We start from the raw sequence: 68,312 nt of genomic DNA on the forward strand, positions 1-68,312 counted from the left end.
GGAGCACACCCAGAGCAGAAGTCCTACTTCAGCCAGATCAGGCCTGCAAAGAAACTGCGTTTCACATTCCGTTGGAAGAGATGTTCCCAGTAGGCTGTAAGAGCACTGTGCAGAGCGAGTTGTTTCTTAGCTTCCCAAAGAGCTGGAAGCAAGATGCTGTGGGGCCCAACTCGCCCATTGGAAAGAAGCCTGCACGTTGTGCCTTTCAGCTCTAGGGCAATGGAGCACAACCAGAGCAGAAAACCTACTTCAGCCAGATCAGGCCTGCAAAGAAACTGCGTTTCACAGGCCTTGGGAAGAGATGTTCCCGGTAGGCTGTAAGACCACTGTGCAGAGCGAGTTGTTTCTTAGCTTCCCAAAGAGCTGGAAGCAAGATGCTGTGGGGCCCAACTCGCCCTTTGGAAAGAAGCCTGCACGTTGTGCCTTTCAGCTCTAGGGCAATGGAGCACACCCAGAGCAGAAGTCCTACTTCAGCCAGATCAGGCCTGCAAAGAAACTGCGTTTCACAGGCCTTTGGAAGAGATGTTCCCGGTAGGCTGTAAGAGCACTGTGCAGAGCGAGTTGTTTCTTAGCTTCCCAAAGAGCTGGAAGCAAGATGCTGTGGGGCGCAAAGCACCCCTTGGAAAGAAGCCTGCACGTTGTGCCTTTCAGCTCTAGGGCAATGGAGCACACCCAGAGCAGAAGTCCTACTTCAGCCAGATCAGGCCTGCAAAGAAACAGCGTTTCACAGGCCTTGGGAAGAGATGTTCCCGGTAGGCTGTAAGAGCACTGTGCAGAGCGAGTTGTTTCTTAGCTTCCCAAAGAGCTGGAAGCAAGATGCTGTGGGGCCCAACGCGCCCTTTGGAAAGAAGCCTGCACGTTGAGCCTTTCAGCTCTAGGGCAATGTAGCCCACCCAGAGCAGAAGTCCTACTTCAGCCAGATCAGGCCTGCAAAGAAACTGCGTTTCACAGGCCTTTGGAAGAGATGTTCCCTGTAGGCTGTAAGAGCACTGTGCAGAGCGAGTTGTTTCTTAGCTTCCCAAAGAGCTGGAAGCAAGATGCTTTGGGGCCCAACTCGCCCTTTGCAAAGAAGCCTGCACGTTGTGCCTTTCAGCTCTAGGGCAAAGTAGCACACCCAGAGCAGAAGTCCTACTTCAGCCAGATCAGGCCTGCAAAGAAACTGCGTTTCACATTCCTTTGGAAGAGATGTTCCCAGTAGGCTGTAAGAGCACTGTGCAGAGCGAGTTGTTTCTTACCTTCCCAAAGAGCTGGAAGCAAGATGCTGTGGGGCCCAACTCGCCCTTTGGAAAGAAGCCTGCACGTTGTGCCTTTCAGCTCTAGGGCAATGTAGCACACCCAGAGCAGAAGTCCTACTTCAGCCAGATCAGGCCTGCAAAGAAACTGCGTTTCACAGGCCTTTGGAAGAGATGTTCCCTGTAGGCTGTAAGAGCACTGTGCAGAGCGAGTTGTTTCTTACCTTCCCAAAGAGCTGGAAGCAAGATGCTGTGGGGCCCAAGTCGCCCTTTGGAAAGAAGCCTGCACGTTGTGCCTTTCAGCTCTAGGGCAAAGTAGCACACCCAGAGCAGAAGTCCTACTTCAGCCAGATCAGGCCTGCAAAGAAGCTGCGTTTCACAGGCCTTTGGAAGACGTGTTCCCGGTAGGCTGTAAGAGCACTGTGCAGAGCGAGTTGTTTCTTAGCTTCCCAAAGAGCTGGAAGCAAGATGCTGTGGGGCCCAGCTCGCCCTTTGGAAAGAAGCCTGCACGTTGTGCCTTTCAGCTCTAGGGCAAAGAAGCACACCCAGAGCAGAAGTCCTACTTTAGCCAGATCAGGCCTGCAAAGAAACTGCGTTTCACAGGCCTTTGGAAGAGATGTTCCCACTAGGCTTAAGAGCACTGTGCAGAGCGAGTTGTTTCTTAGCTTCCCAAAGAGCTGGAAGCAAGATGCTGTGGGACCCAACTCGCCCTTTGGAAAGAAGCCTGCACGTTGTGCCTTTCAGCTCTAGGGCAAAGTAGCACACCCAGAGCAGAAGTCCTACTTCAGCAAGATCAGTACTGCAAAGAAACTGCGTTTCACAGGCCTTTGGAAGAGATGCTCTTGGTATGCTGTAAGAGCACTGTGCAGAGCGAGTTGTTTCTTAGCTTCCCAAAGAGCTGGAAGCAAGATGCTGTGGGGCCCAACTCGCCCTTTGGAATGAAGCCTGCACGTTGTGCCTTTCAGCTCTAGGGCCAATTAGCACACCCAGAGCAGAAGTCCTACTTCAGCCAGATCAGGCCTGCAAAGAAGCTGCGTTTCCCAGGCCTTTGGAAGAGATGTTTCCGGTAGGCTGTAAGTACACTGTGCAGAGCGAGTGGTTTCTTAGCTTCCCAAAGAGCTGGAAGCAAGATGCTGTGGGGCCCAACGCGCCCCTTGGAAAGAAGCCTGCACGTTGAGCCTTTCAGCTCTAGGGCAATGTAGCCCACCCAGAGCAGAAGTCCTACTTCAGCCAGATCAGGCCTGCAAAGAAACTGCGTTTCACAGGCCTTTGGAAGAGATGTTCCCTGTAGGCTGTAAGAGCACTGTGCAGAGCGAGTTGTTTCTTAGCTTCCCAAAGAGCTGGAAGCAAGATGCTTTGGGGCCCAACTCGCCCTTTGCAAAGAAGCCTGCACGTTGTGCCTTTCAGCTCTAGGGCAAAGTAGCACACCCAGAGCAGAAGTCCTACTTCATCCAGATCAGGCCTGCAAAGAAACTGCGTTTCACATTCCTTTGGAAGAGATGTTCCCGGTAGGCTGTAAGAGCACTGTGCAGAGCGAGTTGTTTCTTAGCTTCCCAAAGAGCTGGAAGCAAGATGCTGTGGGGCCCAACTCGCCCTTTGGAAAGAAGCCTGCACGTTGTGGCTTACAGCTCTACGGCAAAGTAGCACACCCAGAGCAGAAGTCCTACTTCAGCCAGATCAGGCCTGCAAAGAAACTGCGTTTCACAGCCTTGGGAAGAGATGTTCCCGGTAGGCTGCCAGAGCACTGTGCAGAGCGAGTTGTTTCTTAGCTTCCCAAAGAGCTGGAAGCAAGATGCTGTGGGGCCCAACTCGCCCTTTGGAAAGAAGCCTGCACGTTGTGCCTTTCAGCTCTAGGGCAATGGAGCACACCCAGTGCAGAAGTCCTACTTCAGCCAGATCAGGCCTGCAAAGAAACTGCGTTTCACAGGCCTTTGGAAGAGATGTTCCCGGTAGGCTGTAAGAGCACTGTGCAGAGCGAGTTGTTTCTTAGCTTCCCAAAGAGCTGGAAGCAAGATGCTGTGGGGCCCAACTCGCCCTTTGGAAAGAAGCCTGCACGTTGTGCCTTTCAGCTCTAGGGCAATGGAGCACACCCAGAGCAGAAGTCCTACTTCAGCCAGATCAGGCCTGCAAAGAAACTGCGATTCACATTCCGTTGGAGGAGATGTTCCCGGTAGGCTGTAAGAGCACTGTGCAGAGCGAGTTGTTTCTTAGCTTCCCAAAGAGCTGGAAGCAAGATGCTGTGGGGCCCAACTCGCCCTTTGGAACGAAGCCTGCACGTTGTGCCTTTCAGCTCTAGGGCAATGGAGCACACCCAGAGCAGAAGTCCTACTTCAGCCAGATCAGGCCTGCAAAGAAACTGCGTTTCACAGGCCTTTGGAAGAGATGTTCCCGGTAGGCTGTAAGAGCACTGTGCAGAGCGAGTTGTTTCTTAGCTTCCCAAAGAGCTGGAATCAAGATACTGTGGGGACCAACTCACCCTTTGGAAAGAAGCCTGCAGGTTGTGCCTTTCAGCTCTAGGGCAGTGTAGCCCACCCAGAGCAGACGTCCTACTTCAGCCAGATCAGGCCTGCAAAGAAACTGCGTTTCACAGGCCTTTGGAAGAGATGTTCCCGGTAGGCTGTAAGAGCACTGTGCAGAGCGAGTTGTTTCTTAGCTTCCCAAAGAGCTGGAAGCAAGATGCTGTGGGGCCCAACTCGCCCTTTGGAAAGAAGCCTGCACGTTGTGCCTTTCAGCTCTAGGGCAATGGAGCACACCCAGAGCAGAAGTCCTACTTCAGCCAGATCAGGCCTGCAAAGAAACGGCGTTTCACAGGCCTTTGGAAGAGATGTTCCCGGTAGGCTGTAAGAGCACTGTGCAGAGTGAGCTGTTTCTTAGCTTCCCAAAGAGCTGGAATCAAGATACTGTGGGGACCAACTCACCCTTTGGAAAGAAGCCTGCAGGTTGTGCCTTTCAGCTCTAGGGCAGTGTAGCCCACCCAGAGCAGAAGTCCTACTTCAGCCAGATCAGGCCTGCAAAGAAACTGCGTTTCACAGGCCTTTGGAAGAGATGTTCCCGGTAGGCTGTAAGAGCACTGTGCAGAGCGAGTTGTTTCTTAGCTTCCCAAAGAGCTGGAAGCAAGATGCTGTGGGGCCCAACTCGCCCTTTGCAAAGAAGCCTGCACGTTGTGCCTTTCAGCTCTAGGGCAATGGAGCACACCCAGAGCAGAAGTCCTACTTCAGCCAGATCAGGCCTGCAAAGAAACTGCGTTTCAGAGGTCTTTGGAAGAGATGTTCCCAGTAGGCTGTAAGAGCACTGTGCAGAGCGAGTTGTTTCTTGCTTCCCAAAGAGCTGGAAGCAAGATGCTGTGGGGCCCAACTCGCCCTTTGTAAAGAAGCCTGCACGTTGTGCCTTTCAGCTCTAGGGCAATGGAGCACACCCAGAGCAGAAGTCCTACTTCAGCCAGATCAGGCCTGCAAAGAAACTGCGTTTCACAGGCCTTTTGAAGAGATGTTCCCGGTAGGCTGTAAGATCACTGTGCAGAGCGAGTTGTTTCTTAGCTTCCCAAAGAGCTGGAAGCAAGATGCTGTGGGGCCCAACTCGCCCTTTGGAAAGAAGCCTGCACGTTGTGCCATTCAGCTCTAGGGCAATGGAGCACACCCAGAGCAGAAGTCCTACTTCAGCCAGATCAGGCCTGCAAAGAAACTGCGTTTCACAGGCCTTGGGAAGAGATTTTCACGGTAGGCTGCAAGAGCACTGTGCAGAGCGAGTTGTTTCTTAGCTTCCCAAAGAGCTGGAAGCAAGATGCTGTGGGGCCCAACTCGCCCTTTGGAAAGAAGCCTGCACGTTGTGCCTTTCAGCTCTAGGGCAATGGAGCACACCCGGAGCAGAAGTCCTACTTCAGCCAGATCAGGCCTGCAAAGAAACTGCGTTTCACAGGCCTTTTGAAGAGATGTTCCCGGTAGGCTGTAAGATCACTGTGCAGAGCGAGTTGTTTCTTAGCTTCCCAAAGAGCTGGAAGCAAGATGCTGTGGGGCCCAACTCGCCCTTTGGAAAGAAGCCTGCACGTTGTGCCTTTCAGCTCTAGGGCAATGGAGCACACCCAGAGCAGAAGTCCTACTTCAGCCAGATCAGGCCTGCAAAGAAACTGCGTTTCACATTCCGTTGGAGGAGATGTTCCCGGTAGGCTGTAAGAGCACTGTGCAGAGCGAGTTGTTTCTTAGCTTCCCAAAGAGCTGGAAGCAAGATGCTGTGGGGCCCAACTCGCCCTTTGTAAAGAAGCCTGCGCGTTGTGCCTTTCAGCTCTAGGGCAATGGAGCACACCCAGAGCAGAAGTCCTACTTCAGCCAGATCAGGCCTGCAAAGAAACTGCGTTTCACAGGCCTATTGAAGAGAAGTTCCCGGTAGGCTGTATGATCACTGTGCAGAGCGAGTTGTTTCTTAGCTTCCCAAAGAGCTGGAAGCAAGATGCTGTGGGGCCCAACTCGCCCTTTGGACAGAAGCCTGCACGTTGTGCCTTTCAGCTCTAGGGCAATGGAGCACACCCAGAGCAGAAGTCCTACTTCAGCCAGATCAGGCCTGCAAAGAAACTGCATTTCACAGGCCTTTGGAAGAGATGTTCCCGGTAGGCTGTAAGAGCACTGTGCAGAGCGAGTTGTTTCTTAGCTTCCCAAAGAGCTGGAAGCAAGATGCTGTGGGGCCCAACTCGCCCTTTGGAAAGAAGCCTGCACGTTGTGCCTTTCAGCTCTAGGGCAATGGAGCACACCCAGTGCAGAAGTCCTACTTCAGCCAGATCAGGCCTGCAAAGAAACTGCGTTTCAGAGGTCTTTGGAAGAGATGTTCCCAGTAGGCTGTAAGAGCACTGTGCAGAGCGAGTTGTTTCTTGCTTCCCAAAGAGCTGGAAGCAAGATGCTCTGGGGCCCAACTCACGCTTTGGAAAGAAGCCTGCACGTTGTGCCTTTCAGCTATAGGGCAATGGAGCACACCCAGAGCAGAAGTCCTACTTCAGCCAGATCAGGCCTGCAAAGAGACTGCGTTTCACAGGCCTTTGGAAGAGATGTTCCCGGTAGGCTGTAAGAGCACTGTGCAGAGCGAGTTGTTTCTTAGCTTCCCAAAGAGCTGGAAGCAAGATGCTGTGGGGCCCAACTCGCCCTTTGGAAAGAAGCCTGCACGTTGTGCCTTTCAGCTCTAGGGCAATGGAGCACACCCAGAGCAGAAGTCCTACTTCAGCCAGATCAGGCCTGCAAAGAAACTGCGTTTCACAGGCCTTGGGAAGAGATTTTCCCGGTAGGCTGCAAGAGCACTGTGCAGAGCGAGTTGTTTCTTAGCTTCCCAAAGAGCTGGAAGCAAGATGCTGTGGGGCCCAACTCGCCCTTTGGAAAGAAGCCTGCACGTTGTGCCTTTCAGCTCTAGGGCAATGGAGCACACCCAGAGCAGAAGTCCTACTTCAGCCAGATCAGGCCTGCAAAGAAACTGCGTTTCACAGGCCTTTGGAAGAGATGTTCCCAGTAGGCTGTAAGAGCACTGTGCAGAGCGAGTTGTTTCTTAGCTTCCCAAAGAGCTGGAAGCAAGATGCTGTGGGGCCCAACTCGCCCTTTTGAAAGAAGCCTGCACGTTGTGCCTTTCAGCTCTATTGCCATGGAGCACACCCAGAGCAGAAGTCCTACTTCATCCAGATCAGGCCTGCAAAGAAACTGCCTTTCACATTCCTTTGGAAGAGATGTTCCCAGTAGGCTGTAAGAGCACTGTGCAGAGCGAGTTGTTTCTTAGCTTCCCAAAGAGCTGGAAGCAAGATGCTGTGGGGCCCAACTCGCCCTTTGGAACGAAGCCTGCACGTTGTGCCTTTCAGCTCTAGGGCAATGGAGCACACCCAGAGCAGAAGTCCTACTTCAGCCAGATCAGGCCTGCAAAGAAACTGCGTTTCACAGGCCTTTGGAAGAGATGTTCCCGGTAGGCTGTAAGAGCACTGTGCAGAGGGAGTTGTTTCTTAGCTTCCCAAAGAGCTGGAATCAAGATACTGTGGGGCCCAACTCACCCTTTGGAAAGAAGCCTGCACGTTGAGCCTTTCAGCTCTAGGGCAGTGTAGCCCACCCAGAGCAGAAGTCCTACTTCAGCCAGATCAGGCCTGCAAAGAAACTGCGTTTCACAGGCGTTTGCAAGAGATGTTCCCGCTAGGCTGTAAGAGCACTGTGCAGAGGGAGTTGTTTCTTAGCTTCCCAAAGAGCTGGAAGCAAGATGCTGTGGGGCCCAACTCGCCCTTTGGAAAGAAGCCTGCACGTTGTGCCTTTCAGCTCTACGGCAAAGTAGCACACCCAGAACAGAAGGCCTACTCCAGCCAGATCAGGCCTGCAAAGAAACTGCGTTTCACAGGCCCTTGGAAGAGATGTTCCCGGTAGGCTGTAAGAGCACTGTGCAGAGCGAGTTGTTTATTAGCTTCCCAAAGAGATGGAAGCAAGATGCTGTGGGGCCCAACTCGCCCTTTGGAAAGAAGCCTGCACGTTGTGCCTTTCAGCTCTAGGGCAATGGAGCACACCCAGAGCAGAAGTCCTACTTCAGCCAGATCAGGCCTGCAAAGAAACTGCGTTTCACATTCCGTTGGAGGAGATGTTCCCGGTAGGCTGTAAGAGCACTGTGCAGAGCGAGTTGTTTCTTAGCTTCCCAAAGAGCTGGAAGCAAGATGCTGTGGGGCCCAACTCTCCCTTTGGAACGAAGCCTGCACGTTGTGCCTTTCAGCTCTAGGGCAATGGAGCACACCCAGAGCAGAAGTCCTACTTCAGCCAGATCAGGCCTGCAAAGAAACTGCGTTTCACAGGCCTTTGGAAGAGATGTTCCCGGTAGGCTGTAAGAGCACTGTGCAGAGCGAGTGGTTTCTTACCTTCCCAAAGAGCTGGAAGCAAGATGCTGTGGGGCCCAACTCGCCCTTTGGAAAGAAGCCTGCACGTTGTGCCTTTCAGCTCTAGGGCAATGGAGCACACCCAGAGCAGAAGTCCTACTTCAGCCAGATCAGGCCTGCAAAGAAACTGCGTTTCACAGGTCTTTGGAAGAGATGTTCCCGGTAGGCTGTAAGAGCACTGTGCAGAGCGAGTTGTTTCTTAGCTTCCCAAAGAGCTGGAAGCAAGATGCTGTGGGGCCCAACTCGCCCTTTGGAAAGAAGCCTGCACGTTGTGCCTTTCAGCTCTATTGCCATGTAGCACACCCAGAGCAGAAGTCCTACTTCAGCCAGATCAGGCCTGCAAAGAAACTGCGTTTCACAGGCCTTGGGAAGAGATTTTCACGGTAGGCTGCAAGAGCACTGTGCAGAGCGAGTTGTTTCTTAGCTTCCCAAAGAGCTGGAAGCAAGATGCTGTGGGGCCCAACTCGCCCTTTGGAAAGAAGCCTGCACGTTGTGCCTTTCAGCTCTAGGGCAATGGAGCACACCCAGAGCAGAAGTCCTACTTCAGCCAGATCAGGCCTGCAAAGAAACTGCGTTTCACAGGCCTTTTGAAGAGATGTTCCCGGTAGGCTGTAAGATCACTGTGCAGAGCGAGTTGTTTCTTAGCTTCCCAAAGAGCTGGAAGCAAGATGCTGTGGGGCCCAACTCGCCCTTTGGAAAGAAGCCTGCACGTTGTGCCTTTCAGCTCTAGGGCAATGGAGCACACCCAGAGCAGAAGTCCTACTTCAGCCAGATCAGGCCTGCAATGAAACTGCGTTTCACATTCCGTTGGAGGAGATGTTCCCGGTAGGCTGTAAGAGCACTGTGCAGAGCGAGTTGTTTCTTAGCTTCCCAAAGAGCTGGAAGCAAGATGCTGTGGGGCCCAACTCGCCCTTTGGAAAAAAGCCTGCACGTTGTGCCTTTCAGCTCTAGGGCAATGGAGCACACCCAGAGCAGAAGTCCTACTTCAGCCAGATCAGGCCTGCAAAGAAACTGCGTTTCAGAGGTCTTTGGAAGAGATGTTCCCAGTAGGCTGTAAGAGCACTGTGCAGAGCGAGTTGTTTCTTGCTTCCCAAAGAGCTGGAAGCAAGATGCTGTGGGGCCCAACTCGCCCTTTGTAAAGAAGCCTGCACGTTGTGCCTTTCAGCTCTAGGGCAATGGAGCACACCCAGAGCAGAAGTCCTACTTCAGCCAGATCAGGCCTGCAAAGAAACTGCGTTTCACAGGCCTATTGAAGAGAAGTTCCCGGTAGGCTGTAAGAGCACTGTGCAGAGGGAGTTGTTTCTTAGCTTCCCAAAGAGCTGGAAGCAAGATACTGTGGGGCCCAACTCACCCTTTGGAAAGAAGCCTGCACGTTGAGCCTTTCAGCTCTAGGGCAGTGTAGCCCACCCAGAGCAGAAGTCCTACTTCAGCCAGATCAGGCCTGCAAAGAAACTGCGTTTCACAGGCCTTTGCAAGAGATGTTCCCGCTAGGCTGTAAGAGCACTGTGCAGAGGGAGTTGTTTCTTAGCTTCCCAAAGAGCTGGAAGCAAGATGCTGTGGGGCCCAACTCGCCCTTTGGAAAGAAGCCTGCACGTTGTGCCTTTCAGCTCTACGGCAAAGTAGCACACCCAGAACAGAAGGCCTACTCCAGCCAGATCAGGCCTGCAAAGAAACTTCCTTTCACAGGCCCTTGGAAGAGATGTTCCCGGTAGGCTGTAAGAGCACTGTGCAGAGCGAGTTGTTTATTAGCTTCCCAAAGAGATGGAAGCAAGATGCTGTGGGACCCAACTCGCCCTTTGGAAAGAAGCCTGCACGTTGTGCCTTTCAGCTCTAGGGCAATGGAGCACACCCAGAGCAGAAGTCCTACTTCAGCCAGATCAGGCCTGCAAAGAAACTGCGTTTCACATTCCGTTGGAGGAGATGTTCCCGGTAGGCTGTAAGAGCACTGTGCAGAGCGAGTTGTTTCTTAGCTTCCCAAAGAGCTGGAAGCAAGATGCTGTGGGGCCCAACTCTCCCTTTGGAACGAAGCCTGCACGTTGTGCCTTTCAGCTCTAGGGCAATGGAGCACACCCAGAGCAGAAGTCCTACTTCAGCCAGATCAGGCCTGCAAAGAAACTGCGTTTCACAGGCCTTTGGAAGAGATGTTTCCGGTAGGCTGTAAGAGCACTGTGCAGAGCGAGTTGTTTCTTAGCTTCCCAAAGAGCTGGAAGCAAGATGCCGTGGGGCCCAACTCGCCCTTTGGAACGAAGCCTGCACGTTGTGCCTTTCAGCTCTAGGGCAATGGAGCACACCCAGAGCAGAAGTCCTACTTCAGCCAGATCAGGCCTGCAAAGAAATTGCGTTTCACAGCCCTTTGGAAGAGATGTTCCCGGTAGGCTGTAAGAGCACTGTGCAGTGCGAGTTGTTTCTTACCTTCCCAAAGAGCTTTAAGCAAGATGCTGTGGGGCCCAACTCGCCCTTTGGAAAGAAGCCTGCACGTTGTGCCTTTCAGCTCTAGGGCATTGTAGCACACCCAGAGCAGAAGTCCTACTTCAGCCAGATCAGGCCTGCAAAGAAACTGCGTTTCACAGGCCTTTGGAAGAGATGTTCCCGGTAGGCTGTAAGAGCACTGTGCAGAGGGAGTTGTTTCTTAGCTTCCCAAAGAGCTGGAAGCAAGATGCTGTGGGGCCCAACTCGCCCTTTTGAAAGAAGCCTGCACGTTGTGCCTTTCAGCTCTAGGGCATTGTAGCACACCCAGAACAGATGTCCTACTTCAGCCAGATCAGGCCTGCAAAGAAACTGCGTTTCACAGGCCCTTGGAAGAGATGTTCCCGGTAGGCTGTAAGAGCACTGTGCAGAGCGAGTTGTTTCTTAGCTTCCCAAAGAGCTGGAAGCAAGATGCTGTGGGGCCCAACTCGCCCTTTGGAAAGAAGCCTGCACGTGGTGCCTTTCAGCTCTAGGGCAAAGTAGCACACCCAGAGCAGAAGTCCTACTTCAGCCAGATCAGGCCTGCAAAGAAACTGCGTTTCACAGGCCTTTGGAAGAGATGTTCCCGGTAGGCTGTAAGAGCACTGTGCAGAGCGAGTGGTTTCTTACCTTCCCAAAGAGCTGGAAGCAAGATGCTGTGGGGCCCAACTCGCCCTTTGGAAAGAAGCCTGCACGTTGTGCCTTTCAGCTCTAGGGCAATGGAGCACACCCAGAGCAGAAGTCCTACTTCAGCCAGATCAGGCCTGCAAAGAAACTGCGTTTCACAGGTCTTTGGAAGAGATGTTCCCGGTAGGCTGTAAGAGCACTGTGCAGAGCGAGTTGTTTCTTAGCTTCCCAAAGAGCTGGAAGCAAGATGCTGTGGGGCCCAACTCGCCCTTTGGAAAGAAGCCTGCACGTTGTGCCTTTCAGCTCTATTGCCATGTAGCACACCCAGAGCAGAAGTCCTACTTCAGCCAGATCAGGCCTGCAAAGAAACTGCGTTTCACAGGCCTTGGGAAGAGATGTTCCCGGTAGGCTGCAAGAGCACTGTGCAGAGCGAGTTGTTTCTTAGCTTCCCAAAGAGCTGGAAGCAAGATGCTGTGGGGCCCAACTCGCCCTTTGGAAAGAAGCCTGCACGTTGTGCCTTTCAGCTCTAGGGCAATGGAGCACACCCAGAGCAGAAGTCCTACTTCAGCCAGATCAGGCCTGCAAAGAAACTGCGTTTCACATTCCGTTGGAGGAGATGTTCCCGGTAGGCTGTAAGAGCACTGTGCAGAGCGAGTTGTTTCTTAGCTTCCCAAAGAGCTGGAAGCAAGATGCTGTGGGGCCCAACTCGCCCTTTGGAAAGAAGCCTGCACGTTGTGCCTTTCAGCTCTAGGGCAATGGAGCACACCCAGAGCAGAAGTCCTACTTCAGCCAGATCAGGCCTGCAAAGAAACTGCGTTTCAGAGGTCTTTGGAAGAGATGTTCCCAGTAGGCTGTAAGAGCACTGTGCAGAGCGAGTTGTTTCTTGCTTCCCAAAGAGCTGGAAGCAAGATGCTGTGGGGCCCAACTCGCCCTTTGTAAAGAAGCCTGCACGTTGTGCCTTTCAGCTCTAGGGCAATGGAGCACACCCAGAGCAGAAGTCCTACTTCAGCCAGATCAGGCCTGCAAAGAAACTGCGTTTCACAGGCCTATTGAAGAGAAGTTCCCGGTAGGCTGTAAGATCACTGTGCAGAGCGAGTTGTTTCTTAGCTTCCCAAAGAGCTGGAAGCAAGATGCTGTGGGGCCCAACGCGCCCTTTGGAAAGAAGCCTGCACGTTGTGCCTTTCAGCTCTAGGGCAATGGAGCACACCCAGAGCAGAAGTCCTACTTCAGCCAGATCAGGCCTGCAAAGAAACCGCGTTTCACAGGCCTTTGGAAGAGATGTTCCCGGTAGGCTGTAAGAGCACTGTGCAGAGCGAGTTGTTTCTTAGCTTCCCAAAGAGCTGGAAGCAAGATGCTGTGGGGCCCAACTCGCCCTTTGGAAAGAAGCCTGCACGTTGTGCCTTTCAGCTCTAGGGCAATGGAGCACACCCAGTGCAGAAGTCCTACTTCAGCCAGATCAGGCCTGCAAAGAAACTGCGTTTCAGAGGTCTTTGGAAGAGATGTTCCCAGTAGGCTGTAAGAGAACTGTGCAGAGCGAGTTGTTTCTTGCTTCCCAAAGAGCTGGAAGCAAGATGCTCTGGGGCCCAACTCGCGCTTTGGAAAGAAGCCTGCACGTTGTGCCTTTCAGCTATAGGGCAATGGAGCACACCCAGAGCAGAAGTCCTACTTCAGCCAGATCAGGCCTGCGAAGAAACTGCGTTTCACAGGCCTTTGGAAGAGATGTTCCCGGTAGGCTGTAAGAGCACTGTGCAGAGCGAGTTGTTTCTTAGCTTCCCAAAGAGCTGGAATCAAGATACTGTGGGGCCCAACTCACCCTTTGGAAAAAAGCCTGCACGTTGTGCCTTTCAGCTCTAGGGCAGTGTAGCCCACCCAGAGCAGAAGTCCTACTTCAGCCAGATCAGGCCGGCAAAGAAACTGCGTTTCACAGGCCTTTGGAAGAGATGTTCCCGGTAGGCTGTAAGAGCACTGTGCAGAGGGAGTTGTTTCTTAGCTTCCCAAAGAGCTGGAATCAAGATACTGTGGGGCCCAACTCACCCTTTGGAAAGAAGCCTGCACGTTGTGCCTTTCAGCTCTAGGGCAGTGTAGCCCACCCTGAGCAGAAGTCCTACTTCAGCCAGATCAGGCCTGCAAAGAAACTGCGTTTCACAGGCCTTTGGAAGAGATGTTCCCGCTAGGCTGTAAGAGCACTGTGCAGAGGGAGTTGTTTCTTAGCTTCCCAAAGAGCTGGAAGCAAGATGCTGTGGGGCCCAACTCGCCCTTTGGAAAGAAGCCTGCACGTTGTGCCTTTCAGCTCTACGGCAAAGTAGCACACCCAGAACAGAAGGCCTACTCCAGCCAGATCAGGGCTGCAAAGAAACTGCGTTTCACAGGCCCTTGGAAGAGATGTTCCCGGTAGGCTGTAAGAGCACTGTGCAGAGCGAGTTGTTTATTAGCTTCCCAAAGAGATGTAAGCAAGATGCTGTGGGGCCCAACTCGCCCTTTGGAAAGAAGCCTGCAGGTTGTGCCTTTCAGCTCTAGGGCAATGGAGCACACCCAGAGCAGACGTCCTACTTCAGCCAGATCAGGCCTGCAAAGAAACTGCGTTTCACATTCCGTTGGAGGAGATGTTCCCGGTAGGCTGTAAGAGCACTGTGCAGAGCGAGTTGTTTCTTAGCTTCCCAAAGAGCTGGAAGCAAGATTCTGTGGGGCCCAACTCGCCCTTTGGAAAGAAGCCTGCACGTCGTGCCTTTCAGCTCTAGGGCAATGGAGCACACCCATAGCAGAAGTCCTACTTCAGCCAGATCAGGCCTGCAAAGAAACTGCGTTTCACAGGCCTTGGGAAGAGATTTTCACGGTAGGCTGCAAGAGCACTGTGCAGAGCGAGTTGTTTCTTAGCTTCCCAAAGAGCTGGAAGCAAGATGCTGTGGGGCCCAACTCGCCCTTTGGAAAGAAGCCTGCACGTTGTGCCTTTCAGCTCTAGGGCAATGGAGCACACCCAGAGCAGAAGTCCTACTTCAGCCAGATCAGGCCTGCAAAGAAACTGCGTTTCACAGGCCTTTGGAAGAGATGTTCCCGGTAGGCTGTAAGAGCACTGTGCAGAGCGAGTTGTTTCTTAGCTTCCCAAAGAGCTGGAATCAAGATACTGTGGGGCCCAACTCACCCTTTGGAAAAAAGCCTGCACGTTGTGCCTTTCAGGTCTAGGGCAGTGTAGCCCACTCAGAGCAGAAGTCCTACTTCAGCCAGATCAGGCCGGCAAAGAAACTGCGTTTCACAGGCCTTTGGAAGAGATGTTCCCGGTAGGCTGTAAGAGCACTGTGCAGAGGGAGTTGTTTCTTAGCTTCCCAAAGAGCTGGAATCAAGATACTGTGGGGCCCAACTCACCCTTTGGAAAGAAGCCTGCACGTTGTGCCTTTCAGCTCTAGGGCAATGGAGCACACCCAGAGCAGAAGTCCTACTTCAGCCAGATCAGGCCTGCAAAGAAACTGCGTTTCACAGGCCTTTGGAAGAGATGTTCCCAGTAGGCTGTAAGAGCACTGTGCAGAGGGAGTTGTTTCTTGCTTCCCAAAGAGCTGGAAGCAAGATGCTGTGGGGCCCAACTCGCCCTTTGGAAAGAAGCCTGCACGTTGTGCCTTTCAGCTCTAGGGCAATGGAGCACACCCAGAGCAGAAGTCCTACTTCAGCCAGATCAGGCCTGCAAAGAAACTGCGTTTCACAGGCCTTTGGAAGAGATGTTCCCGGTAGGCTGTAAGATCACTGTGCAGAGCGAGTTGTTTCTTAGCTTCCCAAAGAGCTGGAAGCAAGATGCTGTGGGGCCCAACTCGCCCTTTGGAAAGAAGCCTGCACGTTGTGCCTTTCAGCTCTAGGGCAATGGAGCACACCCAGAGCAGAAGTCCTACTTCAGCCAGATCAGGCCTGCAAAGAAACTGCGTTTCACAGGCCTTTGGAAGAGATGTTCCCGGTAGGCTGTAAGAGCACTGTGCAGAGCGAGTTGTTTCTTAGCTTCCCAAAGAGCTGGAATCAAGATACTGTGGGGACCAACTCACCCTTTGGAAAGAAGCCTGCAGGTTGTGCCTTTCAGCTCTAGGGCAGTGTAGCCCACCCAGAGCAGACGTCCTACTTCAGCCAAATCAGGCCTGCAAAGAAACTGCGTTTCACAGGCCTTTGGAAGAGATGTTCCTGGTAGGCTGTAAGAGCACTGTGCAGAGCGAGTTGTTTCTTAGCTTCCCAAAGAGCTGGAAGCAAGATGCTGTGGGGCCCAACTCGCCCTTTGGAAAGAAGCCTGCACGTTGTGCCTTTCAGCTCTAGGGCAATGGAGCACACCCAGAGCAGAAGTCCTACTTCAGCCAGATCAGGCCTGCAAAGAAACTGCGTTTCAGAGGTCTTTGGAAGAGATGTTCCCAGTAGGCTGTAAGAGCACTGTGCAGAGCGAGTTGTTTCTTGCTTCCCAAAGAGCTGGAAGCAAGATGCTGTGGGGCCCAACTCGCCCTTTGGAAAGAAGCCTGCACGTTGTGCCTTTCAGCTCTAGGGCAATGGAGCACACCCAGAGCAGAAGTCCTACTTCAGCCAGATCAGGCCTGCAAAGAAACTGCGTTTCACAGGCCTTTGGAAGAGATGTTCCCGGTAGGCTGTAAGAGCACTGTGCAGAGGGAGTTGTTTCTTAGCTTCCCAAAGAGCTGGAAGCAAGATGCTGTGGGGCCCAACTCGCCCTTTGGAAAGAAGCCTGCACGTTGTGCCTTTCAGCTCTAGGGCATTGTAGCACACCCAGAACAGATGGCCTACTTCAGCCAGATCAGGCCTGCAAAGAAACTGCGTTTCACAGTCCCTTGGAAGAGATGTTACCGGTAGGCTGTAAGAGCACTTTGCAGAGCGAGTTGTTTATTAGCTTCATAAAGAGATGGAAGCAAGATGCTGTGGGGCTAACTCGCCCTTTGGAAAGAAGCCTGCACGTTGTGCCTTTCAGCTCTAGGGCAATGGAGCACACCCAGAGCAGAAGTCCTACTTCAGCCAGATCAGGCCTGCAAAGAAACTGCGTTTCACAGGTCTTTGGAAGAGATGTTCCCGGTAGGCTGTAAGAGCACTGTGCAGAGCGAGTGGTTTCTTACCTTCCCAAAGAGCTGGAAGCAAGATGCTGTGGGGCCCAACTCGCCCTTTGCAAAGAAGCCTGCACGTTGTGCCTTTCAGCTCTAGGTCAATGGAGCACACCCAGAGCAGAAGTCCTACTTCAGCCAAATCAGGCCTGCAAAGAAACGGCGTTTCACAGGCCTTTGGAAGAGATGTTCCCGGTAGGCTGTAAGAGCACTGTGCAGAGCGAGTTGTTTCTTAGCTTCCCAAAGAGCTGGAAGCAAGATGCTTTGGGGCCCAACTCGCCCTTTGCAAAGAAGCCTGCACGTTGTGCCTTTCAGCTCTAGGGCAAAGTAGCACACCCAGAGCAGAAGTCCTACTTCATCCAGATCAGGCCTGCAAAGAAACTGCGTTTCACATTCCTTTGGAAGAGATGTTCCCAGTAGGCTGTAAGAGCACTGTGCAGAGCGAGTTGTTTCTTAGCTTCCCAAAGAGCTGGAAGCAAGATGCTGTGGGGCCCAACTCGCCCTTTGGAAAGAAGCCTGCACGTTGTGCCTTTCAGCTCTAGGGCAATGTAGCACACCCAGAGCAGAAGTCCTACTTCAGCAAGATCAGGCCTGCAAAGAAACTGCGTTTCACAGGCCTTGGGAAGAGATGTTCCCGGTAGGCTGTAAGAGCACTGTGCAGAGCGAGTTGTTTCTTACCTTCCCAAAGAGCTGGAAGCAAGATGCTGTGGGGCCCAAGTCGCCCTTTGGAAAGAAGCCTGCACGTTGTGCCTTTCAGCTCTAGGGCATTGTAGCACACCCAGAGCAGAAGTCCTACTTCAGCCAATCAGGCCTGCAAAGAAACTGCGTTTCACAGGCCTTTGGAAGAGATGTTCCCCGTAGGCTGTAAGAGCACTGTGCAGAGCGAGTTGTTTCTTGCTTCCCAAAGAGCTGGAAGCAAGATTCTGTGTGGCCCAGCTCGCCCTTTGGAAAGAAGCCTGCACGTTGTGCCTTTCAGCTCTAGGGCAATGGAGCACACCCAGAGCAGAAGTCCTACTTCAGCCAGATCAGGCCTGCAAAGAAACTGCGTTTCAGAGGTCTTTGGAAGAGATGTTCCCAGTAGGCTGTAAGAGCACTGTGCAGAGCGAGTTGTTTCTTGCTTCCCAAAGAGCTGGAAGCAAGATGCTGTGGGGCCCAACTCGCCCTTTGTAAAGAAGCCTGCACGTTGTGCCTTTCAGCTCTAGGGCAATGGAGCACACCCAGAGCAGAAGTCCTACTTCAGCCAGATCAGGCCTGCAAAGAAACTGCGTTTCACAGGCCTATTGAAGAGAAGTTCCCGGTAGGCTGTAAGAACACTGTGCAGAGCGAGTTGTTTCTTAGCTTCCCAAAGAGCTGGAAGCAAGATGCTGTGGGGCCCAACGCGCCCTTTGGAAAGAAGCCTGCACGTTGTGCCTTTCAGCTCTAGGGCAATGGAGCACACCCAGAGCAGAAGTCCTACTTCAGCCAGATCAGGCCTGCAAAGAAACCGCGTTTCACAGGCCTTTGGAAGAGATGTTCCCGGTAGGCTGTAAGAGCACTGTGCAGAGCGAGTTGTTTCTTAGCTTCCCAAAGAGCTGGAAGCAAGATGCTGTGGGGCCCAACTCGCCCTTTGGAAAGAAGCCTGCACGTTGTGCCTTTCAGCTCTAGGGCAATGGAGCACACCCAGTGCAGAAGTCCTACTTCAGCCAGATCAGGCCTGCAAAGAAACTGCGTTTCAGAGGTCTTTGGAAGAGATGTTCCCAGTAGGCTGTAAGAGAACTGTGCAGAGCGAGTTGTTTCTTGCTTCCCAAAGAGCTGGAAGCAAGATGCTCTGGGGCCCAACTCGCGCTTTGGAAAGAAGCCTGCACGTTGTGCCTTTCAGCTATAGGGCAATGGAGCACACCCAGAGCAGAAGTCCTACTTCAGCCAGATCAGGCCTGCAAAGAGACTGCGTTTCACAGGCCTTTGGAAGAGATGTTCCCGGTAGGCTGTAAGAGCACTGTGCAGAGCGAGTTGTTTCTTAGCTTCCCAAAGAGCTGGAATCAAGATACTGTGGGGCCCAACTCACCCTTTGGAAAAAAGCCTGCACGTTGTGCCTTTCAGCTCTAGGGCAGTGTAGCCCACCCAGAGCAGAAGTCCTACTTCAGCCAGATAAGGCCGGCAAAGAAACTGCGTTTCACAGGCCTTTGGAAGAGATGTTCCCGGTAGGCTGTAAGAGCACTGTGCAGAGGGAGTTGTTTCTTAGCTTCCCAAAGAGCTGGAATCAAGATACTGTGGGGCCCAACTCACCCTTTGGAAAGAAGCCTGCACGTTGTGCCTTTCAGCTCTAGGGCAGTGTAGCCCACCCTGAGCAGAAGTCCTACTTCAGCCAGATCAGGCCTGCAAAGAAACTGCGTTTCACAGGCCTTTGGAAGAGATGTTCCCGCTAGGCTGTAAGAGCACTGTGCAGAGGGAGTTGTTTCTTAGCTTCCCAAAGAGCTGGAAGCAAGATGCTGTGGGGCCCAACTCGCCCTTTGGAAAGAAGCCTGCACGTTGTGCCTTTCAGCTCTACGGCAAAGTAGCACACCCAGAACAGAAGGCCTACTCCAGCCAGATCAGGGCTGCAAAGAAACTGCGTTTCACAGGCCCTTGGAAGAGATGTTCCCGGTAGGCTGTAAGAGCACTGTGCAGAGCGAGTTGTTTATTAGCTTCCCAAAGAGATGGAAGCAAGATGCTGTGGGGCCCAACTCGCCCTTTGGAAAGAAGCCTGCACGTTGTGCCTTTCAGCTCTAGGGCAATGGAGCACACCCAGAGCAGAAGTCCTACTTCAGCCAGATCAGGCCTGCAAAGAAACTGCGTTTCACATTCCGTTGGAGGAGATGTTCCCGGTAGGCTGTAAGAGCACTGTGCAGAGCGAGTTGTTTCTTAGCTTCCCAAAGAGCTGGAAGCAAGATGCTGTGGGGCCCAACTCTCCCTTTGGAACGAAGCCTGCACGTTGTGCCTTTCAGCTCTAGGGCAATGGAGCACACCCAGAGCAGAAGTCCTACTTCAGCCAGATCAGGCCTGCAAAGAAACTGCGTTTCACAGGCCTTTGGAAGAGATGTTCCCGGTAGGCTGTAAGAGCACTGTGCAGAGCGAGTTGTTTCTTAGCTCCCCAAAGAGCTGGAATCAAGATACTGTGGGGACCAACTCACCCTTTGGAAAGAAGCCTGCAGGTTGTGCCTTTCAGCTCTAGGGCAGTGTAGCCCACCCAGAGCAGACGTCCTACTTCAGCCAGATCAGGCCTGCAAAGAAACTGCGTTTCACAGGCCTTTGGAAGAGATGTTCCCGGTAGGCTGTAAGAGCACTGTGCAGAGCGAGTTGTTTCTTAGCTTCCCAAAGAGCTGGAAGCAAGATTCTGTGGGGCCCAACTCGCCCTTTGGAAAGAAGCCTGCACGTTGTGCCTTTCAGCTCTAGGGCAATGGAGCACACCCATAGCAGAAGTCCTACTTCAGCCAGATCAGGCCTGCAAAGAAACTGCGTTTCACAGGCCTTGGGAAGAGATTTTCACGGTAGGCTGCAAGAGCACTGTGCAGAGCGAGTTGTTTCTTAGCTTCCCAAAGAGCTGGAAGCAAGATGCTGTGGGGCCCAACTCGCCCTTTGGAAAGAAGCCTGCACGTTGTGCCTTTCAGCTCTAGGGCAATGGAGCACACCCAGAGCAGAAGTCCTACTTCAGCCAGATCAGGCCTGCAAAGAAACTGCGTTTCACAGGCCTTTGGAAGAGATGTTCCCGGTAGGCTGTAAGAGCACTGTGCAGAGCGAGTTGTTTCTTAGCTTCCCAAAGAGCTGGAATCAAGATACTGTGGGGCCCAACTCACCCTTTGGAAAAAAGCCTGCACGTTGTGCCTTTCAGGTCTAGGGCAGTGTAGCCCACTCAGAGCAGAAGTCCTACTTCAGCCAGATCAGGCCGGCAAAGAAACTGCGTTTCACAGGCCTTTGGAAGAGATGTTCCCGGTAGGCTGTAAGAGCACTGTGCAGAGGGAGTTGTTTCTTAGCTTCCCAAAGAGCTGGAATCAAGATACTGTGGGGCCCAACTCACCCTTTGGAAAGAAGCCTGCACGTTGTGCCTTTCAGCTCTAGGGCAATGGAGCACACCCAGAGCAGAAGTCCTACTTCAGCCAGATCAGGCCTGCAAAGAAACTGCGTTTCACAGGCCTTTGGAAGAGATGTTCCCAGTAGGCTGTAAGAGCACTGTGCAGAGGGAGTTGTTTCTTGCTTCCCAAAGAGCTGGAAGCAAGATGCTGTGGGGCCCAACTCGCCCTTTGTAAAGAAGCCTGCACGTTGTGCCTTTCAGCTCTAGGGCAATGGAGCACACCCAGAGCAGAAGTCCTACTTCAGCCAGATCAGGCCTGCAAAGAAACTGCGTTTCACAGGCCTTTTGAAGAGATGTTCCCGGTAGGCTGTAAGATCACTGTGCAGAGCGAGTTGTTTCTTAGCTTCCCAAAGAGCTGGAAGCAAGATGCTGTGGGGCCCAACTCGCCCTTTGGAAAGAAGCCTGCACGTTGTGCCTTTCAGCTCTAGGGCAATGGAGCACACCCAGAGCAGAAGTCCTACTTCAGCCAGATCAGGCCTGCAAAGAAACTGCGTTTCACAGGCCTTTGGAAGAGATGTTCCCGGTAGGCTGTAAGAGCACTGTGCAGAGCGAGTTGTTTCTTAGCTTCCCAAAGAGCTGGAATCAAGATACTGTGGGGACCAACTCACCCTTTGGAAAGAAGGCTGCAGGTTGTGCCTTTCAGCTCTAGGGCAGTGTAGCCCACCCAGAGCAGACGTCCTACTTCAGCCAGATCAGGCCTGCAAAGAAACTGCGTTTCACAGGCCTTTGGAAGAGATGTTCCCGGTAGGCTGTAAGAGCACTGTGCAGAGCGAGTTGTTTCTTAGCTTCCCAAAGAGCTGGAAGCAAGATGCTGTGGGGCCCAACTCGCCCTTTGGAAAGAAGCCTGCACGTTGTGCCTTTCAGCTCTAGGGCAATGGAGCACACCCAGAGCAGAAGTCCTACTTCAGCCAGATCAGGCCTGCAAAGAAACTGCGTTTCAGAGGTCTTTGGAAGAGATGTTCCCAGTAGGCTGTAAGAGCACTGTGCAGAGCGAGTTGTTTCTTGCTTCCCAAAGAGCTGGAAGCAAGATGCTGTGGGGCCCAACTCGCCCTTTGGAAAGAAGCCTGCACGTTGTGCCTTTCAGCTCTAGGGCAATGGAGCACACCCAGAGCAGAAGTCCTACTTCAGCCAGATCAGGCCTGCAAAGAAACTGCGTTTCACAGGCCTTTGGAAGAGATGTTCCCGGTAGGCTGTAAGAGCACTGTGCAGAGGGAGTTGTTTCTTAGCTTCCCAAAGAGCTGGAAGCAAGATGCTGTGGGGCCCAACTCGCCCTTTGGAAAGAAGCCTGCACGTTGTGCCTTTCAGCTCTAGGGCATTGTAGCACACCCAGAACAGATGGCCTACTTCAGCCAGATCAGGCCTGCAAAGAAACTGCGTTTCACAGGCCCTTGGGAGAGATGTTACCGGTAGGCTGTAAGAGCACTTTGCAGAGCGAGTTGTTTATTAGCTTCATAAAGAGATGGAAGCAAGATGCTGTGGGGCTAACTCGCCCTTTGGAAAGAAGCCTGCACGTTGTGCCTTTCAGCTCTAGGGCAATGGAGCACACCCAGAGCAGAAGTCCTACTTCAGCCAGATCAGGCCTGCAAAGAAACTGCGTTTCACAGGCCTTTGGAAGAGATGTTCCCGGTAGGCTGTAAGAGCACTGTGCAGAGCGAGTGGTTTCTTACCTTCCCAAAGAGCTGGAAGCAAGATGCTGTGGGGCCCAACTCGCCCTTTGGAAAGAAGCCTGCACGTTGTGCCTTTCAGCTCTAGGTCAATGGAGCACACCCAGAGCAGAAGTCCTACTTCAGCCAGATTAGGCCTGCAAAGAAACGGCGTTTCACAGGCCTTTGGAAGAGATGTTCCCGGTAGGCTGTAAGAGCACTGTGCAGAGCGAGTTGTTTCTTAGCTTCCCAAAGAGCTGGAAGCAAGATGCTTTGGGGCCCAACTCGCCCTTTGCAAAGAAGCCTGCACGTTGTGCCTTTCAGCTCTAGGGCAAAGTAGCACACCCAGAGCAGAAGTCCTACTTCATCCAGATCAGGCCTGCAAAGAAACTGCGTTTCACATTCCTTTGGAAGAGATGTTCCCAGTAGGCTGTAAGAGCACTGTGCAGAGCGAGTTGTTTCTTAGCTTCCCAAAGAGCTGGAAGCAAGATGCTGTGGGGCCCAACTCGCCCTTTGGAAAGAAGCCTGCACGTTGTGCCTTTCAGCTCTAGGGCAATGTAGCACACCCAGAGCAGAAGTCCTACTTCAGCAAGATCAGGCCTGCAAAGAAACTGCGTTTCACAGGCCTTGGGAAGAGATGTTCCCGGTAGGCTGTAAGAGCACTGTGCAGAGCGAGTTGTTTCTTACCTTCCCAAAGAGCTGGAAGCAAGATGCTGTGGGGCCCAAGTCGCCCTTTGGAAAGAAGCCTGCACGTTGTGCCTTTCAGCTCTAGGGCATTGTAGCACACCCAGAGCAGAAGTCCTACTTCAGCCAATCAGGCCTGCAAAGAAACTGCGTTTCACAGGCCTTTGGAAGAGATGTTCCCGGTAGGCTGTAAGAGCACTGTGCAGAGCGAGTTGTTTCTTAGCTTCCCAAAGAGCTGGAAGCAAGATGCTGTGGGGCCCAACTCGCCCTTTGGAAAGAAGCCTGCACGTTGTGCCTTTCAGCTCTAGGGCAATGGAGCACACCCAGAGCAGAAGTCCTACTTCAGCCAGATCAGGCCTGCAAAGAAACTGCGTTTCACAGGTCTTTGGAAGAGATGTTCCCCGTAGGCTGTAAGAGCACTGTGCAGAGCGAGTTGTTTCATGCTTCCCAAAGAGCTGGAAGCAAGATTCTGTGTGGCCCAGCTCGCCCTTTGGAAAGAAGCCTGCACGTTGTGCCTTTCAGCTCTAGGGCAATGTAGCCCACCCAGAGCAGAAGTCCTACTTCAGCCAGATCAGGCCTGCAAAGAAACTGCGTTTCACAGGCCTTGGGAAGAGATGTTCCCGGTAGGCTGTAAGAGCACTGTGCAGAGCGAGTTGTTTCTTAGCTTCCCAAAGAGCTGGAAGCAAGATGCTGTGGGGCCCAACTCGCCCTTTGGAAAGAAGCCTGCACGTTGTGCCTTTCAGCTCTAGGGCAATGTAGCCCACCCAGAGCAGAAGTCCTACTTCAGCCAGATCAGGCCAGCAAAGAAACTGCGTTTCACAGGCCTTGGGAAGAGATGTTCGCGGTAGGCTGTAAGAGCACTGTGCAGAGCGAGTTGTTTCTTAGCTTCCCAAAGAGCTGGAAGCAAGATGCTGTGGGGCCCAACTCGCCCTTTGGAAAGAAGCCTGCACGTTGTGCCTTTCAGCTCTAGGGCAATGGAGCACACCCAGAGCAGAAGTCCTACTTCAGCCAGATCAGGCCTGCAAAGAAACTGCGTTTCACAGGCCTTTGGAAGAGATGTTCCCGGTAGGCTGTAAGAGCACTGTGCAGAGCGAGTGGTTTCTTACCTTCCGAAAGAGCTGGAAGCAAGATGCTGTGGGGCCCAACTCGCCCTTTGGAAAGAATCCTGCACGTTGTGCCTTTCAGCTCTAGGTCAATGGAGCACACCCAGAGCAGAAGTCCTACTTCAGCCAGATCAGGCCTGCAAAGAAACGGCGTTTCACAGGCCTTGGGAAGAGATGTTCCCGGTAGGCTGTAAGAGCACTGTGCAGAGCGAGTTGTTTCTTACCTTCCCAAAGAGCTGGAAGCAAGATGCTGTGGGGCCCAACTCGCCCTTTGGAAAGAAGCCTGCACGTTGTGCCTTTCAGCTCTAGGGCAATGGAGCACACCCAGAGCAGAAGTCCTACTTCAGCCAGATCAGGCCTGCAAAGAAACTGCGTTTCACAGGCCTTTGGAAGAGATGTTCCCGGTAGGCTGTAAGAGCACTGTGCAGAGCGAGTGGTTTCTTACCTTCCCAAAGAGCTGGAAGCAAGATGCTGTGGGGCCCAACTCGCCCTTTGGAAAGAAGCCTGCACGTTGTGCCTTTCAGCTCTAGGGCAATGGAGCACACCCAGAGCAGAAGTCCTACTTCAGCCAGATCAGGCCTGCAAAGAAACTGCGTTTCACAGGCCTTTGGAAGAGATGTTCCCGGTAGGCTGTAAGAGCACTGTGCAGAGCGAGTGGTTTCTTACCTTCCCAAAGAGCTGGAAGCAAGATGCTGTGGGGCCCAACTCGCCCTTTGGAAAGAAGCCTGCACGTTGTGCCTTTCAGCTCTAGGTCAATGGAGCACACCCAGAGCAGAAGTCCTACTTCAGCCAGATCAGGCCTGCAAAGAAACGGCGTTTCACAGTCCTTGGGGAGAGATGTTCCCAGTAGGCTGTAAGAGCACTGTGCAGAGCGAGTTGTTTCTTAGCTTCCCAAAGAGCTGGAAGCAAGATGCTGTGGGGCCCAACTCGCCCTTTGGAAAGAAGCCTGCACGTTGTGCCTTTCAGCTCTAGGTCAATGGAGCACACCCAGAGCAGAAGTCCTACTTCAGCCAGAGCAGGCCTGCAAAGAAACGGCGTTTCACAGGCCTTGGGAAGAGATGTTCCCGGTAGGCTGTAAGAGCACTGTGCAGAGCGAGTTGTTTCTTAGCTTCCCAAAGAGCTGGAAGCAAGATGCTGTGGGGCCCAACTCGCCCTTAGGAAAGAAGCCTGCACGTTGTGCCTTTCAGCTCTAGGGCAATGGAGCACACCCAGAGCAGAAGTCCTACTTCAGCCAGATCAGGCCTGCAAAGAAACTGCGTTTCACAGCCTTGGGAAGAGATTTTCCCGGTAGGCTGCAAGAGCACTGTGCAGAGCGAGTTGTTTCTTAGCTTCTCAAAGAGCTGGAAGCAAGATGCTGTGGGGCCCAACTCGCCCTTTGGAGGGAAGCCTGCACGTTGTGCCTTTCAGCTCTAGGGCAATGGAGCACACCCAGAGGAGAAGTCATACTTCATCCAGATCAGGCCTGCAAAGAAACTGCGTTTCACAGGCCTTTGGAAGAGATGTTCCCGGTAGGCTGTAAGAGCACTGTGCAGAGCGAGTTGTTTCTTAGCTTCCCAAAGTGCTGGAAGCAAGATGCTGTGGGGCCCAACTCGCCCTTTGGAAAGAAGCCTGCACCTTGTGCCTTTCAGCTCTAGGGCAATGGAGCACACCCAGAGCAGAAGTCCTACTTCAGCCAGATCAGGCCTGCAAAGAAACTGCGTTTCAGAGGTCTTTTTAAGAGATGTTCCCAGTAGGCTGTAAGAGCACTGTGCAGAGAGAGTTGTTTCTTGCTTCCCAAAGAGCTGGAAGCAAGGGGCTGTGTGGCCCAACTCGCCCTTTGGAAAGAAGCCTGCACGTTGTGCCTTTCAGCTCTAGGGCAATGTAGCCCACCCAGAGCAGAAGTCCTACTTCAGCCAGATCAGGCCTGCAAAGAAACTGCGTTTCACAGGCCTTTGGAAGAGATGTTCCCGGTAGGCTGTAAGAGCACTGTGCAGAGCGAGTTGTTTCTTAGCTTCCCAAAGAGCTGGAAGCAAGATGCTGTGGTGCCCAACTCGCCCTTTGGAAAGAAGCCTGCACGTTGTGCCTTTCAGCTCTACGGCAAAGTAGCACACCCAGAGCAGAAGTCCTACTTCAGCCAGATCAGGCCTGCAAAGAAACTGCGTTTCACAGGCCTTTGGAAGAGATGTTCCCGGTAGGCTGTAAGAGCACTGTGCAAGGCGAGTTGTTTCTTAGCTTCCCAAAGAGCTGGAAGCAAGATGCTGTGGGGCCCAACTCGCCCTTTGGAAAGAAGCCTGCACGTTGTGCCTTTCAGCTCTAGGGCAATGGAGCACACCCAGAGCAGAAGTCCTACTTCAGCCAGATCAGGCCTGCAAAGAAACTGCGTTTCACAGGCCTTGGGAAGAGATGTTCCCGGTAGGCTGTAAGAGCACTGTGCAGAGCGAGTTGTTTCTTAGCTTCCCAAAGAGCTGGAAGCAAGATGCTGTGGGGCCCAACGCGCCCTTTGGAAAGAAGCCTGCACGTTGAGCCTTTCAGCTCTAGGGCAATGTAGCCCACCCTGAGCAGAAGTCCTACTTCAGCCAGATCAGGCCTGCAAAGAAACTGCGTTTCACAGGCCTTTGGAAGAGATGTTCCCTGTAGGCTGTAAGAGCACTGTGCAGAGCGAGTTGTTTCTTAGCTTCCCAAAGAGCTGGAAGCAAGATGCTTTGGGGCCCAACTCGCCCTTTGCAAAGAAGCCTGCACGTTGTGCCTTTCAGCTCTAGGGCAAAGTAGTAAACCCAGAGCAGAAGTCCTACTTCAGCCAGATCAGGCCTGCAAAGAAACTGCGTTTCACATTCCTTTGGAAGAGATGTTCCCAGTAGGCTGTAAGAGCACTGTGCAGAGCGAGTTGTTTCTTACCTTCCCAAAGAGCTGGAAGCAAGATGCTGTGGGGCCCAACTCGCCCTTTGGAAAGAAGCCTGCACGTTGTGCCTTTCAGCTCTAGGGCAATGGAGCACACCCAGAGCAGAAGTCCTACTTCAGCCAGATCAGGCCTGCAAAGAAACTGCGTTTCACAGGCCTTTGGAAGAGATGTTCCCGGTAGGCTGTAAGAGCACTGTGCAGAGCGAGTTGTTTCTTACCTTCCCAAAGAGCTGGAAGCAAGATGCTGTGGGGCCCAAGTCGCCCTTTGGAAAGAAGCCTGCACGTTGTGCCTTTCAGCTCTAGGGCATTGTAGCACACCCAGAGCAGAAGTCCTACTTCAGCCAATCAGGCCTGCAAAGAAACTGCGTTTCACAGGCCTTTGGAAGAGATGTTCCCGGTAGGCTGTAAGAGCACTGTGCAGAGCGAGTTGTTTCTTAGCTTCCCAAAGAGCTGGAAGCAAGATGCTGTGGGGCCCAACTCGCCCTTTGGAAAGAAGCCTGCACGTTGTGCCTTTCAGCTCTAGGGCAATGGAGCACACCCAGAGCAGAAGTCCTACTTCAGCCAGATCAGGCCTGCAAAGAAACTGCGTTTCAGAGGTCTTTGGAAGAGATGTTCCCAGTAGGCTGTAAGAGCACTGTGCAGAGCGAGTTGTTTCTTGCTTCCCAAAGAGCTGGAAGCAAGATGCTCTGTGGCCCAGCTCGCCCTTTGGAAAGAAGCCTGCACGTTGTGCCTTTCAGCTCTAGGGCAATGTAGCCCACCCAGAGCAGAAGTCCTACTTCAGCCAGATCAGGCCTGCAAAGAAACTGCGTTTCACAGGCCTTGGGAAGAGATGTTCCCGGTAGGCTGTAAGAGCACTGTGCAGAGCGAGTTGTTTCTTAGCTTCCCAAAGAGCTGGAAGCAAGATGCTGTGGGGCCCAGCTCGCCCTTTGGAAAGAAGCCTGCACGTTGTGCCTTTCAGCTCTAGGGCAAAGTAGCACACCCAGAGCAGAAGTCCTACTTCAGCCAGATCAGGCCTGCAAAGAAGCTGCGTTTCACAGGCCTTTGGAAGAGATGTTCCCGGTAGGCTGTAAGAGCACTGTGCAGAGCGAGTTGTTTCTTAGCTTCCCAAAGAGCTGGAAGCAAGATGCTGTGGGGCCCAGCTCGCCCTTTGGAAAGAAGCCTGCACGTTGTGCCTTTCAGCTCTAGGGCAAAGAAGCACACCCAGAGCAGAAGTCCTACTTTAGCCAGATCAGGCCTGCAAAGAAACTGCGTTTCACAGGCCTTTGGAAGAGATGTTCCCACTAGGCTGTAAGAGCACTGTGCAGAGCGAGTTGTTTCTTAGCTTCCCAAAGAGCTGGAAGCAAGATGCTGTGGGACCCAACTCGCCCTTTGGAAAGAAGCCTGCACGTTGTGCCTTTCAGCTCTAGGGCAAAGTAGCACACCCAGAGCAGAAGTCCTACTTCAGCCAGATCAGGCCTGCAAAGAAACTGCGTTTCACAGGCCTTGGGAAGAGATGTTCCCGGTAGGCTGTAAGAGCACTGTGCAGAGCGAGTTGTTTCTTAGCTTCCCAAAGAGCTGGAAGCAAGATGCTGTGTGGCCCAACTCGCCCTTTGGAATGAAGCCTGCACGTTGTGCCTTTCAGCTCTAGGGCCAATTAGCACACCCAGAGCAGAAGTCCTACTTCAGCCAGATCAGGCCTGCAAAGAAGCTGCGTTTCCCAGGCCTTTGGAAGAGATGTTTCCGGTAGGCTGTAAGTACACTGTGCAGAGCGAGTGGTTTCTTAGCTTCCCAAAGAGCTGGAAGCAAGATGCTGTGGGGCCCAACGCGCCCCTTGGAAAGAAGCCTGCACGTTGAGCCTTTCAGCTCTAGGGCAATGTAGCCCACCCAGAGCAGAAGTCCTACTTCAGCCAGATCAGGCCTGCAAAGAAACTGCGTTTCACAGGCCTTTGGAAGAGATGTTCCCTGTAGGCTGTAAGAGCACTGTGCAGAGCGAGTTGTTTCTTAGCTTCCCAAAGAGCTGGAAGCAAGATGCTCTGGGGCCCAACTCGCTCTTTGGAAAGAAGCCTGTACGTTGTGCCTTTCAGCTCTAGGGCAATGGAGCACACCCAGAGCAGAAGTCCTACTTCAGCCAGATCAGGCCTGCAAAGAAACTGCGTTTCACAGGCCTTTGGAAGAGATGTTCCCGGTAGGCTGTAAGAGCACTGTGCAGAGCGAGTTGTTTCTTACCTTCCCAAAGAGCTGGAAGCAAGATGCTGTGGGGCCCAAGTCGCCCTTTGGAAAGAAGCCTGCACGTTGTGCCTTTCAGCTCTAGGGCATTGTAGCACACCCAGAGCAGAAGTCCTACTTCAGCCAATCAGGCCTGCAAAGAAACTGCGTTTCACAGGCCTTTGGAAGAGATGTTCCCGGTAGGCTGTAAGAGCACTGTGCAGAGCGAGTTGTTTCTTAGCTTCCCAAAGAGCTGGAAGCAAGATGCTGTGGGGCCCAACTCGCCCTTTGGAAAGAAGCCTGCACGTTGTGCCTTTCAGCTCTAGGGCAAAGTAGCACACCCAGAGCAGAAGTCCTACTTCAGCCAGATCAGGCCTGCAAAGAAACTGCGTTTCACAGGTCTTTGGAAGAGATGTTCCCCGTAGGCTGTAAGAGCACTGTGCAGAGCGAGTTGTTTCTTGCTTCCCAAAGAGCTGGAAGCAAGATGCTGTGTGGCCCAGCTCGCCCTTTGGAAAGAAGCCTGCACGTTGTGCCTTTCAGCTCTAGGGAAATGTAGCCCACCCAGAGCAGAAGTCCTACTTCAGCCAGATCAGGCCTGCAAAGAAACTGCGTTTCACAGGCCTTGGGAAGAGATGTTCCCGGTAGGCTGTAAGAGCACTGTGCAGAGCGAGTTGTTTCTTAGCTTCCCAAAGAGCTGGAAGCAAGATGCTGTGGGGCCCAACTCGCCCTTTGGAAAGAAGCCTGCACGTTGTGCCATTCAGCTCTAGGGCAATGTAGCCCACCCAGAGCAGAAGTCCTACTTCAGCCAGATCAGGCCAGCAAAGAAACTGCGTTTCACAGTCCTTGGGAAGAGATGTTCGCGGTAGGCTGTAAGAGGACTGTGCAGAGCGAGTTGTTTCTTAGCTTCCCAAAGAGCTGGAAGCAAGATGCTGTGGGGCCCAACTCGCCCTTTGGAAAGAAGCCTGCACGTTGTGCCTTTCAGCTCTAGGGCAATGGAGCACACCCAGAGCAGAAGTCCTACTTCAGCCAGATCAGGCCTGCAAAGAAACTGCGTTTCACAGGCCTTTGGAAGAGATGTTCCCGGTAGGCTGTAAGAGCACTGTGCAGAGCGAGTGGTTTCTTACCTTCCCAAAGAGCTGGAAGCAAGATGCTGTGGGGCCCAACTCGCCCTTTGGAAAGAAGCCTGCACGTTGTGCCTTTCAGCTCTAGGGCAATGGAGCACACCCAGAGCAGAAGTCCTACTTCAGCCAGATCAGGCCTGCAAAGAAACTGCGTTTCACAGGCCTTTGGAAGAGATGTTCCCAGTAGGCTGTAAGAGCACTGTGCAGAGCGAGTGGTTTCTTACCTTCCCAAAGAGCTGGAAGCAAGATGCTGTGGGGCCCAACTCGCCCTTTGGAAAGAAGCCTGCACGTTGTGCCTTTCAGCTCTAGGGCAATGGAGCACACCCAGAGCAGAAGTCCTACTTCAGCCAGATCAGGCCTGCAAAGAAACTGCGTTTCACAGGCCTTTGGAAGAGATGTTCCCGGTAGGCTGTAAGAGCACTGTGCAGAGCGAGTGGTTTCTTACCTTCCCAAAGAGCTGGAAGCAAGATGCTGTGGGGCCCAACTCGCCCTTTGGAAAGAAGCCTGCACGTTGTGCCTTTCAGCTCTAGGTCAATGGAGCACACCCAGAGCAGAAGTCCTACTTCAGCCAGATCAGGCCTGCAAAGAAACGGCGTTTCACAGGCCTTGGGAAGAGATGTTCCCGGTAGGCTGTAAGAGCACTGTGCAGAGCGAGTTGTTTCTTAGCTTCCCAAAGAGCTGGAAGCAAGATGCTGTGGGGCCCAACTCGCCCTTTGGAAAGAAGCCTGCACGTTGTGCCATTCAGCTCTAGGGCAATGTAGCCCACCCAGAGCAGAAGTCCTACTTCAGCCAGATCAGGCCAGCAAAGAAACTGCGTTTCACAGTCCTTGGGAAGAGATGTTCGCGGTAGGCTGTAAGAGCACTGTGCAGAGCGAGTTGTTTCTTAGCTTCCCAAAGAGCTGGAAGCAAGATGCTGTGGGGCCCAACTCGCCCTTTGGAAAGAAGCCTGCACGTTGTGCCTTTCAGCTCTAGGGCAATGGAGCACACCCAGAGCAGAAGTCCTACTTCAGCCAGATCAGGCCTGCAAAGAAACTGCGTTTCACAGGCCTTTGGAAGAGATGTTCCCGGTAGGCTGTAAGAGCACTGTGCAGAGCGAGTGGTTTCTTACCTTCCCAAAGAGCTGGAAGCAAGATGCTGTGGGGCCCAACTCGCCCTTTGGAATGAAGCCTGCACGTTGTGCCTTTCAGCTCTAGGGCAATGGAGCACACCCAGAGCAGAAGTCCTACTTCAGCCAGATCAGGCCTGCAAAGAAACTGCGTTTCACAGGCCTTTGGAAGAGATGTTCCCGGTAGGCTGTAAGAGCACTGTGCAGAGCGAGTGGTTTCTTACCTTCCCAAAGAGCTGGAAGCAAGATGCTGTGGGGCCCAACTCGCCCTTTGGAAAGAAGCCTGCACGTTGTGCCTTTCAGCTCTAGGGCAATGGAGCACACCCAGAGCAGAAGTCCTACTTCAGCCAGATCAGGCCTGCAAAGAAACTGCGTTTCACAGGCCTTTGGAAGAGATGTTCCCGGTAGGCTGTAAGAGCACTGTGCAGAGCGAGTGGTTTCTTACCAACCCAAAGAGCTGGAAGCAAGATGCTGTGGGGCCCAACTCGCCCTTTGGAAAGAAGCCTGCACGTTGTGCCTTTCAGCTCTAGGTCAATGGAGCACACCCAGAGCAGAAGTCCTACTTCAGCCAGATCAGGCCTGCAAAGAAACGGCGTTTCACAGGCCTTTGGAAGAGATGTTCCCGGTAGGCTGTAAGAGCACTGTGCAGAGCGAGTTGTTTCTTAGCTTCCCAAAGAGCTGGAAGCAAGATGCTGTGGGGCCCAACTCGCCCTTTGGAAAGAAGCCTGCACGTTGTGCCTTTCAGCTCTAGGGCAATGGAGCACACCCAGAGCAGAAGTCCTACTTCAGCCAGATCAGGCGTGCAAAGAAACTGCGTTTCACAGGCCTTTGGAAGAGATGTTCCCGGTAGGCTGTAAGAGCACTGTGCAGAGCGAGTGGTTTCTTACCTTCCCAAAGAGCTGGAAGCAAGATGCTGTGGGGCCCAACTCGCCCTTTGGAAAGAAGCCTGCACGTTGTGCCTTTCAGCTCTAGGTCAATGGAGCACACCCAGAGCAGAAGTCCTACTTCAGCCAGATCAGGCCTGCAAAGAAACGGCGTTTCACAGGCCTTGGGAAGAGATGTTCCCGGTAGGCTGTAAGAGCACTGTGCAGAGCGAGTTGTTTCTTAGCTTCCCAAAGAGCTGGAAGCAAGATGCTGTGGGGCCCAACTCGCCCTTTGGAAAGAAGCCTGCACGTTGTGCCTTTCAGCTCTAGGGCAATGGAGCACACCCAGAGCAGAAGTCCTACTTCAGCCAGATCAGGCCTGCAAAGAAACTGCGTTTCACATTCCGTTGGAGGAGATGTTCCCGGTAGGCTGTAAGAGCACTGTGCAGAGCGAGTTGTTTCTTAGCTTCCCAAAGAGCTGGAAGCAAGATGCTGTGGGGCCCAACTCGCCCTTTGGAAAGAAGCCTGCACGTTGTGCCTTTCAGCTCTAGGGCAATGGAGCACACCCAGAGCAGAAGTCCTACTTCAGCCAGATCAGGCCTGCAAAGAAACTGCGTTTCAGAGGTCTTTGGAAGAGATGTTCCCAGTAGGCTGTAAGAGCACTGTGCAGAGCGAGTTGTTTCTTGCTTCCCAAAGAGCTGGAAGCAAGATGCTGTGGGGCCCAACTCGCCCTTTGTAAAGAAGCCTGCACGTTGTGCCTTTCAGCTCTAGGGCAATGGAGCACACCCAGAGCAGAAGTCCTACTTCAGCCAGATCAGGCCTGCAAAGAAACTGCGTTTCACAGGCCTATTGAAGAGAAGTTCCCGGTAGGCTGTAAGATCACTGTGCAGAGCGAGTTGTTTCTTAGCTTCCCAAAGAGCTGGAAGCAAGATGCTGTGGGGCCCAACTCGCCCTTTGGAATGAAGCCTGCACGTTGTGCCTTTCAGCTCTAGGGCAATGGAGCACACCCAGAGCAGAAGTCCTACTTCAGCCAGATCAGGCTTGCAAAGAAACTGCGTTTCACAGGCCTTTGGAAGAGATGTTCCCGGTAGGCTGTAAGAGCACTGTGCAGAGCGAGTTGTTTCTTAGCTTCCCAAAGAGCTGGAATCAAGATACTGTGGGGCCCAACTCACCCTTTGGAAAGAAGCCTGCACGTTGAGCCTTTCAGCTCTAGGGCAGTGTAGCCCACCCAGAGCAGAAGTCCTACTTCAGCCAGATCAGGCCTGCAAAGAAACTGCGTTTCACAGGCCTTTGCAAGAGATGTTCCCGCTAGGCTGTAAGAGCACTGTGCAGAGGGAGTTGTTTCTTAGCTTCCCAAAGAGCTGGAAGCAAGATGCTGTGGGGCCCAACTCACCCTTTGGAAAGAAGCCTGCACGTTGTGCCTTTCAGCTCTACGGCAAAGTAGCACACCCAGAACAGAAGGCCTACTCCAGCCAGATCAGGCCTGCAAAGAAACTGCGTTTCACAGGCCCTTGGAAGAGATGTTCCCGGTAGGCTGTAAGAGCACTGTGCAGAGCGAGTTGTTTATTAGCTTCCCAAAGAGATGGAAGCAAGATGCTGTGGGGCCCAACTCGCCCTTTGGAAAGAAGCCTGCACGTTGTGCCTTTCAGCTCTAGGGCAATGGAGCACACCCAGAGCAGAAGTCCTACTTCAGCCAGATCAGGCCTGCAAAGAAACTGCGTTTCACATTCCGTTGGAGGAGATGTTCCCGGTAGGCTGTAAGAGCACTGTGCAGAGCGAGTTGTTTCTTAGCTTCCCAAAGAGCTGGAAGCAAGATGCTGTGGGGCCCAACTCTCCCTTTGGAACGAAGCCTGCACGTTGTGCCTTTCAGCTCTAGGGCAATGGAGCACACCCAGAGCAGAAGTCCTACTTCAGCCAGATCAGGCCTGCAAAGAAACTGCGTTTCACAGGCCTTTGGAAGAGATGTTTCCGGTAGGCTGTAAGAGCACTGTGCAGAGCGAGTTGTTTCTTAGCTTCCCAAAGAGCTGGAAGCAAGATGCCGTGGGGCCCAACTCGCCCTTTGGAACGAAGCCTGCACGTTGTGCCTTTCAGCTCTAGGGCAATGGAGCACACCCAGAGCAGAAGTCCTACTTCAGCCAGATCAGGCCTGCAAAGAAACTGCGTTTCACAGGCCTTTGGAAGAGATGTTCCCGGTAGGCTGTAAGAGCACTGTGCAGAGGGAGTTGTTTCTTAGCTTCCCAAAGAGCTGGAAGCAAGATGCTGTGGGGCCCAACTCGCCCTTTGGAAAGAAGCCTGCACGTGGTGCCTTTCAGCTCTAGGGCAAAGTAGCACACCCAGAGCAGAAGTCCTACTTCAGCCAGATCAGGCCTGCAAAGAAACTGCGTTTCACAGGCCTTTGGAAGAGATGTTCCCGGTAGGCTGTAAGAGCACTGTGCAGAGCGAGTGGTTTCTTACCTTCCCAAAGAGCTGGAAGCAAGATGCTGTGGGGCCCAACTCGCCCTTTGGAAAGAAGCCTGCACGTTGTGCCTTTCAGCTCTAGGGCAATGGAGCACACCCAGAGCAGAAGTCCTACTTCAGCCAGATCAGGCCTGCAAAGAAACTGCGTTTCACAGGCCTTGGGAAGAGATGTTCCCGGTAGGCTGTAAGAGCACTGTGCAGAGCGAGTTGTTTCTTAGCTTCCCAAAGAGCTGGAAGCAAGATGCTGTGGGGCCCAACTCGCCCTTTGGAAAGAAGCCTGCACGTTGTGCCTTTCAGCTCTAGGGCAATGGAGCACACCCAGAGCAGAAGTCCTACTTCAGCCAGATCAGGCCTGCAAAGAAACTGCGTTTCACATTCCGTTGGAGGAGATGTTCCCGGTAGGCTGTAAGAGCACTGTGCAGAGCGAGTTGTTTCTTAGCTTCCCAAAGAGCTGGAAGCAAGATGCTGTGGGGCCCAACTCGCCCTTTGGAAAGAAGCCTGCACGTTGTGCCTTTCAGCTCTAGGGCAATGGAGCACACCCAGAGCAGAAGTCCTACTTCAGCCAGATCAGGCCTGCAAAGAAACTGCGTTTCAGAGGTCTTTGGAAGAGATGTTCCCAGTAGGCTGTAAGAGCACTGTGCAGAGCGAGTTGTTTCTTGCTTCCCAAAGAGCTGGAAGCAAGATGCTGTGGGGCCCAACTCGCCCTTTGTAAAGAAGCCTGCACGTTGTGCCTTTCAGCTCTAGGGCAATGGAGCACACCCAGAGCAGAAGTCCTACTTCAGCCAGATCAGGCCTGCAAAGAAACTGCGTTTCACAGGCCTATTGAAGAGAAGTTCCCGGTAGGCTGTAAGATCACTGTGCAGAGCGAGTTGTTTCTTAGCTTCCCAAAGAGCTGGAAGCAAGATGCTGTGGGGCCCAACTCACCCTTTGGAAAGAAGCCTGCACGTTGTGCCTTTCAGCTCTACGGCAAAGTAGCACACCCAGAACAGAAGGCCTACTCCAGCCAGATCAGGCCTGCAAAGAAACTGCGTTTCACAGGCCCTTGGAAGAGATGTTCCCGGTAGGCTGTAAGAGCACTGTGCAGAGCGAGTTGTTTATTAGCTTCCCAAAGAGATGGAAGCAAGATGCTGTGGGGCCCAACTCGCCCTTTGGAAAGAAGCCTGCACGTTGTGCCTTTCAGCTCTAGGGCAATGGAGCACACCCAGAGCAGAAGTCCTACTTCAGCCAGATCAGGCCTGCAAAGAAACTGCGTTTCACATTCCGTTGGAGGAGATGTTCCCGGTAGGCTGTAAGAGCACTGTGCAGAGCGAGTTGTTTCTTAGCTTCCCAAAGAGCTGGAAGCAAGATGCTGTGGGGCCCAACTCTCCCTTTGGAACGAAGCCTGCACGTTGTGCCTTTCAGCTCTAGGGCAATGGAGCACACCCAGAGCAGAAGTCCTACTTCAGCCAGATCAGGCCTGCAAAGAAACTGCGTTTCACAGGCCTTTGGAAGAGATGTTTCCGGTAGGCTGTAAGAGCACTGTGCAGAGCGAGTTGTTTCTTAGCTTCCCAAAGAGCTGGAAGCAAGATGCCGTGGGGCCCAACTCGCCCTTTGGAACGAAGCCTGCACGTTGTGCCTTTCAGCTCTAGGGCAATGGAGCACACCCAGAGCAGAAGTCCTACTTCAGCCAGATCAGGCCTGCAAAGAAACTGCGTTTCACAGGCCTTTGGAAGAGATGTTCCCGGTAGGCTGTAAGAGCACTGTGCAGAGGGAGTTGTTTCTTAGCTTCCCAAAGAGCTGGAAGCAAGATGCTGTGGGGCCCAACTCGCCCTTTGGAAAGAAGCCTGCACGTGGTGCCTTTCAGCTCTAGGGCAAAGTAGCACACCCAGAGCAGAAGTCCTACTTCAGCCAGATCAGGCCTGCAAAGAAACTGCGTTTCACAGGCCTTTGGAAGAGATGTTCCCGGTAGGCTGTAAGAGCACTGTGCAGAGCGAGTGGTTTCTTACCTTCCCAAAGAGCTGGAAGCAAGATGCTGTGGGGCCCAACTCGCCCTTTGGAAAGAAGCCTGCACGTTGTGCCTTTCAGCTCTAGGGCAATGGAGCACACCCAGAGCAGAAGTCCTACTTCAGCCAGATCAGGCCTGCAAAGAAACTGCGTTTCACAGGCCTTGGGAAGAGATGTTCCCGGTAGGCTGTAAGAGCACTGTGCAGAGCGAGTTGTTTCTTAGCTTCCCAAAGAGCTGGAAGCAAGATGCTGTGGGGCCCAACTCGCCCTTTGGAAAGAAGCCTGCACGTTGTGCCTTTCAGCTCTAGGGCAATGGAGCACACCCAGAGCAGAAGTCCTACTTCAGCCAGATCAGGCCTGCAAAGAAACTGCGTTTCACATTCCGTTGGAGGAGATGTTCCCGGTAGGCTGTAAGAGCACTGTGCAGAGCGAGTTGTTTCTTAGCTTCCCAAAGAGCTGGAAGCAAGATGCTGTGGGGCCCAACTCGCCCTTTGGAAAGAAGCCTGCACGTTGTGCCTTTCAGCTCTAGGGCAATGGAGCACACCCAGAGCAGAAGTCCTACTTCAGCCAGATCAGGCCTGCAAAGAAACTGCGTTTCAGAGGTCTTTGGAAGAGATGTTCCCAGTAGGCTGTAAGAGCACTGTGCAGAGCGAGTTGTTTCTTGCTTCCCAAAGAGCTGGAAGCAAGATGCTGTGGGGCCCAACTCGCCCTTTGTAAAGAAGCCTGCACGTTGTGCCTTTCAGCTCTAGGGCAATGGAGCACACCCAGAGCAGAAGTCCTACTTCAGCCAGATCAGGCCTGCAAAGAAACTGCGTTTCACAGGCCTATTGAAGAGAAGTTCCCGGTAGGCTGTAAGATCACTGTGCAGAGCGAGTTGTTTCTTAGCTTCCCAAAGAGCTGGAAGCAAGATGCTGTGGGGCCCAACTCGCCCTTTGGAATGAAGCCTGCACGTTGTGCCTTTCAGCTCTAGGGCAATGGAGCACACCCAGAGCAGAAGTCCTACTTCAGCCAGATCAGGCTTGCAAAGAAACTGCGTTTCACAGGCCTTTGGAAGAGATGTTCCCGGTAGGCTGTAAGAGCACTGTGCAGAGCGAGTTGTTTCTTAGCTTCCCAAAGAGCTGGAATCAAGATACTGTGGGGCCCAACTCACCCTTTGGAAAGAAGCCTGCACGTTGAGCCTTTCAGCTCTAGGGCAGTGTAGCCCACCCAGAGCAGAAGTCCTACTTCAGCCAGATCAGGCCTGCAAAGAAACTGCGTTTCACAGGCCTTTGCAAGAGATGTTCCCGCTAGGCTGTAAGAGCACTGTGCAGAGGGAGTTGTTTCTTAGCTTCCCAAAGAGCTGGAAGCAAGATGCTGTGGGGCCCAACTCACCCTTTGGAAAGAAGCCTGCACGTTGTGCCTTTCAGCTCTACGGCAAAGTAGCACACCCAGAACAGAAGGCCTACTCCAGCCAGATCAGGCCTGCAAAGAAACTGCGTTTCACAGGCCCTTGGAAGAGATGTTCCCGGTAGGCTGTAAGAGCACTGTGCAGAGCGAGTTGTTTATTAGCTTCCCAAAGAGATGGAAGCAAGATGTTGTGGGGCCCAACTCGCCCTTTGGAAAGAAGCCTGCACGTTGTGCCTTTCAGCTCTAGGGCAATGGAGCACACCCAGAGCAGAAGTCCTACTTCAGCCAGATCAGGCCTGCAAAGAAACTGCGTTTCACATTCCGTTGGAGGAGATGTTCCCGGTAGGCTGTAAGAGCACTGTGCAGAGCGAGTTGTTTCTTAGCTTCCCAAAGAGCTGGAAGCAAGATGCTGTGGGGCCCAACTCTCCCTTTGGAACGAAGCCTGCACGTTGTGCCTTTCAGCTCTAGGGCAATGGAGCACACCCAGAGCAGAAGTCCTACTTCAGCCAGATCAGGCCTGCAAAGAAACTGCGTTTCACAGGCCTTTGGAAGAGATGTTTCCGGTAGGCTGTAAGAGCACTGTGCAGAGCGAGTTGTTTCTTAGCTTCCCAAAGAGCTGGAAGCAAGATGCCGTGGGGCCCAACTCGCCCTTTGGAACGAAGCCTGCACGTTGTGCCTTTCAGCTCTAGGGCAATGGAGCACACCCAGAGCAGAAGTCCTACTTCAGCCAGATCAGGCCTGCAAAGAAACTGCGTTTCACAGGCCTTTGGAAGAGATGTTCCCGGTAGGCTGTAAGAGCACTGTGCAGAGGGAGTTGTTTCTTAGCTTCCCAAAGAGCTGGAAGCAAGATGCTGTGGGGCCCAACTCGCCCTTTGGAAAGAAGCCTGCACGTGGTGCCTTTCAGCTCTAGGGCAAAGTAGCACACCCAGAGCAGAAGTCCTACTTCAGCCAGATCAGGCCTGCAAAGAAACTGCGTTTCACAGGCCTTTGGAAGAGATGTTCCCGGTAGGCTGTAAGAGCACTGTGCAGAGCGAGTGGTTTCTTACCTTCCCAAAGAGCTGGAAGCAAGATGCTGTGGGGCCCAACTCGCCCTTTGGAAAGAAGCCTGCACGTTGTGCCTTTCAGCTCTAGGGCAATGGAGCACACCCAGAGCAGAAGTCCTACTTCAGCCAGATCAGGCCTGCAAAGAAACTGCGTTTCACAGGTCTTTGGAAGAGATGTTCCCGGTAGGCTGTAAGAGCACTGTGCAGAGCGAGTTGTTTCTTAGCTTCCCAAAGAGCTGGAAGCAAGATGCTGTGGGGCCCAACTCGCCCTTTGGAAAGAAGCCTGCACGTTGTGCCTTTCAGCTCTATTGCCATGTAGCACACCCAGAGCAGAAGTCCTACTTCAGCCAGATCAGGCCTGCAAAGAAACTGCGTTTCACAGGCCTTGGGAAGAGATTTTCCCGGTAGGCTGCAAGAGCACTGTGCAGAGCGAGTTGTTTCTTAGCTTCTCAAAGAGCTGGAAGCAAGATGCTGTGGGGCCCAACTCGCCCTTTGGAAAGAAGCCTGCACGTTGTGCCTTTCAGCTCTAGGGCAATGGAGCACACCCAGAGCAGAAGTCCTACTTCAGCCAGATCAGGCCTGCAAAGAAACTGCGTTTCACATTCCGTTGGAGGAGATGTTCCCGGTAGGCTGTAAGAGCACTGTGCAGAGCGAGTTGTTTCTTAGCTTCCCAAAGAGCTGGAAGCAAGATGCTGTGGGGCCCAACTCGCCCTTTGGAAAGAAGCCTGCACGTTGTGCCTTTCAGCTCTAGGGCAATGGAGCACACCCAGAGCAGAAGTCCTACTTCAGCCAGATCAGGCCTGCAAAGAAACTGCGTTTCAGAGGTCTTTGGAAGAGATGTTCCCAGTAGGCTGTAAGAGCACTGTGCAGAGCGAGTTGTTTCTTGCTTCCCAAAGAGCTGGAAGCAAGATGCTGTGGGGCCCAACTCGCCCTTTGTAAAGAAGCCTGCACGTTGTGCCTTTCAGCTCTAGGGCAATGGAGCACACCCAGAGCAGAAGTCCTACTTCAGCCAGATCAGGCCTGCAAAGAAACTGCGTTTCACAGGCCTATTGAAGAGAAGTTCCCGGTAGGCTGTAAGATCACTGTGCAGAGCGAGTTGTTTCTTAGCTTCCCAAAGAGCTGGAAGCAAGATGCTGTGGGGCCCAACTCGCCCTTTGGAAAGAAGCCTGCACGTTGTGCCTTTCAGCTCTAGGGCAATGGAGCACACCCAGAGCAGAAGTCCTACTTCAGCCAGATCAGGCCTGCAAAGAAACTGCGTTTCACAGGCCTTTGGAAGAGATGTTCCCGGTAGGCTGTAAGAGCACTGTGCAGAGCGAGTTGTTTCTTAGCTTCCCAAAGAGCTGGAAGCAAGATGCTGTGGGGCCCAACTCGCCCTTTGGAAAGAAGCCTGCACGTTGTGCCTTTCAGCTCTAGGGCAATGGAGCACACCCAGAGCAGAAGTCCTACTTCAGCCAGATCAGGCCTGCAAAGAAACTGCGTTTCACAGGCCTTTGGAAGAGATGTTCCCGGTAGGCTGTAAGAGCACTGTGCAGAGCGAGTTGTTTCTTAGCTTCCCAAAGAGCTGGAAGCAAGATGCTTTGGGGCCCAACTCGCCCTTTGCAAAGAAGCCTGCACGTTGTGCCTTTCAGCTCTAGGGCAAAGTAGCACACCCAGAGCAGAAGTCCTACTTCATCCAGATCAGGCCTGCAAAGAAACTGCGTTTCACATTCCTTTGGAAGAGATGTTCCCAGTAGGCTGTAAGAGCACTGTGCAGAGCGAGTTGTTTCTTAGCTTCCCAAAGAGCTGGAAGCAAGATGCTGTGGGACCCAACTCGCCCTTTGGAAAGAAGCCTGCACGTTGTGCCTTTCAGCTCTAGGGCAAAGTAGCACACCCAGAGCAGAAGTCCTACTTCAGCCAGATCAGGCCTGCAAAGAAACTGCGTTTCACAGGCCTTTGGAAGAGATGCTCTTGGTATGCTGTAAGAGCACTGTGCAGAGCGAGTTGTTTCTTAGCTTCCCAAAGAGCTGGAAGCAAGATGCTGTGGGGCCCAACTCGCCCTTTGGAATGAAGCCTGCACGTTGTGCCTTTCAGCTCTAGGGCCAATTAGCACACCCAGAGCAGAAGTCCTACTTCAGCCAGATCAGGCCTGCAAAGAAGCTGCGTTTCCCAGGCCTTTGGAAGAGATGTTTCCGGTAGGCTGTAAGTACACTGTGCAGAGCGAGTGGTTTCTTAGCTTCCCAAAGAGCTGGAAGCAAGATGCTGTGGGGCCCAACGCACCCCTTGGAAAGAAGCCTGCACGTTGAGCCTTTCAGCTCTAGGGCAATGGAGCCCACCCAGAGCAGAAGTCCTACTTCAGCCAGATCAGGCCTGCAAAGAAACTGCGTTTCACAGGCCTTTGGAAGAGATGCTCTTGGTATGCTGTAAGAGCACTGTGCAGAGCGAGTTGTTTCTTAGCTTCCCAAAGAGCTGGAAGCAAGATGCTGTGGGGCCCAACTCGCCCTTTGGAATGAAGCCTGCACGTTGTGCCTTTCAGCTCTAGGGCCAATTAGCACACCCAGAGCAGAAGTCCTACTTCAGCCAGATCAGGCCTGCAAAGAAGCTGCGTTTCCCAGGCCTTTGGAAGAGATGTTTCCGGTAGGCTGTAAGAGCACTGTGCAGAGCGAGTTGTTTCTTAGCTTCCCAAAGAGCTGGAAGCAAGATGCTCTGGGGCCCAACTCGCTCTTTGGAAAGAAGCCTGCACGTTGTGCCTTTCAGCTCTAGGGCAATGGAGCACACCCAGAGCAGAAGTCCTACTTCAGCCAGATCAGGCCTGCAAAGAAACTGCATTTCACAGGCCTTTGGAAGAGATGTTCCCGGTAGGCTGTAAGAGCACTGTGCAGAGCGAGTTGTTTCTTAGCTTCCCAAAGAGCTGGAAGCAAGATGCTGTGGGGCCCAGCTCGCCCTTTGGAAAGAAGCCTGCACGTTGTGCCTTTCAGCTCTAGGGCAAAGAAGCACACCCATAGCAGAAGTCCTACTTCAGCCAGATCAGGCCTGCAAAGAAACTGCGTTTCACAGGCCTTTGGAAGAGATGTGCCCACTAGGCTGTAAGAGCACTGTGCAGAGCGAGTTGTTTCTTAGCTTCCCAAAGAGCTGGAAGCAAGATGCTGTGGGACCCAACTCGCCCTTTGGAAAGAAGCCTGCACGTTGTGCCTTTCAGCTCTAGGGCAAAGTAGCACACCCAGAGCAGAAGTCCTACTTCAGCCAGATCAGGCCTGCAAAGAAACTGCGTTTCACAGGCCTTTGGAAGAGATGTTCCCGGTAGGCTGTAAGAGCACTGTGCAGAGCGAGTTGTTTCTTAGCTTCCCAAAGAGCTGGAAGCAAGATGCTGTGGGGCCCAACTCGCCCTTTGGAATGAAGCCTGCACGTTGTGGCTTACAGCTCTACGGCAAAGTAGCACACCCAGAGCAGAAGTCCTACTTCAGCCAGATCAGGCCTGCAAAGAAGCTGCGTTTCCCAGGCCTTTGGAAGACATGTTTCCGGTAGGCTGTAAGAGCACTGTGCAGAGCGAGTGGATTCTTAGCTTCCCAAAGAGCTGGAAGCAAGATGCTGTGGGACCCAACTCGCCCTTTGGAAAGAAGCCTGCACGTTGTACCTTTCAGCTCTAGGGCAAAGTAGCACACCCAGAGCAGAAGTCCTACTTCAGCCAGATCAGGCCTGCAAAGAAACTGCGTTTCACAGGCCTTTGGAAGAGATGCTCTTGGTATGCTGTAAGAGCACTGTGCAGAGCGAGTTGTTTCTTAGCTTCCCAAAGAGCTGGAAGCAAGATGCTGTGGGGCCCAACTCGCCCTTTGGAATGAAGCCTGCACGTTGTGCCTTTCAGCTCTAGGGCCAATTAGCACACCCAGAGCAGAAGTCCTACTTCAGCCAGATCAGGCCTGCAAAGAAGCTGCGTTTCCCAGGCCTTTGGAAGAGATGTTTCCGGTAGGCTGTAAGTACACTGTGCAGAGCGAGTTGTTTCTTAGCTTCCCAAAGAGCTGGAAGCAAGATGCTGTGGGGCCCAACTCGCCCTTTGGAATGAAGCCTGCACGTTGTGCCTTTCAGCTCTAGGGCCAATTAGCACACCCAGAGCAGAAGTCCTACTTCAGCCAGATCAGGCCTGCAAAGAAGCTGCGTTTGCCAGGCCTTTGGAAGAGATGTTTCCGGTAGGCTGTAAGAGCACTGTGCAGAGCGAGTGGTTTCTTAGCTTCCCAAAGAGCTGGAAGCAAGATGCTGTGGGGCCCAACTCACCCCTTGGAAAGAAGCCTGCACGTTGAGCCTTTCAGCTCTAGGGCAATGTAGCCCACCCAGAGCAGAAGTCCTACTTCAGCCAGATCAGGCCTGCAAAGAAACTGCGTTTCACAGGCCTTTGGAAGAGATGTTCCCTGTAGGCTGTAAGAGCACTGTGCAGAGCGAGTTGATTCTTAGCTTCCCAAAGAGCTGGAAGCAAGATGCTCTGGGGCCCAACTCGCTCTTTGGAAAGAAGCCTGCACGTTGTGCCTTTCAGCTCTAGGGCAATGGAGCACACCCAGAGCAGAAGTCCTACTTCAGCCAGATCAGGCCTGCAAAGAAACTGCGTTTCACAGGCCTTTGGAAGAGATGTTCCCGGTAGGCTGTAAGAGCACTGTGCAGAGCGAGTTGTTTCTTACCTTCCCAAAGAGCTGGAAGCAAGATGCTGTGGGGCCCAAGTCGCCCTTTGGAAAGAAGCCTGCACGTTGTGCCTTTCAGCTCTAGGGCATTGTAGCACACCCAGAGCAGAAGTCCTACTTCAGCCAATCAGGCCTGCAAAGAAACTGCGTTTCACAGGCCTTTGGAAGAGATGTTCCCGGTAGGCTGTAAGAGCACTGTGCAGAGCGAGTTGTTTCTTAGCTTCCCAAAGAGCTGGAAGCAAGATGCTGTGGGGCCCAACTCGCCCTTTGGAAAGAAGCCTGCACGTTGTGCCTTTCAGCTCTAGGGCAAAGTAGCACACCCAGAGCAGAAGTCCTACTTCAGCCAGATCAGGCCTGCAAAGAAACTGCGTTTCACAGGTCTTTGGAAGAGATGTTCCCAGTAGGCTGTAAGAGCACTGTGCAGAGCGAGTTGTTTCTTGCTTCCCAAAGAGCTGGAAGCAAGATGCTCTGTGGCCCAGCTCGCCCTTTGGAAAGAAGCCTGCACGTTGTGCCTTTCAGCTCTAGGGCAATGTAGCCCACCCAGAGCAGAAGTCCTACTTCAGCCAGATCAGGCCTGCAAAGAAACTGCGTTTCACAGGCCTTTGGAAGAGATGTTCCCGGTAGGCTGTAAGAGCACTGTGCAGAGCGAGTTGTTTCTTAGCTTCCCAAAGAGCTGGAAGCAAGATGCTGTGGGGCCCAACTCGCCCTTTGGAAAGAAGCCTGCACGTTGTGCCTTTCAGCTCTAGGGCAATGGAGCACACCCAGAGCAGAAGTCCTACTTCAGCCAGATCAGGCCTGCAAAGAAACTGCGTTTCACATTCCGTTGGAGGAGATGTTCCCGGTAGGCTGTAAGAGCACTGTGCAGAGCGAGTTGTTTCTTAGCTTCCCAAAGAGCTGGAAGCAAGATGCTGTGGGGCCCAACTCGCCCTTTGGAAAGAAGCCTGCACGTTGTGCCTTTCAGCTCTAGGGCAATGGAGCACACCCAGAGCAGAAGTCCTACTTCAGCCAGATCAGGCCTGCAAAGAAACTGCGTTTCAGAGGTCTTTGGAAGAGATGTTCCCAGTAGGCTGTAAGAGCACTGTGCAGAGCGAGTTGTTTCTTGCTTCCCAAAGAGCTGGAAGCAAGATGCTGTGGGGCCCAACTCGCCCTTTGTAAAGAAGCCTGCACGTTGTGCCTTTCAGCTCTAGGGCAATGGAGCACACCCAGAGCAGAAGTCCTACTTCAGCCAGATCAGGCCTGCAAAGAAACTGCGTTTCACAGGCCTATTGAAGAGAAGTTCCCGGTAGGCTGTAAGATCACTGTGCAGAGCGAGTTGTTTCTTAGCTTCCCAAAGAGCTGGAAGCAAGATGCTGTGGGGCCCAACTCGCCCTTTGGAATGAAGCCTGCACGTTGTGCCTTTCAGCTCTAGGGCAATGGAGCACACCCAGAGCAGAAGTCCTACTTCAGCCAGATCAGGCTTGCAAAGAAACTGCGTTTCACAGGCCTTTGGAAGAGATGTTCCCGGTAGGCTGTAAGAGCACTGTGCAGAGGGAGTTGTTTCTTAGCTTCCCAAAGAGCTGGAATCAAGATACTGTGGGGCCCAACTCACCCTTTGGAAAGAAGCCTGCACGTTGAGCCTTTCAGCTCTAGGGCAGTGTAGCCCACCCAGAGCAGAAGTCCTACTTCAGCCAGATCAGGCCTGCAAAGAAACTGCGTTTCACAGGCCTTTGCAAGAGATGTTCCCGCTAGGCTGTAAGAGCACTGTGCAGAGGGAGTTGTTTCTTAGCTTCCCAAAGAGCTGGAAGCAAGATGCTGTGGGGCCCAACTCACCCTTTGGAAAGAAGCCTGCACGTTGTGCCTTTCAGCTCTACGGCAAAGTAGCACACCCAGAACAGAAGGCCTACTCCAGCCAGATCAGGCCAGCAAAGAAACTGCGTTTCACAGGCCCTTGGAAGAGATGTTCCCGGTAGGCTGTAAGAGCACTGTGCAGAGCGAGTTGTTTATTAGCTTCCCAAAGAGATGGAAGCAAGATGCTGTGGGGCCCAACTCGCCCTTTGGAAAGAAGCCTGCACGTTGTGCCTTTCAGCTCTAGGGCAATGGAGCACACCCAGAGCAGAAGTCCTACTTCAGCCAGATCAGGCCCGCAAAGAAACTGCGTTTCACATTCCGTTGGAGGAGATGTTCCCGGTAGGCTGTAAGAGCACTGTGCAGAGCGAGTTGTTTCTTAGCTTCCCAAAGAGCTGGAAGCAAGATGCCGTGGGGCCCAACTCGCCCTTTGGAACGAAGCCTGCACGTTGTGCCTTTCAGCTCTAGGGCAATGGAGCACACCCAGAGCAGAAGTCCTACTTCAGCCAGATCAGGCCTGCAAAGAAACTGCGTTTCACAGCCCTTTGGAAGAGATGTTCCCGGTAGGCTATAAGAGCACTGTGCAGTGCGAGTTGTTTCTTACCTTCCCAAAGAGCTGGAAGCAAGATGCTGTGGGGCCCAACTCGCCCTTTGGAAAGAAGCCTGCACGTTGTGCCTTTCAGCTCTAGGGCATTGTAGCACACCCAGAGCAGAAGTCCTACTTCAGCCAGATCAGGCCTGCAAAGAAACTGCGTTTCACAGGCCTTTGGAAGAGATGTTCCCGGTAGGCTGTAAGAGCAGTGTGCAGAGGGAGTTGTTTCTTAGCTTCCCAAAGAGCTGGAAGCAAGATGCTGTGGGGCCCAACTCGCCCTTTGGAAAGAAGCCTGCACGTTGTCCCTTTCAGCTCTAGGGCATTGTAGCACACCCAGAACAGATGTCCTACTTCAGCCAGATCAGGCCGGCAAAGAAACTGCGTTTCACAGGCCCTTGGAAGAGATGTTCCCGGTAGGCTGTAAGAGCACTGTGCAGAGCGAGTTGTTTCTTAGCTTCCCAAAGAGCTGGAAGCAAGATGCTGTGGGGCCCAACTCGCCCTTTGGAAAGAAGCCTGCACGTGGTGCCTTTCAGCTCTAGGGCAAAGTAGCACACCCAGAGCAGAAGTCCTACTTCAGCCAGATCAGGCCTGCAAAGAAACTGCGTTTCACAGGCCTTTGGAAGAGATGTTCCCGGTAGGCTGTAAGAGCACTGTGCAGAGCGAGTGGTTTCTTACCTTCCCAAAGAGCTGGAAGCAAGATGCTGTGGGGCCCAACTCGCCCTTTGTAAAGAAGCCTGCACGTTGTGCCTTTCAGCTCTAGGGCAATGGAGCACACCCAGAGCAGAAGTCCTACTTCAGCCAGATCAGGCCTGCAAAGAAACTGCGTTTCACAGGCCTATTGAAGAGAAGTTCCCGGTAGGCTGTAAGATCACTGTGCAGAGCGAGTTGTTTCTTAGCTTCCCAAAGAGCTGGAAGCAAGATGCTGTGGGGCCCAACTCGCCCTTTGGAATGAAGCCTGCACGTTGTGCCTTTCAGCTCTAGGGCAATGGAGGACACCCAGAGCAGAAGTCCTACTTCAGCCAGATCAGGCTTGCAAAGAAACTGCGTTTCACAGGCCTTTGGAAGAGATGTTCCCGGTAGGCTGTAAGAGCACTGTGCAGAGGGAGTTGTTTCTTAGCTTCCCAAAGAGCTGGAATCAAGATACTGTGGGGCCCAACTCACCCTTTGGAAAGAAGCCTGCACGTTGAGCCTTTCAGCTCTAGGGCAGTGTAGCCCACCCAGAGCAGAAGTCCTACTTCAGCCAGATCAGGCCTGCAAAGAAACTGCGTTTTACAGGCCTTTGCAAGAGATGTTCCCGATAGGCTGTAAGAGCACTGTGCAGAGGGAGTTGTTTCTTAGCTTCCCAAAGAGCTGGAAGCAAGATGCTGTGGGGCCCAACTCACCCTTTGGAAAGAAGCCTGCACGTTGTGCCTTTCAGCTCTACGGCAAAGTAGCACACCCAGAACAGAAGGCCTACTCCAGCCAGATCAGGCCTGCAAAGAAACTGCGTTTCACAGGCCCTTGGAAGAGATGTTCCCGGTAGGCTGTAAGAGCACTGTGCAGAGCGAGTTGTTTATTAGCTTCCCAAAGAGATGGAAGCAAGATGCTGTGGGGCCCAACTCGCCCTTTGGAAAGAAGCCTGCACGTTGTGCCTTTCAGCTCTAGGGCAATGGAGCACACCCAGAGCAGAAGTCCTACTTCAGCCAGATCAGGCCTGCAAAGAAACTGCGTTTCACATTCCGTTGGAGGAGATGTTCCCGGTAGGCTGTAAGAGCACTGTGCAGAGCGAGTTGTTTCTTAGCTTCCCAAAGAGCTGGAAGCAAGATGCTGTGGGGCCCAACTCTCCCTTTGGAACGAAGCCTGCACGTTGTGCCTTTCAGCTCTAGGGCAATGGAGCACACCCAGAGCAGAAGTCCTACTTCAGCCAGATCAGGCCTGCAAAGAAACTGCGTTTCACAGGCCTTTGGAAGAGATGTTTCCGGTAGGCTGTAAGAGCACTGTGCAGAGCGAGTTGTTTCTTAGCTTCCCAAAGAGCTGGAAGCAAGATGCCGTGGGGCCCAACTCGCCCTTTGGAACGAAGCCTGCACGTTGTGCCTTTCAGCTCTAGGGCAATGGAGCACACCCAGAGCAGAAGTCCTACTTCAGCCAGATCAGGCCGGCAAAGAAACTGCGTTTCACAGGCCCTTGGAAGAGATGTTCCCGGTAGGCTGTAAGAGCACTGTGCAGAGCGAGTTGTTTCTTAGCTTCCCAAAGAGCTGGAAGCAAGATGCTGTGGGGCCCAACTCGCCCTTTGGAAAGAAGCCTGCACGTGGTGCCTTTCAGCTCTAGGGCAAAGTAGCACACCCAGAGCAGAAGTCCTACTTCAGCCAGATCAGGCCTGCAAAGAAACTGCGTTTCACAGGCCTTTGGAAGAGATGTTCCCGGTAGGCTGTAAGAGCAGTGTGCAGAGGGAGTTGTTTCTTAGCTTCCCAAAGAGCTGGAAGCAAGATGCTGTGGGGCCCAACTCGCCCTTTGGAAAGAAGCCTGCACGTTGTGCCTTTCAGCTCTAGGGCATTGTAGCACACCCAGAACAGATGTCCTACTTCAGCCAGATCAGGCCGGCAAAGAAACTGCGTTTCACAGGCCCTTGGAAGAGATGTTCCCGGTAGGCTGTAAGAGCACTGTGCAGAGCGAGTTGTTTCTTAGCTTCCCAAAGAGCTGGAAGCAAGATGCTGTGGGGCCCAACTCGCCCTTTGGAAAGAAGCCTGCACGTGGTGCCTTTCAGCTCTAGGGCAAAGTAGCACACCCAGAGCAGAAGTCCTACTTCAGCCAGATCAGGCCTGCAAAGAAACTGCGTTTCACAGGCCTTTGGAAGAGATGTTCCCGGTAGGCTGTAAGAGCACTGTGCAGAGCGAGTGGTTTCTTACCTTCCCAAAGAGCTGGAAGCAAGATGCTGTGGGGCCCAACTCGCCCTTTGTAAAGAAGCCTGCACGTTGTGCCTTTCAGCTCTAGGGCAATGGAGCACACCCAGAGCAGAAGTCCTACTTCAGCCAGATCAGGCCTGCAAAGAAACTGCGTTTCACAGGCCTATTGAAGAGAAGTTCCCGGTAGGCTGTAAGATCACTGTGCAGAGCGAGTTGTTTCTTAGCTTCCCAAAGAGCTGGAAGCAAGATGCTGTGGGGCCCAACTCGCCCTTTGGAATGAAGCCTGCACGTTGTGCCTTTCAGCTCTAGGGCAATGGAGCACACCCAGAGCAGAAGTCCTACTTCAGCCAGATCAGGCTTGCAAAGAAACTGCGTTTCACAGGCCTTTGGAAGAGATGTTCCCGGTAGGCTGTAAGAGCACTGTGCAGAGGGAGTTGTTTCTTAGCTTCCCAAAGAGCTGGAATCAAGATACTGTGGGGCCCAACTCACCCTTTGGAAAGAAGCCTGCACGTTGAGCCTTTCAGCTCTAGGGCAGTGTAGCCCACCCAGAGCAGAAGTCCTACTTCAGCCAGATCAGGCCTGCAAAGAAACTGCGTTTTACAGGCCTTTGCAAGAGATGTTCCCGCTAGGCTGTAAGAGCACTGTGCAGAGGGAGTTGTTTCTTAGCTTCCCAAAGAGCTGAAAGCAAGATGCTGTGGGGCCCAACTCACCCTTTGGAAAGAAGCCTGCACGTTGTGCCTTTCAGCTCTACGGCAAAGTAGCACACCCAGAACAGAAGGCCTACTCCAGCCAGATCAGGCCTGCAAAGAAACTGCGTTTCACAGGCCCTTGGAAGAGATGTTCCCGGTAGGCTGTAAGAGCACTGTGCAGAGCGAGTTGTTTATTAGCTTCCCAAAGAGATGGAAGCAAGATGCTGTGGGGCCCAACTCGCCCTTTGGAAAGAAGCCTGCACGTTGTGCCTTTCAGCTCTAGGGCAATGGAGCACACCCAGAGCAGAAGTCCTACTTCAGCCAGATCAGGCCTGCAAAGAAACTGCGTTTCACATTCCGTTGGAGGAGATGTTCCCGGTAGGCTGTAAGAGCACTGTGCAGAGCGAGTTGTTTCTTAGCTTCCCAAAGAGCTGGAAGCAAGATGCTGTGGGGCCCAACTCTCCCTTTGGAACGAAGCCTGCACGTTGTGCCTTTCAGCTCTAGGGCAATGGAGCACACCCAGAGCAGAAGTCCTACTTCAGCCAGATCAGGCCTGCAAAGAAACTGCGTTTCACAGGCCTTTGGAAGAGATGTTTCCGGTAGGCTGTAAGAGCACTGTGCAGAGCGAGTTGTTTCTTAGCTTCCCAAAGAGCTGGAAGCAAGATGCCGTGGGGCCCAACTCGCCCTTTGGAACGAAGCCTGCACGTTGTGCCTTTCAGCTCTAGGGCAATGGAGCACACCCAGAGCAGAAGTCCTACTTCAGCCAGATCAGGCCGGCAAAGAAACTGCGTTTCACAGGCCCTTGGAAGAGATGTTCCCGGTAGGCTGTAAGAGCACTGTGCAGAGCGAGTTGTTTCTTAGCTTCCCAAAGAGCTGGAAGCAAGATGCTGTGGGGCCCTCTCGCCCTTTGGAAAGAAGCCTGCACGTGGTGCCTTTCAGCTCTAGGGCAAAGTAGCACACCCAGAGCAGAAGTCCTACTTCAGCCAGATCAGGCCTGCAAAGAAACTGCGTTTCACAGGCCTTTGGAAGAGATGTTCCCGGTAGGCTGTAAGAGCAGTGTGCAGAGGGAGTTGTTTCTTAGCTTCCCAAAGAGCTGGAAGCAAGATGCTGTGGGGCCCAACTCGCCCTTTGGAAAGAAGCCTGCACGTTGTGCCTTTCAGCTCTAGGGCATTGTAGCACACCCAGAACAGATGTCCTACTTCAGCCAGATCAGGCCGGCAAAGAAACTGCGTTTCACAGGCCCTTGGAAGAGATGTTCCCGGTAGGCTGTAAGAGCACTGTGCAGAGCGAGTTGTTTCTTAGCTTCCCAAAGAGCTGGAAGCAAGATGCTGTGGGGCCCAACTCGCCCTTTGGAAAGAAGCCTGCACGTGGTGCCTTTCAGCTCTAGGGCAAAGTAGCACACCCAGAGCAGAAGTCCTACTTCAGCCAGATCAGGCCTGCAAAGAAACTGCGTTTCACAGGCCTTTGGAAGAGATGTTCCCGGTAGGCTGTAAGAGCACTGTGCAGAGCGAGTGGTTTCTTACCTTCCCAAAGAGCTGGAAGCAAGATGCTGTGGGGCCCAACTCGCCCTTTGTAAAGAAGCCTGCACGTTGTGCCTTTCAGCTCTAGGGCAATGGAGCACACCCAGAGCAGAAGTCCTACTTCAGCCAGATCAGGCCTGCAAAGAAACTGCGTTTCACAGGCCTATTGAAGAGAAGTTCCCGGTAGGCTGTAAGATCACTGTGCAGAGCGAGTTGTTTCTTAGCTTCCCAAAGAGCTGGAAGCAAGATGCTGTGGGGCCCAACTCGCCCTTTGGAATGAAGCCTGCACGTTGTGCCTTTCAGCTCTAGGGCAATGGAGCACACCCAGAGCAGAAGTCCTACTTCAGCCAGATCAGGCTTGCAAAGAAACTGCGTTTCACAGGCCTTTGGAAGAGATGTTCCCGGTAGGCTGTAAGAGCACTGTGCAGAGGGAGTTGTTTCTTAGCTTCCCAAAGAGCTGGAATCAAGATACTGTGGGGCCCAACTCACCCTTTGGAAAGAAGCCTGCACGTTGAGCCTTTCAGCTCTAGGGCAGTGTAGCCCACCCAGAGCAGAAGTCCTACTTCAGCCAGATCAGGCCTGCAAAGAAACTGCGTTTTACAGGCCTTTGCAAGAGATGTTCCCGCTAGGCTGTAAGAGCACTGTGCAGAGGGAGTTGTTTCTTAGCTTCCCAAAGAGCTGAAAGCAAGATGCTGTGGGGCCCAACTCACCCTTTGGAAAGAAGCCTGCACGTTGTGCCTTTCAGCTCTACGGCAAAGTAGCACACCCAGAACAGAAGGCCTACTCCAGCCAGATCAGGCCTGCAAAGAAACTGCGTTTCACAGGCCCTTGGAAGAGATGTTCCCGGTAGGCTGTAAGAGCACTGTGCAGAGCGAGTTGTTTATTAGCTTCCCAAAGAGATGGAAGCAAGATGCTGTGGGGCCCAACTCGCCCTTTGGAAAGAAGCCTGCACGTTGTGCCTTTCAGCTCTAGGGCAATGGAGCACACCCAGAGCAGAAGTCCTACTTCAGCCAGATCAGGCCTGCAAAGAAACTGCGTTTCACATTCCGTTGGAGGAGATGTTCCCGGTAGGCTGTAAGAGCACTGTGCAGAGCGAGTTGTTTCTTAGCTTCCCAAAGAGCTGGAAGCAAGATGCTGTGGGGCCCAACTCTCCCTTTGGAACGAAGCCTGCACGTTGTGCCTTTCAGCTCTAGGGCAATGGAGCACACCCAGAGCAGAAGTCCTACTTCAGCCAGATCAGGCCTGCAAAGAAACTGCGTTTCACAGGCCTTTGGAAGAGATGTTTCCGGTAGGCTGTAAGAGCACTGTGCAGAGCGAGTTGTTTCTTAGCTTCCCAAAGAGCTGGAAGCAAGATGCCGTGGGGCCCAACTCGCCCTTTGGAACGAAGCCTGCACGTTGTGCCTTTCAGCTCTAGGGCAATGGAGCACACCCAGAGCAGAAGTCCTACTTCAGCCAGATCAGGCCGGCAAAGAAACTGCGTTTCACAGGCCCTTGGAAGAGATGTTCCCGGTAGGCTGTAAGAGCACTGTGCAGAGCGAGTTGTTTCTTAGCTTCCCAAAGAGCTGGAAGCAAGATGCTGTGGGGCCCTCTCGCCCTTTGGAAAGAAGCCTGCACGTGGTGCCTTTCAGCTCTAGGGCAAAGTAGCACACCCAGAGCAGAAGTCCTACTTCAGCCAGATCAGGCCTGCAAAGAAACTGCGTTTCACAGGCCTTTGGAAGAGATGTTCCCGGTAGGCTGTAAGAGCAGTGTGCAGAGGGAGTTGTTTCTTAGCTTCCCAAAGAGCTGGAAGCAAGATGCTGTGGTGCCCAACTCGCCCTTTGGAAAGAAGCCTGCACGTTGTGCCTTTCAGCTCTAGGGCATTGTAGCACACCCAGAACAGATGTCCTACTTCAGCCAGATCAGGCCGGCAAAGAAACTGCGTTTCACAGGCCCTTGGAAGAGATGTTCCCGGTAGGCTGTAAGAGCACTGTGCAGAGCGAGTTGTTTCTTAGCTTCCCAAAGAGCTGGAAGCAAGATGCTGTGGGGCCCAACTCGCCCTTTGGAAAGAAGCCTGCACGTGGTGCCTTTCAGCTCTAGGGCAAAGTAGCACACCCAGAGCAGAAGTCCTACTTCAGCCAGATCAGGCCTGCAAAGAAACTGCGTTTCACAGGCCTTTGGAAGAGATGTTCCCGGTAGGCTGTAAGAGCACTGTGCAGAGCGAGTGGTTTCTTACCTTCCCAAAGAGCTGGAAGCAAGATGCTGTGGGGCCCAACTCGCCCTTTGGAAAGAAGCCTGCACGTTGTGCCTTTCAGCTCTAGGGCAATGGAGCACACCCAGAGCAGAAGTCCTACTTCAGCCAGATCAGGCCTGCAAAGAAACTGCGTTTCACAGGTCTTTGGAAGAGATGTTCCCGGTAGGCTGTAAGAGCACTGTGCAGAGCGAGTTGTTTCTTAGCTTCCCAAAGAGCTGGAAGCAAGATGCTGTGGGGCCCAACTCGCCCTTTGGAAAGAAGCCTGCACGTTCTGCCTTTCAGCTCTATTGCCATGTAGCACACCCAGAGCAGAAGTCCTACTTCAGCCAGATCAGGCCTGCAAAGAAACTGCGTTTCACAGGCCTTGGGAAGAGATTTTCCCGGTAGGCTGCAAGAGCACTGTGCAGAGCGAGTTGTTTCTTAGGTTCCCAAAGAGCTGGAAGCAAGATGCTGTGGGGCCCAACTCGCCCTTTGGAAAGAAGCCTGCACGTTGTGCCTTTCAGCTCTAGGGCAATGGAGCACACCCAGAGCAGAAGTCCTACTTCAGCCAGATCAGGCCTGCAAAGAAACTGCGTTTCACAGGCCTTTTGAAGAGATGTTCCCGGTAGGCTGTAAGATCACTGTGCAGAGCGAGTTGTTTCTTAGCTTCCCAAAGAGCTGGAAGCAAGATGCTGTGGGGCCCAACTCGCCCTTTGGAAAGAAGCCTGCACGTTGTGCCTTTCAGCTTTAGGGCAATGGAGCACACCCAGAGCAGAAGTCCTACTTCAGCCAGATCAGGCCTGCAAAGAAACTGCGTTTCACATTCCGTTGGAGGAGATGTTCCCGGTAGGCTGTAAGAGCACTGTGCAGAGCGAGTTGTTTCTTAGCTTCCCAAAGAGCTGGAAGCAAGATGCTGTGGGGCCCAACTCGCCCTTTGGAAAAAAGCCTGCACGTTGTGTCTTTCAGCTCTAGGGCAATGGAGCACACCCAGAGCAGAAGTCCTACTTCAGCCAGATCAGGCCTGCAAAGAAACTGCGTTTCAGAGGTCTTTGGAAGAGATGTTCCCAGTAGGCTGTAAGAGCACTGTGCAGAGCGAGTTGTTTCTTGCTTCCCAAAGAGCTGGAAGCAAGATGCTGTGGGGCCCAACTCGCCCTTTGTAAAGAAGCCTGCACGTTGTGCCTTTCAGCTCTAGGGCAATGGAGCACACCCAGAGCAGAAGTCCTACTTCAGCCAGATCAGGCCTGCAAAGAAACTGCATTTCACAGGCCTATTGAAGAGAAGTTCCCGGTAGGCTGTAAGATCACTGTGCAGAGCGAGTTGTTTCTTAGCTTCCCAAAGAGCTGGAAGCAAGATGCTGTGGGGCCCAACTCGCCCTTTGGAACGAAGCCTGCACGTTGTGCCTTTCAGCTCTAGGGCAATGGAGCACACCCAGAGCAGAAGTCCTACTTCAGCCAGATCAGGCTTGCAAAGAAACTGCGTTTCACAGGCCTTTGGAAGAGATGTTCCCGGTAGGCTGTAAGAGCACTGTGCAGAGGGAGTTGTTTCTTAGCTTCCCAAAGAGCTGGAATCAAGATACTGTGGGGCCCAACTCACCCTTTGGAAAGAAGCCTGCACGTTGAGCCTTTCAGCTCTAGGGCAGTGTAGCCCACCCAGAGCAGAAGTCCTACTTCAGCCAGATCAGGCCTGCAAAGAAACTGCGTTTCACAGGCCTTTGCAAGAGATGTTCCCGCTAGGCTGTAAGAGCACTGTGCAGAGGGAGTTGTTTCTTAGCTTCCCAAAGAGCTGGAAGCAAGATGCTGTGGGGCCCAACTCGCCCTTTGGAAAGAAGCCTGCACGTTGTGCCTTTCAGCTCTACGGCAAAGTAGCACACCCAGAACAGAAGGCCTACTCCAGCCAGATCAGGCCTGCAAAGAAACTTCCTTTCACAGGCCCTTGGAAGAGATGTTCCCGGTAGGCTGTAAGAGCACTGTGCAGAGCGAGTTGTTTATTAGCTTCCCAAAGAGATGGAAGCAAGATGCTGTGGGGCCCAACTCGCCCTTTGGAAAGAAGCCTGCACGTTGTGCCTTTCAGCTCTAGGGCAATGGAGCACACCCAGAGCAGAAGTCCTACTTCAGCCAGATCAGGCCTGCAAAGAAACTGCGTTTCACATTCCGTTGGAGGAGATGTTCCCGGTAGGCTGTAAGAGCACTGTGCAGAGCGAGTTGTTTCTTAGCTTCCCAAAGAGCTGGAAGCAAGATGCTGTGGGGCCCAACTCGCCCTTTGGAACGAAGCCTGCACGTTGTGCCTTTCAGCTCTAGGGCAATGGAGCACACCCAGAGCAGAAGTCCTACTTCAGCCAGATCAGGCTTGCAAAGAAACTGCGTTTCACAGGCCTTTGGAAGAGATGTTCCCGGTAGGCTGTAAGAGCACTGTGCAGAGGGAGTTGTTTCTTAGCTTCCCAAAGAGCTGGAATCAAGATACTGTGGGGCCCAACTCACCCTTTGGAAAGAAGCCTGCACGTTGAGCCTTTCAGCTCTAGGGCAGTGTAGCCCACCCAGAGCAGAAGTCCTACTTCAGCCAGATCAGGCCTGCAAAGAAACTGCGTTTTACAGGCCTTTGCAAGAGATGTTCCCGCTAGGCTGTAAGAGCACTGTGCAGAGGGAGTTGTTTCTTAGCTTCCCAAAGAGCTGGAAGCAAGATGCTGTGGGGCCCAACTCACCCTTTGGAAAGAAGCCTGCACGTTGTGCCTTTCAGCTCTACGGCAAAGTAGCACACCCAGAACAGAAGGCCTACTCCAGCCAGATCAGGCCTGCAAAGAAACTGCGTTTCACAGGCCCTTGGAAGAGATGTTCCCGGTAGGCTGTAAGAGCACTGTGCAGAGCGAGTTGTTTATTAGCTTCCCAAAGAGATGGAAGCAAGATGCTGTGGGGCCCAACTCGCCCTTTGGAAAGAAGCCTGCACGTTGTGCCTTTCAGCTCTAGGGCAATGCAGCACACCCAGAGCAGAAGTCCTACTTCAGCCAGATCAGGCCTGCAAAGAAACTGCGTTTCACATTCCGTTGGAGGAGATGTTCCCGGTAGGCTGTAAGAGCACTGTGCAGAGCGAGTTGTTTCTTAGCTTCCCAAAGAGCTGGAAGCAAGATGCTGTGGGGCCCAACTCTCCCTTTGGAACGAAGCCTGCACGTTGTGCCTTTCAGCTCTAGGGCAATGGAGCACACCCAGAGCAGAAGTCCTACTTCAGCCAGATCAGGCCTGCAAAGAAACTGCGTTTCACAGGCCTTTGGAAGAGATGTTTCCGGTAGGCTGTAAGAGCACTGTGCAGAGCGAGTTGTTTCTTAGCTTCCCAAAGAGCTGGAAGCAAGATGCCGTGGGGCCCAACTCGCCCTTTGGAACGAAGCCTGCACGTTGTGCCTTTCAGCTCTAGGGCAATGGAGCACACCCAGAGCAGAAGTCCTACTTCAGCCAGATCAGGCCGGCAAAGAAACTGCGTTTCACAGGCCCTTGGAAGAGATGTTCCCGGTAGGCTGTAAGAGCACTGTGCAGAGCGAGTTGTTTCTTAGCTTCCCAAAGAGCTGGAAGCAAGATGCTGTGGGGCCCTCTCGCCCTTTGGAAAGAAGCCTGCACGTGGTGCCTTTCAGCTCTAGGGCAAAGTAGCACACCCAGAGCAGAAGTCCTACTTCAGCCAGATCAGGCCTGCAAAGAAACTGCGTTTCACAGGCCTTTGGAAGAGATGTTCCCGGTAGGCTGTAAGAGCAGTGTGCAGAGGGAGTTGTTTCTTAGCTTCCCAAAGAGCTGGAAGCAAGATGCTGTGGGGCCCAACTCGCCCTTTGGAAAGAAGCCTGCACGTTGTGCCTTTCAGCTCTAGGGCATTGTAGCACACCCAGAACAGATGTCCTACTTCAGCCAGATCAGGCCGGCAAAGAAACTGCGTTTCACAGGCCCTTGGAAGAGATGTTCCCGGTAGGCTGTAAGAGCACTGTGCAGAGCGAGTTGTTTCTTAGCTTCCCAAAGAGCTGGAAGCAAGATGCTGTGGGGCCCAACTCGCCCTTTGGAAAGAAGCCTGCACGTGGTGCCTTTCAGCTCTAGGGCAAAGTAGCACACCCAGAGCAGAAGTCCTACTTCAGCCAGATCAGGCCTGCAAAGAAACTGCGTTTCACAGGCCTTTGGAAGAGATGTTCCCGGTAGGCTGTAAGAGCACTGTGCAGAGCGAGTGGTTTCTTACCTTCCCAAAGAGCTGGAAGCAAGATGCTGTGGGGCCCAACTCGCCCTTTGGAAAGAAGCCTGCACGTTGTGCCTTTCAGCTCTAGGGCAATGGAGCACACCCAGAGCAGAAGTCCTACTTCAGCCAGATCAGGCCTGCAAAGAAACTGCGTTTCACAGGTCTTTGGAAGAGATGTTCCCGGTAGGCTGTAAGAGCACTGTGCAGAGCGAGTTGTTTCTTAGCTTCCCAAAGAGCTGGAAGCAAGATGCTGTGGGGCCCAACTCGCCCTTTGGAAAGAAGCCTGCACGTTGTGCCTTTCAGCTCTATTGCCATGTAGCACACCCAGAGCAGAAGTCCTACTTCAGCCAGATCAGGCCTGCAAAGAAACTGCGTTTCACAGGCCTTGGGAAGAGATTTTCCCGGTAGGCTGCAAGAGCACTGTGCAGAGCGAGTTGTTTCTTAGGTTCCCAAAGAGCTGGAAGCAAGATGCTGTGGGGCCCAACTCGCCCTTTGGAAAGAAGCCTGCACGTTGTGCCTTTCAGCTCTAGGGCAATGGAGCACACCCAGAGCAGAAGTCCTACTTCAGCCAGATCAGGCCTGCAAAGAAACTGCGTTTCACAGGCCTTTTGAAGAGATGTTCCCGGTAGGCTGTAAGATCACTGTGCAGAGCGAGTTGTTTCTTAGCTTCCCAAAGAGCTGGAAGCAAGATGCTGTGGGGCCCAACTCGCCCTTTGGAAAGAAGCCTGCACGTTGTGCCTTTCAGCTTTAGGGCAATGGAGCACACCCAGAGCAGAAGTCCTACTTCAGCCAGATCAGGCCTGCAAAGAAACTGCGTTTCACATTCCGTTGGAGGAGATGTTCCCGGTAGGCTGTAAGAGCACTGTGCAGAGCGAGTTGTTTCTTAGCTTCCCAAAGAGCTGGAAGCAAGATGCTGTGGGGCCCAACTCGCCCTTTGGAAAAAAGCCTGCACGTTGTGCCTTTCAGCTCTAGGGCAATGGAGCACACCCAGAGCAGAAGTCCTACTTCAGCCAGATCAGGCCTGCAAAGAAACTGCGTTTCAGAGGTCTTTGGAAGAGATGTTCCCAGTAGGCTGTAAGAGCACTGTGCAGAGCGAGTTGTTTCTTGCTTCCCAAAGAGCTGGAAGCAAGATGCTGTGGGGCCCAACTCGCCCTTTGTAAAGAAGCCTGCACGTTGTGCCTTTCTGCTCTAGGGCAATGGAGCACACCCAGAGCAGAAGTCCTACTTCAGCCAGATCAGGCCTGCAAAGAAACTGCATTTCACAGGCCTATTGAAGAGAAGTTCCCGGTAGGCTGTAAGATCACTGTGCAGAGCGAGTTGTTTCTTAGCTTCCCAAAGAGCTGGAAGCAAGATGCTGTGGGGCCCAACTCGCCCTTTGGAACGAAGCCTGCACGTTGTGCCTTTCAGCTCTAGGGCAATGGAGCACACCCAGAGCAGAAGTCCTACTTCAGCCAGATCAGGCTTGCAAAGAAACTGCGTTTCACAGGCCTTTGGAAGAGATGTTCCCGGTAGGCTGTAAGAGCACTGTGCAGAGGGAGTTGTTTCTTAGCTTCCCAAAGAGCTGGAATCAAGATACTGTGGGGCCCAACTCACCCTTTGGAAAGAAGCCTGCACGTTGAGCCTTTCAGCTCTAGGGCAGTGTAGCCCACCCAGAGCAGAAGTCCTACTTCAGCCAGATCAGGCCTGCAAAGAAACTGCGTTTCACAGGCCTTTGCAAGAGATGTTCCCGCTAGGCTGTAAGAGCACTGTGCAGAGGGAGTTGTTTCTTAGCTTCCCAAAGAGCTGGAAGCAAGATGCTGTGGGGCCCAACTCGCCCTTTGGAAAGAAGCCTGCACGTTGTGCCTTTCAGCTCTACGGCAAAGTAGCACACCCAGAACAGAAGGCCTACTCCAGCCAGATCAGGCCTGCAAAGAAACTTCCTTTCACAGGCCCTTGGAAGAGATGTTCCCGGTAGGCTGTAAGAGCACTGTGCAGAGCGAGTTGTTTATTAGCTTCCCAAAGAGATGGAAGCAAGATGCTGTGGGGCCCAACTCGCCCTTTGGAAAGAAGCCTGCACGTTGTGCCTTTCAGCTCTAGGGCAATGGAGCACACCCAGAGCAGAAGTCCTACTTCAGCCAGATCAGGCCTGCAAAGAAACTGCGTTTCACATTCCGTTGGAGGAGATGTTCCCGGTAGGCTGTAAGAGCACTGTGCAGAGCGAGTTGTTTCTTAGCTTCCCAAAGAGCTGGAAGCAAGATGCTGTGGGGCCCAACTCTCCCTTTGGAACGAAGCCTGCACGTTGTGCCTTTCAGCTCTAGGGCAATGGAGCACACCCAGAGCAGAAGTCCTACTTCAGCCAGATCAGGCCTGCAAAGAAACTGCGTTTCACAGGCCTTTGGAAGAGATGTTTCCGGTAGGCTTTAAGAGCACTGTGCAGAGCGAGTTGTTTCTTAGCTTCCCAAAGAGCTGGAAGCAAGATGCCGTGGGGCCCAACTCGCCCTTTGGAACGAAGCCTGCACGTTGTGCCTTTCAGCTCTAGGGCAATGGAGCACACCCAGAGCAGAAGTCCTACTTCAGCCAGATCAGGCCTGCAAAGAAACTGCGTTTCACAGCCCTTTGGAAGAGATGTTCCCGGTAGGCTGTAAGAGCACTGTGCAGTGCGAGTTGTTTCTTACCTTCCCAAAGAGCTTTAAGCAAGATGCTGTGGGGCCCAACTCGCCCTTTGGAAAGAAGCCTGCACGTTGTGCCTTTCAGCTCTAGGGCATTGTAGCACACCCAGAGCAGAAGTCCTACTTCAGCCAGATCAGGCCTGCAAAGAAACTGCGTTTCACAGGCCTTTGGAAGAGATGTTCCCGGTAGGCTGTAAGAGCACTGTGCAGAGGGAGTTGTTTCTTAGCTTCCCAAAGAGCTGGAAGCAAGATGCTGTGGGGCCCAACTCGCCCTTTTGAAAGAAGCCTGCACGTTGTGCCTTTCAGCTCTAGGGCATTGTAGCACACCCAGAACAGATGTCCTACTTCAGCCAGATCAGGCCTGCAAAGAAACTGCGTTTCACAGGCCCTTGGAAGAGATGTTCCCGGTAGGCTGTAAGAGCACTGTGCAGAGCGAGTTGTTTCTTAGCTTCCCAAAGAGCTGGAAGCAAGATGCTGTGGGGCCCAACTCGCCCTTTGGAAAGAAGCCTGCACGTGGTGCCTTTCAGCTCTAGGGCAAAGTAGCACACCCAGAGCAGAAGTCCTACTTCAGCCAGATCAGGCCTGCAAAGAAACTGCGTTTCACAGGCCTTTGGAAGAGATGTTCCCGGTAGGCTGTAAGAGCACTGTGCAGAGCGAGTGGTTTCTTAGCTTCCCAAAGAGCTGGAAGCAAGATGCTGTGGGGCCCAACTCGCCCTTTGGAAAGAAGCCTGCACGTTGTGCCTTTCAGCTCTAGGGCAATGGAGCACACCCAGAGCAGAAGTCCTACTTCAGCCAGATCAGGCCTGCAAAGAAACTGCGTTTCACAGGTCTTTGGAAGAGATGTTCCCGGTAGGCTGTAAGAGCACTGTGCAGAGCGAGTTGTTTCTTAGCTTCCCAAAGAGCTGGAAGCAAGATGCTGTGGGGCCCAACTCGCCCTTTGGAAAGAAGCCTGCACGTTGTGCCTTTCAGCTCTATTGCCATGTAGCACACCCAGAGCAGAAGTCCTACTTCAGCCAGATCAGGCCTTCAAAGAAACTGCGTTTCACAGGCCTTGGGAAGAGATTTTCCCGGTAGGCTGCAAGAGCACTGTGCAGAGCGAGTTGTTTCTTAGCTTCCCAAAGAGCTGGAAGCAAGATGCTGTGGGGCCCAACTCGCCCTTTGGAAAGAAGCCTGCACGTTGTGCCTTTCAGCTCTAGGGCAATGGAGCACACCCAGAGCAGAAGTCCTACTTCAGCCAGATCAGGCCTGCAAAGAAACTGCGTTTCACATTCCGTTGGAGGAGATGTTCCCGGTAGGCTGTAAGAGCACTGTGCAGAGCGAGTTGTTTCTTAGCTTCCCAAAGAGCTGGAAGCAAGATGCTGTGGGGCCCAACTCGCCCTTTGGAAAGAAGCCTGCACGTTGTGCCTTTCAGCTCTAGGGCAATGGAGCACACCCAGAGCAGAAGTCCTACTTCAGCCAGATCAGGCCTGCAAAGAAACTGCGTTTCAGAGGTCTTTGGAAGAGATGTTCCCAGTAGGCTGTAAGAGCACTGTGCAGAGCGAGTTGTTTCTTGCTTCCCAAAGAGCTGGAAGCAAGATGCTGTGGGGCCCAACTCGCCCTTTGTAAAGAAGCCTGCACGTTGTGCCTTTCAGCTCTAGGGCAATGGAGCACACCCAGAGCAGAAGTCCTACTTCAGCCAGATCAGGCCTGCAAAGAAACTGCGTTTCACAGGCCTATTGAAGAGAAGTTCCCGGTAGGCTGTAAGATCACTGTGCAGAGCGAGTTGTTTCTTAGCTTCCCAAAGAGCTGGAAGCAAGATGCTGTGGGGCCCAACGCGCCCTTTGGAAAGAAGCCTGCACGTTGTGCCTTTCAGCTCTAGGGCAATGGAGCACACCCAGAGCAGAAGTCCTACTTCAGCCAGATCAGGCCTGCAAAGAAACCGCGTTTCACAGGCCTTTGGAAGAGATGTTCCCGGTAGGCTGTAAGAGCACTGTGCAGAGCGAGTTGTTTCTTAGGTTCCCAAAGAGCTGGAAGCAAGATGCTGTGGGGCCCAACTCGCCCTTTGGAAAGAAGCCTGCACGTTGTGCCTTTCAGCTCTAGGGCAATGGAGCACACCCAGTGCAGAAGTCCTACTTCAGCCAGATCAGGCCTGCAAAGAAACTGCGTTTCAGAGGTCTTTGGAAGAGATGTTCCCAGTAGGCTGTAAGAGAACTGTGCAGAGCGAGTTGTTTCTTGCTTCCCAAAGAGCTGGAAGCAAGATGCTCTGGGGCCCAACTCGCGCTTTGGAAAGAAGCCTGCACGTTGTGCCTTTCAGCTATAGGGCAATGGAGCACACCCAGAGCAGAAGTCCTACTTCAGCCAGATCAGGCCTGCAAAGAGACTGCGTTTCACAGGCCTTTGGAAGAGATGTTCCCGGTAGGCTGTAAGAGCACTGTGCAGAGCGAGTTGTTTCTTAGCTTCCCAAAGAGCTGGAATCAAGATACTGTGGGGCCCAACTCACCCTTTGGAAAAAAGCCTGCACGTTGTGCCTTTCAGCTCTAGGGCAGTGTAGCCCACCCAGAGCAGAAGTCCTACTTCAGCCAGATCAGGCCGGCAAAGAAACTGCGTTTCACAGGCCTTTGGAAGAGATGTTCCCGGTAGGCTGTAAGAGCACTGTGCAGAGGGAGTTGTTTCTTAGCTTCCCAAAGAGCTGGAATCAAGATACTGTGGGGCCCAACTCACCCTTTGGAAAGAAGCCTGCACGTTGTGCCTTTCAGCTCTAGGGCAGTGTAGCCCACCCTGAGCAGAAGTCCTACTTCAGCCAGATCAGGCCTGCAAAGAAACTGCGTTTCACAGGCCTTTGGAAGAGATGTTCCCGCTAGGCTGTAAGAGCACTGTGCAGAGGGAGTTGTTTCTTAGCTTCCCAAAGAGCTGGAAGCAAGATGCTGTGGGGCCCAACTCGCCCTTTGGAAAGAAGCCTGCACGTTGTGCCTTTCAGCTCTACGGCAAAGTAGCACACCCAGAACAGAAGGCCTACTCCAGCCAGATCAGGGCTGCAAAGAAACTGCGTTTCACAGGCCCTTGGAAGAGATGTTCCCGGTAGGCTGTAAGAGCACTGTGCAGAGCGAGTTGTTTATTAGCTTCCCAAAGAGATGGAAGCAAGATGCTGTGGGGCCCAACTCGCCCTTTGGAAAGAAGCCTGCACGTTGTGCCTTTCAGCTCTAGGGCAATGGAGCACACCCAGAGCAGAAGTCCTACTTCAGCCAGATCAGGCCTGCAAAGAAACTGCGTTTCACATTCCGTTGGAGGAGATGTTCCCGGTAGGCTGTAAGAGCACTGTGCAGAGCGAGTTGTTTCTTAGCTTCCCAAAGAGCTGGAAGCAAGATGCTGTGGGGCCCAACTCTCCCTTTGGAACGAAGCCTGCACGTTGTGCCTTTCAGCTCTAGGGCAATGGAGCACACCCAGAGCAGAAGTCCTACTTCAGCCAGATCAGGCCTGCAAAGAAACTGCGTTTCACAGGCCTTTGGAAGAGATGTTCCCGGTAGGCTGTAAGAGCACTGTGCAGAGCGAGTTGTTTCTTAGCTCCCCAAAGAGCTGGAATCAAGATACTTTGGGGACCAACTCACCCTTTGGAAAGAAGCCTGCAGGTTGTGCCTTTCAGCTCTAGGGCAGTGTAGCCCACCCAGAGCAGACGTCCTACTTCAGCCAGATCAGGCCTGCAAAGAAACTGCGTTTCACAGGCCTTTGGAAGAGATGTTCCCGGTAGGCTGTAAGAGCACTGTGCAGAGCGAGTTGTTTCTTAGCTTCCCAAAGAGCTGGAAGCAAGATTCTGTGGGGCCCAACTCGCCCTTTGGAAAGAAGCCTGCACGTTGTGCCTTTCAGCTCTAGGGCAATGGAGCACACCCATAGCAGAAGTCCTACTTCAGCCAGATCAGGCCTGCAAAGAAACTGCGTTTCACAGGCCTTGGGAAGAGATTTTCACGGTAGGCTGCAAGAGCACTGTGCAGAGCGAGTTGTTTCTTAGCTTCCCAAAGAGCTGGAAGCAAGATGCTGTGGGGCCCAACTCGCCCTTTGGAAAGAAGCCTGCACGTTGTGCCTTTCAGCTCTAGGGCAATGGAGCACACCCAGAGCAGAAGTCCTACTTCAGCCAGATCAGGCCTGCAAAGAAACTGCGTTTCACAGGCCTTTGGAAGAGATGTTCCCGGTAGGCTGTAAGAGCACTGTGCAGAGCGAGTTGTTTCTTAGCTTCCCAAAGAGCTGGAATCAAGATACTGTGGGGCCCAACTCACCCTTTGGAAAAAAGCCTGCACGTTGTGCCTTTCAGGTCTAGGGCAGTGTAGCCCACCCAGAGCAGAAGTCCTACTTCAGCCAGATCAGGCCGGCAAAGAAACTGCGTTTCACAGGCCTTTGGAAGAGATGTTCCCGGTAGGCTGTAAGAGCACTGTGCAGAGGGAGTTGTTTCTTAGCTTCCCAAAGAGCTGGAATCAAGATACTGTGGGGCCCAACTCACCCTTTGGAAAGAAGCCTGCACGTTGTGCCTTTCAGCTCTAGGGCAATGGAGCACACCCAGAGCAGAAGTCCTACTTCAGCCAGATCAGGCCTGCAAAGAAACTGCGTTTCACAGGCCTTTGGAAGAGATGTTCCCAGTAGGCTGTAAGAGCACTGTGCAGAGGGAGTTGTTTCTTGCTTCCCAAAGAGCTGGAAGCAAGATGCTGTGGGGCCCAACTCGCCCTTTGTAAAGAAGCCTGCACGTTGTGCCTTTCAGCTCTAGGGCAATGGAGCACACCCAGAGCAGAAGTCCTACTTCAGCCAGATCAGGCCTGCAAAGAAACTGCGTTTCACAGGCCTTTTGAAGAGATGTTCCCGGTAGGCTGTAAGATCACTGTGCAGAGCGAGTTGTTTCTTAGCTTCCCAAAGAGCTGGAAGCAAGATGCTGTGGGGACCAACTCGCCCTTTGGAAAGAAGCCTGCACGTTGTGCCTTTCAGCTCTAGGGCAATGGAGCACACCCAGAGCAGAAGTCCTACTTCAGCCAGATCAGGCCTGCAAAGAAACTGCGTTTCACAGGCCTTTGGAAGAGATGTTCCCGGTAGGCTGTAAGAGCACTGTGCAGAGCGAGTTGTTTCTTAGCTTCCCAAAGAGCTGGAATCAAGATACTGTGGGGACCAACTCACCCTTTGGAAAGAAGCCTGCAGGTTGTGCCTTTCAGCTCTAGGGCAGTGTAGCCCACCCAGAGCAGACGTCCTACTTCAGCCAGATCAGGCCTGCAAAGAAACTGCGTTTCACAGGCCTTTGGAAGAGATGTTCCCGGTAGGCTGTAAGAGCACTGTGCAGAGCGAGTTGTTTCTTAGCTTCCCAAAGAGCTGGAAGCAAGATGCTGTGGGGCCCAACTCGCCCTTTGGAAAGAAGCCTGCACGTTGTGCCTTTCAGCTCTAGGGCAATGGAGCACACCCAGAGCAGAAGTCCTACTGCAGCCAGATCAGGCCTGCAAAGAAACTGCGTTTCAGAGGTCTTTGGAAGAGATGTTCCCAGTAGGCTGTAAGAGCACTGTGCAGAGCGAGTTGTTTCTTGCTTCCCAAAGTGCTGGAAGCAAGATGCTGTGGGGCCCAACTCGCCCTTTGGAAAGAAGCCTGCACGTTGTGCCTTTCAGCTCTAGGGCAATGGAGCACACCCAGAGCAGAAGTCCTACTTCAGCCAGATCAGGCCTGCAAAGAAACTGCGTTTCACAGGCCCTTGGAAGAGATGTTCCCGGTAGGCTGTAAGAGCACTGTGCAGAGCGAGTGGTTTCTTACCTTCCCAAAGAGCTGGAAGCAAGATGCTGTGGGGCCCAACTCGCCCTTTGGAAAGAAGCCTGCACGTTGTGCCTTTCAGCTCTAGGGCAATGGAGCACACCCAGAGCAGAAGTCCTACTTCAGCCAGATCAGGCCTGCAAAGAAACTGCGTTTCACAGGCCTTGGGAAGAGATGTTCCCGGTAGGCTGTAAGAGCACTGTGCAGAGCGAGTTGTTTCTTAGCTTCCCAAAGAGCTGGAAGCAAGATGCTGTGGGGCCCAACTCGCCCTTTGGAAAGAAGCCTGCACGTTGTGCCTTTCAGCTCTAGGGCAATGGAGCACACCCAGAGCAGAAGTCCTACTTCAGCCAGATCAGGCCTGCAAAGAAACTGCGTTTCACATTCCGTTGGAGGAGATGTTCCCGGTAGGCTGTAAGAGCACTGTGCAGAGCGAGTTGTTTCTTAGCTTCCCAAAGAGCTGGAAGCAAGATGCTGTGGGGCCCAACTCGCCCTTTGGAAAGAAGCCTGCACGTTGTGCCTTTCAGCTCTAGGGCAATGGAGCACACCCAGAGCAGAAGTCCTACTTCAGCCAGATCAGGCCTGCAAAGAAACTGCGTTTCAGAGGTCTTTGGAAGAGATGTTCCCAGTAGGCTGTAAGAGCACTGTGCAGAGCGAGTTGTTTCTTGCTTCCCAAAGAGCTGGAAGCAAGATGCTGTGGGGCCCAACTCGCCCTTTGTAAAGAAGCCTGCACGTTGTGCCTTTCAGCTCTAGGGCAATGGAGCACACCCAGAGCAGAAGTCCTACTTCAGCCAGATCAGGCCTGCAAAGAAACTGCGTTTCACAGGCCTATTGAAGAGAAGTTCCCGGTAGGCTGTAAGATCACTGTGCAGAGCGAGTTGTTTCTTAGCTTCCCAAAGAGCTGGAAGCAAGATGCTGTGGGGCCCAACTCGCCCTTTGGAATGAAGCCTGCACGTTGTGCCTTTCAGCTCTAGGGCAATGGAGCACACCCAGAGCAGAAGTCCTACTTCAGCCAGATCAGGCTTGCAAAGAAACTGCGTTTCACAGGCCTTTGGAAGAGATGTTCCCGGTAGGCTGTAAGAGCACTGTGCAGAGCGAGTTGTTTCTTAGCTTCCCAAAGAGCTGGAATCAAGATAGTGTGGGGCCCAACTCACCCTTTGGAAAGAAGCCTGCACGTTGAGCCTTTCAGCTCTAGGGCAGTGTAGCCCACCCAGAGCAGAAGTCCTACTTCAGCCAGATCAGGCCTGCAAAGAAACTGCGTTTCACAGGCCTTTGCAAGAGATGTTCCCGCTAGGCTGTAAGAGCACTGTGCAGAGGGAGTTGTTTCTTAGCTTCCCAAAGAGCTGGAAGCAAGATGCTGTGGGGCCCAACTCACCCTTTGGAAAGAAGCCTGCACGTTGTGCCTTTCAGCTCTACGGCAAAGTAGCACACCCAGAACAGAAGGCCTACTCCAGCCAGATCAGGCCTGCAAAGAAACTGCGTTTCACAGGCCCTTGGAAGAGATGTTCCCGGTAGGCTGTAAGAGCACTGTGCAGAGCGAGTTGTTTATTAGCTTCCCAAAGAGATGGAAGCAAGATGCTGTGGGGCCAAACTCACCCTTTGGAAAGAAGCCTGCACGTTGTGCCTTTCAGCTCTAGGGCAAAGAAGCACACCCAGACCAGAAGTCCTACTTCAACCAGATCAGGCCTGCAAAGAAACTGCGTTTCACATTCAGTTGGAGAAGATGTTCCCGGTAGGCTGTAAGAGAACTGTGCAGAGCGAGTTGTTTCTTAGCTTCCCAAAGAGCTGGAAGCAAGATGCTGTGGGGCCCAACTCGCCCTTTGGAACGAAGCCTGCACGTTGTGCCTTTCAGCTCTAGGGCAATGGAGCACACCCAGAGCAGAAGTCCTACTTCAGCCAGATCAGGCCTGCAAAGAAACTGCGTTTCACAGGCCTTTGGAAGAGATGTTCCCGGTAGGCTGTAAGAGCACTGTGCAGAGCGAGTTGTTTCTTAGCTTCCCAAAGAGCTGGAAGCAAGATGCTGTGGGGCCCAACTCGCCCTTTGGAACGAAGCCTGCACGTTGTGCCTTTCAGCTCTAGGGCAATGGAGCACACCCAGAGCAGAAGTCCTACTTCAGCCAGATCAGGCCTGCAAAGAAACTGCGTTTCACAGGCCTTGGGAAGAGATGTTCCCGGTAGGCTGTAAGAGCACTGTGCAGAGCGAGTTGTTTCTTAGCTTCCCAAAGAGCTGGAAGCAAGATGCTGTGGGGCCCAACTCGCCCTTTGGAAAGAAGCCTGCACGTGGTGCCTTTCAGCTCTAGGGCAAAGTAGCACACCCAGAGCAGAAGTCCTACTTCAGCCAGATCAGGCCTGCAAAGAAACTGCGTTTCACAGGCCTTTGGAAGAGATGTTCCCGGTAGGCTGTAAGAGCACTGTGCAGAGCGAGTGGTTTCTTACCTTCCCAAAGAGCTGGAAGCAAGATGCTGTGGGGCCCAACTCGCCCTTTGGAAAGAAGCCTGCACGTTGTGCCTTTCAGCTCTAGGGCAATGGAGCACACCCAGAGCAGAAGTCCTACTTCAGCCAGATCAGGCCTGCAAAGAAACTGCGTTTCAC

Source organism: Equus caballus, chromosome 8, assembly GCF_041296265.1.
Source record: "Equus caballus isolate H_3958 breed thoroughbred chromosome 8, TB-T2T, whole genome shotgun sequence".
Taxonomy (NCBI): Eukaryota; Metazoa; Chordata; class Mammalia; order Perissodactyla; family Equidae; genus Equus; species Equus caballus.